The sequence below is a fragment of the Larimichthys crocea genome, chromosome VIII, assembly GCF_000972845.2.
Source record: "Larimichthys crocea isolate SSNF chromosome VIII, L_crocea_2.0, whole genome shotgun sequence".
Taxonomy (NCBI): Eukaryota; Metazoa; Chordata; class Actinopteri; family Sciaenidae; genus Larimichthys; species Larimichthys crocea.
In genome coordinates, this window is record NC_040018.1 from 22,316,858 (window position 1) to 22,388,946 (window position 72,089).

Here is a 72,089-nt window from a genome sequence, read left to right on the forward strand (position 1 = left end):
CACCAAAAACAAGGTACGTTACACCGTTGCATAACTGCCGCTGTCATGGAAACAACAGAGTGGTTGGACCTCAAAGCCAGCTTTTACAAATTTGTGACTCATGTTAACAAGCCAAAGGTTAGGTTGATTATCAACTAAATGAGGAAGTGTGCGTTTGTATTGTATGGAGCTCAATGTTCAAATCAAAACAGAACATGTTGGCTGGTTACTTCACTGTTCTGTAATAAGTCTGTTAAAAGATAAGAACAATGAACCTTAACAAGTGTTTTTTGAAGCAATCTACACCATACAACAACCTCTGCACAAGCTTAACGTCCAGCACATTGCTATTCGCAGAGGAAATACTCAAGCAATGCCAATCAACAGCAACTCTGATGCATGTTAGAAAAGATTACAGAAGTCAAATGGCCTTTTCTCCCATTGTGAGTGTTAAACTGATCTTGACAGCCAGTCATAGATGTTGAATTCGCACTGCCTTCACCGCCCACAAATCTATAAACTAAAGCAGGGAAATCTTTGAGGTGTTCGTCTCAGAGTAGGGGCCCTGAATTCCCCCCTAATCCCATACCCCCTCCTATTCATAAGAATCATAAAAGCCATGCCTCAGTACTGCACTGCATTATCCCCTTCTTTTTTTTAGCTGTGGTGGTCATTTGTCGTGTGATTAGCGATGAAAAAACGAGCCGAACGTGAATTAAAGAGAAATAACAGCATGGTGAATGACCTGGATGTCGGTCAGAGGGAGGAAGAGGGGGCCGGGGAACCATGCTTACCAGGACCCAAACAATGGACCCCATCAGCCCTGATGCGGCTTGACAAGTGAATGACATGCTGAATGGTTGCCATGGGAACAAATGTGTTGAATTTTATGCATGCATATTCTGTTTTGATCCCCCCCCCCCCCCCCCTGTTTTTTTTTTTTTTTTTTTATGGCTGAGGAGATTTGACTAATGGTGTCCTGACTCTAAACAGTGAGCTGGATGGGGCTGCACAGGGAGCCCCTTTTTCCACAGCTTCACCGGACATTGTAGCCCAGCTTAATGTTAACGCCTCAAAGAGTATTAGCTTAGCGCAGCTAGAGCTTGGGAGGAGATGAGTGTGAACAGACAGCAGTGCATTAACTCCTAGAGGAAGGAGGTTTCCAGTGCTAATGACCTAATGACAAATTCTCCAGCCCACTTTGTTGAACCTCATACCCTGTGGACTACTGTGGATTTTTGCCACAGACAGCTGGGATACTGCACGCACCATAAACAGCACTGTTGGGACGTTGGTTACATTCCATCTATATGTAGTAATTTACTGTTCAACTCATCTGACAGTGCAGGTGTTAACTTTTCAGCCAACACTTATATGTTTGTGATAAAGTGGTATTGTGCAGGATCATCAGTACTGTATATAAAACAAATCAGGCACTGTTGTGGTGTTTTTGCACTGCATTTCCCAGAACTCAACTGCGAGTGAAACAGCCTATTGAACGCTGTAGATTTTTACTGTATGGTTTCATTTTGATGGCATTTCTGTAGGTGGTGCGCATTTATTTTACTGTTCTGCAATGATAAATATTACAACTCATGATAACCACCCTGTTCTTCTTCTTCTGCTGTGTTTGCACAAAACATAAAACACATTACTTCTAGTGCACCTTTCCCCCATAAAAGGCCACATCAAACACTGTCTGTGAATAAAAAAAAAGTAAATGCAAAAACTTCAAGATAAGGCTAATGTTATATACTTTTGTTATACCCTGTCTGCATTAGCCCATTGGTTTCTACCGATGATGTAAACCTTTAAAACTGGGTTATATACATATATTTTTAAAACAGGCAAAAATAACCTAAAACACCTGGGCACAAGCAGTCGTTCCTCAAACAGCAGGAGATATAGATTTAGAGTGTATTTATTGGGGACTATATTCGGTGACACAGGCTCATTGATGTGTTTTGATAGAACAAGATATGCATTGGTTATACGCACAAACACACCATGTCATAGAATCAATGCTAATCCTTTAATTAACTGCAAATAGGTTGAATTACTAATGATTTAGCAATGCTGCATGACAGCACACATCTGACCTCCTCATACTGAATGTTAAAGATTATTACCACTAAAGTAAACTGGTTCTACTGATTGCCATCAATAACTCCTAATGTATTTTGTATAACATAAAAATTAAGACAAATATGTATTTTCTGAAACCGTGTCCACTTTTGTGTTGAGAATCTTAGCCCCTCTATAATCTTGTGCTGCACACAAGTGTTGAAACCCCAGAGTGTGAATGCTGGTTAATATGTAATGCATTGTGCAGCCTGTTATCAGGAGCCAGATAACCTATCTTAATGCTGTGATATTTTTAGCCTCTGAGTTTGGTTTGTTTCCAGTTTGCATTTCAGCGCAAGGACAGCAGTGAAGTTTTGTGAATAAGAAGGTGAATAGTGTTCACAGAAAACACAGATCCCCTGTCTGTTGCTGACTGCAGGTTAACTCATCCAGAGAACAGATTATATGCTATGTCGGGCCTCACAAAACCCCATTGATGAGAGGGGAGAATCATCACAATCTTCAACAATACTTCGATCAGACAGCTAACACAATGAAACTGAGCATGTGAGGAAAATAGTCCCCGTGATGAAACGGACATCTGAAACATTTTTCCCCCCGTGCACCAATTTATCATTTTCTCTCCTGGATAATAGAAAGCAATCTTCCAACCCATGATTACACTTTCCAAGAAACCATATTCCATGTAAGGTAAGACATGCTCTGTGGACAGGATGAATATCTAAAGTGCCAATCATGGAGTGTATACACTCAAAAGCCAATAATGCAAAAAGATACATGACAGCGCATCCTCTATCTTCACTGAGAAGGGAATAAATATTGTCTATTAGTAGCAACAGTACACATATCACAACATAGCAGTGACCTGTGGAAAATATATTTCTGTTGTTGCAGCGTGCACACACACCTCACCACATTATGTTCAACCCATTTCACAGATAGAGCTACAACATGATCATTTCAGCATGCTTCTGGAGCTGAAACTACATCTATTTACATTTTCATAATGTATGTGAGTTTCAATCCAGGCCATTTGAAAAATATGACTTTAGCTCCAAGCTGAAGCTATTAAATGTTTTTTTTTTTACTGACAATATTGTCACATTAAGACCCGTGAACATTAAAAAGATTGCAATTCATCACAAGATGCAATTTAAATAACTTAACACTGTTTTTACAGTGTACAAAGCTGTTAGCAGTATCATTAGAGGTTACCATTCAGATACTGCCAGACATTATATACCTGCAGTTAAATGTGTTACCAATAATTTTAATGTCATAAATATTATTTGAATAACAATAATAAACGGCATGTGAAGAATTGTGTGAAGTCATGTTAATAAGCTAAATGAGAGAGATGTTTTTCAAATATGAAAATAATAAGATTCACCTGGAAGTTGAATTTTGCTTTACAGAAAAACTCTATTCTGTATATATAAAAAAACAAAAAACAGATAAGTTTATGATTTGTATGATCATATCTTGCATATGACTTAAATTATCTATCAAAAATGTATATTTATTTAGCATTCAAAACCTTCAGACACAAATAGTCTGTGCAACCTTGTTGTACATAATAATTTGCTTTCAAGCCATTTTGTCTTTCAAACAATAAGTCAGTTGTATTCTGCTTCAATCAAGCCCTTAAGACTTGTTGTTCACATTTATCTGCTGCATGTTTAGGAACATTTTTAGCAAATTATGCACTATTTATAACCTTATTCATTGCAGATGTAATGTTGTGTTTATACAGACAGAGAGGAAAGGAGAGATAGAGAGAAATATGGGGGGAGGGCGAGGAGGAGGAGAGAACACGCCACTGAATGTCCCAAGCCATTAGAACAAGGGATATTTCTGGTTGACTGAGCAATTCATTCTCGACATGTCACATTGAATTTCTTCCATTATAAAACACTGCTGCCTTCTCCACTCCAAAGGCAGATTGCCTGCACCTATTTCACCCAGTGAAATATTGCTTCTCCCCTCAAACAATCTTTTTCATCCCAAAGTTGTGGAAAAAATGTTGAAACAGTGATTAGTCTACATTCACAGTGCACAGGATATTCTTTGGGGTTTTCATACTTTTTGCAGACTGCACAAGCTCGTACTTTATGATTCAACACGTTGTTTTCAAATCTGAGTCAATGTGTGTACATCATCATCAATTCTGATGTGCCCCCATATTCACTGTTGCATGGTCCCTGCTTTTGCCATTTCATTTTAGGTGTTATTGATGTGATATTAGACATCGCAGAGACAACAAGAATCAATTTGTTACTGTCAGCCTATATGGGGCTTTGGTGCTGAAGTCAGAGTTTTACACTAAATCTATCTGGTGACACACGATGTAAAGAGGAGGACAGAGTCTTTTGGCTGAGCCAGTTGTATGATCTCTCATCCTCAGCTGCATCTTGTGCTTAGCTCCAGCACTTCACAAAACCCTGATACGGGAAGCCTGACTTTGCTCTGTGCCTCCGACAGTTCTGACAGACCAGCAACAGAGATTGATGTTACCCAGATAGAAAATAGAGGAAGAATGGCAATTATGTCAGGCTAGGAGAAACATGTGTCTGTGCGCTGCAATACAAAAGGCTCTTGCTGCATTGTTATCATTCTCAATAACCCAAGGTGTGTTTGGGAGTAAATGGATTGTCTGTAGAGAGCATTTCATCCTTTATATCCCTACCCGCTCTTCTCTTCTTTCATTCTTCAGTTTTCCTCTGTTTTTCTTTCTCTTCTCTCCCTTTTTTTCTGCAAGAAAATACCACTTTTTCTATTGTTTTTAAATGCCTTTGTTTCACATGTAGAGAATTACATTCTCTGATTCAGTCCTACTGTATGCATAAAAAATATTTCTATACGTCCTATATTTATTATCTTTAATCCAGCTCATGTCAAAATACATACTCTTAGGTGACTATGAGGAATCGTCATAACTCATGACCAAGCTTGAGTCCTGGCAGTACATTCAAGCTAACTGCTCTTTCGTAATCAGTCACCGACAACATATGTGGCCCTTGTGGTCCACATGCTCCATATAGAAATGATCTTAAAGCTATCATTATTGCAAATCTAAATTCCACCACTCAAGAAACCACTGGATGAGCTCCAAGTTGTAGCCCATAACCACCCTCTTTAAGTCCTATTTCACATTCCAATGAAAGGTGCAGCATTATAAAATAAAAAAATAAAAAAACAACTTCTCCACTATATACTGTATACTGATTTCATTTACCAGCACTCTGCAGCTATTCATGGTTCAGAAAACACAACCATTTATGAAGAATTTAACGACACAGTCCAGTGCTTGTCCAATCGAATAGAGTTGGAAAGGATGAGAGAGTTTGTCAGGGCCCTGGTGAGTCTACACTAATGGAAATGACAGTTTTGGAGAGAGACAGTAGAAGGGTCATGGCTCGAATCCAGCCACCCCTCTGTTTCTCTCCTGTCCAAACTGGCTGCCCTCCTGAGCCTCGTCTCGCACAACTTAATGTGCCGCTCTACTGAAAACACTGCATTTGTCCTGACATAATTACACTGTGGAAATCAATTACACTGGAAAAACATCAGTGGTGGAAATCATTAAATTGGTTGTCAGCAGGCACCATCAGCAATTAGTTTTGACTAGTTAACTGACTGACTGCTTACTTTTATTGAAATGAAGGTCTGAAGTATGGTGTATGCTTTAGTTTACATTAGCAAATGACTTACTTTGAAAGGTTGCATGACATGTCATTTATTTGATGGCAGTATATCCCCTCTGCATGGCAGTTTAGGAACCAAGACGCTGTGAGAATTGAGCATGGAGGATTTGGATTGAAATTAACTGCTTGCTACAAATCAAAGATGTGTCACTCAACCACGGACAGCGCCTAGTTAATTTATGAGCACAGAGATGAGCCTCTTTCTCTTCCAGACTCATCTATATCAGCAAATGGCACATTTATATTCAGCAGAATATGAGGTTACATTTTGTTTTACACCTGTGTTGACATTTAATTCAAAAGACAACGGCCAAGAGGGCAAGGCTATTCTAAGACCCATTTTAATGTATTTCAACATTCAGCCATCATAAAAATGAGCCCCGATTTTATTGTGATAATGGAAAAGTAGACTGGAAAAGTGGATTTGGAATTGGTTTGCACATAATATCTTGTGCTATAAAAATGAGATTTGCAGCCATAGGGGAAAACAAATCAAGATCCTTTCTTCAGTTATTGAACCATGGAAGAGAAAATGCAGTTATTTTAATGTAGCTGGAAAATGATCCTGTGTTCATAGTACCCATGCACTGTGTCCGTCTTGGTGCTCAGAGCATGAGGTGACTGTCAGGCAACAAACATGTGTCTTTAAAAAGACGTTCTGGGAGGAATTGAGAAAATAATATGTGTACACTTCTTACCAATACGGTCAAATCTCACTCAGCCTGTAAACCAAACACTAAATTGTAAAATAAAACACCAAAAGTGTTTCTTAAGTTTTCCCGACAGTGAAACTAGTGCTGATATTTTCAAACCTGAACAGACTAGTAGCTTGACATAGCCTGCAGGTTCAAGCCTGTACTTCTATTTGTATTCAATGGGAAATATGTAGATTTAGATTTGTGTCTTAAGGCAAACAACCCTCAAGCAGCACAGTATTTCATTTCATGCTGAGCATTCAGTTGCAGTGCGGCATAAATATTCATGAGGATTTCTCCGAACCCATGATATAAACATAAGAATATAGACAATGACAGGCATTGGAGAATGGTCACATTGGATCAAATAGAATTACCTGCCTTTGATGCTGCAGAAGTATCAGTATTATTACTGTGATTAGAGGACATATGCAAGACAGAATAGGACTTGTTAAAATACTTCTCCATTCTCCCTCTGTGTGAGTTTTGCCACAAGCAAAGCAAAGTTCAAATGGGCTGGGATGATTAGAGCTTTCTGTGGTAACCCAGCGAAACCAATAATGATCTGAGGTCAATATCAATTGTTGAACTTTTGTAAAAGACAAGTTCATGCATTTTACATTTCTGAAAATGAAGGCCACAATTCCCACAAAACCCTTTGTTTTATTCAAGTGTCCACAGTCATTGCCAAACTGAAGCTAACAGGAATGTGCCTTAGATACAGTAACTACCAGTGACAAGACTGCACTAGTGGCTCTGTGAGGCTGCACTTAGGTTGAGTGGTGCTTTGAGCTAAATGCTAATGCTAACATGCTCACAGTCACACTGCTAACATGTTGATGCTAATCGGCTATACTGTTACCATGTTTAGTTTAACATTTGCTATTAAGCAGGGAACACAAAGCACAACAATGGGAATGTTATTAGTTTTGCAAATATTCATCAAATAATCATAAACCAAAGTACCGGATAAATTAAAATTATGACCTGATGATGGCGCTAGATGGAAATCAAGGGATCACCAAAGTCATTACAATTCATCCCAAGGGAGGCATAAATGTGTGTACCGAAATTCATGCCAGCCAATAGATGTTGAGACAATTTAGTTAAAGCCCCAAATGTGAACTTCATGGTGGCCCTAGGAAAACTGTCAGGGGATCACCAAAGTTATTACAATTCATTGTCTGGGAGCCATAAACCATGCCTTTCCCAAAATTGGTGCCAATCTATCTTATTAACTGATATTTTACTGGATAATTGAAAACCTTGACCTATTAGAGCTGTTAGGGGGAAAGCCACGGAATCCCCAAATGCTTCATTTATCAGATGCATCCTCTGAGCACCATGAATATACAGTATGTGCCAATTTTAATGGCAATCTATGTTGTATGTTAAACATTTCACTAAAAGCCCAAAATGTCAAACTCCTGGTGGATCTGGGGGATCACCAAAGTCAGTAGGATTCATCCTCTGTGGATCATGAATGTATGCACAACACTGCATTCCACTACAGTACAAGTGGTTGAGATATTTCAGTCAGGACTAAAGTTGAGGATGGAGATACTGATCAGGAGTCATTTATGAGTCATCATGTATACAGCCAGTGCCAATGCTCATTGCCACTATAGAGTGTAGCAGTAGTGTGGCATGTATGTAGCATGGTAGAAAGTATTGGTATGGATCAGTGTGTAGCACATCTGACTTTCATGCAGTAAATCCTGCAAAGAACTGAAGTTTGTGTAATGTAATGTGCAATGTAAACACAATTGTAAACTGGAATTAGTCTGTAAAATATATGTTGACACTGAATATATTCACAGTTATTCATAGATTGTGAAAAGTCATCCAATGTGGACATTATGGAAACAGGGTTTGTCTGTGTACGTGTGTCCACAATATAGCAGACTGGAACGAGACCTCAGAATGTAATCACCTTTATGTTGTCATATCTCCTCTCTCTCCTCACTTCCTTCCTTTCACCTTTCTACTGTCAGCTGTCAAAGCCAAAAATGCCAATGCCAAAATATTGATTCACTCTGCAAAAATAACTTACTGCAATGGAGGAAGTCTGTCTAACATTACAAAACATTTTGCCCCAGCACAGTATAAAAATACCTTTGATGTTTTTGTTTCCAGTCACAGTGCAGTTCAGTACAGTACGGTAGTATGTCCAGCTCAAGTAGAGAAGTGTAAAGGAAACATTTATATTGTGCACTCTAAGATATATAAGAGAATATTTATATACTGTATGTTTGAATTATACTTTACTGTATTGAATTATTGAGTATTGAATTATACTTATACTTTAATCAAACAAATGAAAGAAGAAACAACAACAAACAAACAAACAAACAAACAAAAAATCAAGTCAATAGGAAGAATTTACATTGGAACCAGAATTGATTGAGTATGAAGAGACACAAACCGACAACAATGTGCCTTAATTGAAAAAAATGCTGAAAAAAAGAAAGAAAAAAAAGGTGAAAAAATGCTCCAACCCGCTATATGATTCAGTGTAAGAATCCCATTTGCCATTTCATATTATGTAGACTACGTATTGAATCACACTGCATACATCAACATACCTGTTTTTTAATCACTTCCTACCTTCATGATCTACCTACTAGACACTACACTACTGTGCAGAGAACAGGTTATATTCTATGTAAATGTGTTTTCTTTGTATGATAAGATGACAATTACTCTGTGAACACTGTAATTTACATGTGAAGCAAAACAAAGACTTGTTGTTTTTTTCTCTGTTCAGACTATGAGACAAACAAAAAAGACATTTGTCCTGACATGTTATGGAATAACTGATTGCATTCTACGGGAGCCCAGAACTATTAATCATCATGCACTGGACGTTCATTACAAAAAACTCATTATGCTGGACTATTCAGAGTATGCGCAGCTCTATGTGGCACATTTATAATATTTTTCATGAGCAAACCTTTCTGGAATAACAGATGTTCTGTCAAAACACAAAGTAATTAATATTTTTGTGGTTTACTTTTAAATCACAAAAAAAACCACTATATAAACACTTTCCCTCTTACTTCAGTTTATGTACAAGAATCTTGAAATCTCTGCTTTTTAAAGTCACTCCTAAAATGAACTACCAGCCTCGTACTATAGACTATGAGGCTTACAGCATTTGGTCAGTAACACATCTTCCCTATCGTCTACATTCAGTAGAAAATAGTACCTAATGAAATCTGCTGACAGTGAGCAAGATGCAAATTCAAGAAGCTCATCTATGTGCTGTAGCTGCTCAGCATGAAGAGCCATTTAGGCTTTTATGCAGCATTAAATCAGCAAGTCAGTAAATTGAATGAAGCACAGACTTTATCCTGTGCAAATGTGCCACCAAAATATAGACAAAGTTCAAGTCACCATAGTCCACTGCGAGTAGTAGCTGGTTTATTTTATTTAGACTATAATAAAGTGAATAATTTTACCAGATTTTGGTTGTCCATGCAAATGTTTGTAGTTTTGATGGTTTGTTTTCTCATTAAGTTATATTTTGTAAGTCATGTAGTGTAATGAATGAGTACACGATTTGTTTATGTTTACAAGTATTTGCTTTCTCATTAATTAAACCAGAAAGGGTTCTTGTTTTGATTAGGCTCTTTTTTCAGTCCTATACAGTGTTGATGTGAATACATATAAATATATTTAACAGAAAACTTAAAAAAAAAAACTCAGGAAATCTGAAATTATTAAAAGAAAACTGAGGCATATAATGTAATTACTTCCCGGATTTAAGAGGATGTCAATCAAGGGCGTATCTTGGAATCGCTTAATGGGATATTGAAATATCCTCTTCCAGCATGTGGCATGGAAAGCAAGCACTAATTAGTATGAATGACGAGTGCTAAGATGACTAATGCCGCTGAGGACAGGTTTTAATTGAGAATAATATAATGAAGTGTCCTGCATGTTTGTCAGTATGCAGTCCTTGTTTCTTGCAATAAAAATAACCAGCGGTACGTCAAGCAACAAAAAGGTTTTTTTTTTCTTAGTGCACAGGTGTCATTGGTTCATTTGGGAAATAAGCAAATCATTTAATTTTGTGTGGAACTCTTGAGGAGGGGAACCAAATTTACTAACTAAATTGTCTTTGCTTATTGTTATGTTTCAATTCAACACACAATATGAATAATAAGTAGGAAGGGAGAAATTACAATTCAGAGCACCATGCTCTACCTCTAATGTTTTGCAGATAACATTTTGGTACAGTTTACCTATCAGCAGTCTTTGAATACAACAATATGTCCATGAATTCAAAACAAACAGTTGCTTGGGGCCTTCATTGCATTAAACATGCTGCAAATCCAGTATAAATAAAATGAAGCTTGTTTACTTTTAATGTCTAATCTCCCTCATTATTACTGAGAAGTGTAATATAGGCAATGGGCCCCAAGGGCGTGACATAAAATGCAAACAAAAGAGGTTGGGAGTGAAGGAATAAGAGTGCGGATGGAGGCTAAAACAACTGCAAGATAAGATATTAGAAGATGCTAGCTAGCTGTAGCAGCAGTTTCAATCAATAGTGAAGCCAAAAAGGTATCCAATGCCGCTTCGGATATGCGACCGGGCAACAATTTTTTTGGCAACATGGTGTATTAGACTGAGACTTTATCTTAGAGCAAATCTTTCCATATAAATAAATAGCAGAGCTCTTCCTCATGATAGTGTTGTAGCTATTGTCATTACTTAAGGTATCTATCCAACAGAAGTATAAAGATGATGTGTAATGACTTAAGGCCTAAAACAAATTCTCTACAGAGAGACATGTTCTCTGAGCTACTAAACAGATTATCACAGCTGAAACACCATGGATTAGGTTTTATTGCTTTTCTCCCCTTTCAGCCTCACAGCCTTTTTAAGATTTTTAATAAAATGTAGATAATAACTGTAGAGCATAATTATTACCATATTTTATATGGGACACAGTATTGTATTCAGAACTGTGATGGAAGTTGTAAGCGACTTGTGTAACGGCTTGCTGTGAGGTTTGGAGTGTGTTATCCCCTCATGTTTTCAGTGTCTAGCTGCAGGCCACTGTCTATCTTTGAGAAGGTGTCAGACTTAAATTTGTCAGTGATGAGTGTATGTGTGTGTGTTCGCTCATGTGAGTGTGTTTTAAGTCTCAGTGGAGTGGCTGTTCACTAACACTCGACAGAAACGGCCACCAGTCTTGCAACTATGCCAATTTTTACTCTTCTAATAGCATGTATGATGTTTGTCTGAGAAGAGAACACTCCATACTCTGAATTTAGTAACATTTTCTCTCCACCTCGGGTGTGTCATACTTCCTCAAAGAAAAAACAGTCTATTCCTCGCTTAATAAATAACAACTATAAATAGATAGGAGCAATGTTTTTGTATGGAACAAAATGTTGTAGAGGTAATTAATTAACCCTTTTGAACGGCTGACTGCGTAACATTAATAAGCAAATTTGCAAGGCCACTTCAAGTCAAGGTAAAGTTGGGACTCCTAATGTTGTCTGTTTTCTGATGTACAGTGGTCCCTTGTTTATCGCGGGGGATATGTTCTAAAAATAACCCGCAATAGACGAAATCCGCGAAGTAATCAGCTTTATTTTTTACAATTATTATACATGTTTTAAGGCCGTAAAACCCCTAACCACACACTTTTATACACTTTTCTCAGACAGGCCTTAACATTTTCTCACATTTCTCTCTTATTTAAACACTTCTCCCTTAGCAAATCAGGACGCCGAACACAATGCGCGTTCATACTGTACAGTACGCTGTAAAAAAAAAAGCATGCAAAATTACACAAAAAAACCCCACAAAACAGCGAGGCCGCGAAAGGTGAACCGCATTATAGTGAGGGACAACTGTACAAACCAAAAGTAAAGTGACAGAATCAGATGTGTGCAGTGTCACTGATGGTTTTGTCAACACTATTAATTATATCATTGTTAAAATGCATTACTACTTTCAAATAAGGGGTACATGTTCCAAAATTAAATAAGATTATCATCATTATGTCACTGACAGTTCAACTGCTGTCATTGCTTACACACCCAACTGTAACCTTTGCTGCTTACAAGTCAAACATTTCTACTATCTCTAACTAAGTGTTGTTAACTGCTTTTATTGCATTTTAACTGAAAAAGAAACAGCTTCCTCCTTTAGCCTCAATTAACAAACTCATTTTTATTCTTCAACTTAAACGGTTCAACTACTTTTTGCTACTACCATTTTAACTGATGTCACCACTCGCGAACCACCTGACACTTCGACTTGTTACAGTGATATTCAGCTGACGCTTCAACTGTTTTAATCTCTCTTCAACTCACAGTACTGCTACTTTCAGTGGTTACACATCTGCTGCTTTGATCTCTAATTGTTTAACTGAGAGTTCATGTGCTATTCGTGATTACGCTCTGGCTTTTGCAGTTACATTTATCACACTTTCACGATTTCAGCTCCTTTCAGGCTTGAACTTCAACTGACTTCACTCTGCATGTATACTTAAATTAATACTATAACAGCTTCTTAGGCACTTCCATTTTCACCACAATTTCAACTGCCAGTTCGGAGAACAAAATACGCTTCCTTCTTGTATCTCACTACATACTGATGAGTAAATTCTGTTGGCTGTAGCATGCAAATTTCCTCAAGGGTGATTGTGATAGTCATCATAATACCTCTGAGTATGACAAGTACCTGAGCGTCGAATCAAACGTGATTTAAGACGACAAAAGTGAGATGCCAAATTGGTGTAACACTTCTGTTAAATTGTCTTCAGTGGAACTTCAGTGACAAAACATCAGCCTGCAGTCATTTGTGAAGGTGTGGCACATTGACAGCATCACACACTTAACATGAAGGGGATCGTACAGTAAATAAAGATTATTAGGTTAATTAATTATTTTGCATTTATTGCTCTTTTGTACCTCCATATAATTACTCTGCACCACTTTTATTGAATCTGAGCAGGAGCCAGCAAAAGATAATTTGTTTTCACGTTACCAAATGGTTCCAGTGTTGCCAGGCTGAGAGGAAATGACATATGGTAGAAAAGCATAATTCATCTGGCTGAGACACTGATACCCAACCATCAGAAAATAAATTAATTCTGCTCCCCGGCTGCACAGCCAAACAACATTAAAAACAGGAATAAATAACAACACAACTGGCACACACACACACATACACACACACACAAAGACACACCACACTTGTGTCCTATTGAAAACCAAACATCCAATAACCAGGTTCAATTGGGAATGTAGAGGAGCTTGCTTATCTGATATGTGGTGTGTGGGAGACTGAGTGGGGTTTTTTTATGTGTCTGTATGTGCAAGAGTGAATGAGATTTGATTTGGTGGGCGTATCAGTGTGTGTAGTATGTGAAGGCATTGCTTCGTTATGCATGCAAGAGCCACTATCAAACGGGAACATGACGAAAAATGGTTTGCATATGCATCAATGTGTCCATAATTGCAAAGTAGATTTCTTGGCAACTATCATGGATTGTTGACCATCTCTAAGCAAGTACTGGAGAGTGTTCAAATGAGGATTATCTCCTCCAGCACAGCACAGCAGAGTTTAGCGCTGTATGTCATTGATTATGCTTGCGTATATTACATGCCAACACACATCCCACTTGCATAGCGTTTCCTTCTGTCTCATAGCAAGTGCCTAAATGCACCCTCATGTAGGAAAAACAAACATGTATACTATCTGAAAAAGTGAAGAGATATAGTATGTCCTTTATTACTGCTATTGATGTTAATTAATGCGTTAAGTATAAATATAATTCAGAATTGTCTGTTATTGCAAGATTCAGAGCATTAGAAACAACAGTAGAACACATTTGACCTATATCCTATTTTATATCCTCTATGTATAATAATAGTTAATGGGCGGGAGTAATATGACCTTAAAGGCAGATTGAAAAAGGACAAAACAAGCTGTCTGGGAACCCTTTGTATTTACTGGAAGGAAATGGCACTCCCAATCAGCTACAGGTATTGTATCTTAACGGAATATAATTCATCTTTTGATAACTGGTTAATACCAACTGGTAACCTCCAGTGCTGGGAACAGCAGAAATAACATGTTTACAGCCTGGTTCAGAGCACGGTTTTGGTCTCTATAGCTCATTTCCCTGTCCATGACAGCTGTGAGGAGAGTGAATTCTTTTTTAGCTCATCCGTTCAACTGATATTAAGACTCGAAGCTGTGTATAATTAACAGTGTGATTGCTTGATTGACAGGTAGTTGACTTTACAGATGGCTCATTTGAGCACCCGGGCGTCATTCAGCCCCCCCGCTTTGGACACCTACGGATGACGTCACTCAGGCTCTGTCCATTCTTTATACTGTTGTTGGTTAATACACCTAAAATGACAAGTCCTAGATAATTGTGTTACAATGTTGTAGTAGCACAGCAGACATTTGACAACAAAAAAACTCACGTGCGTATTAATGATAGCTGTATTCCACTTGGGGGAGTCCTGCTATTGTGCTTGCTGGATCGCTGTCACAGAACTGGGCTGTTATTAAGTCCTCTTGTATTTTTTCCTGTTGTGACAGGTCAAAATGTTTAATGTGTAACCAGTCCATTGGGTAGGTAACATAAACTCTTGATGTAAATGCGCCTGTGATGCACTGACAATTCTGTTCATGTAAACCCTCTCTCATGGTGTTCAGAAATGCATTTGGCTACGGTAACTTCATATATAATTCACATTATGCAATAAGTCCAAGAAATTTATGAGCAATTCACAAACGTAACTTTATTTTACATTTTTGCGAAAACACTAAGTGGGTATGAACATGTTTATCAAGGTTTAATAACATTGACCGTAATATTTTTTATGATGTTCTATTCATGCACAGTTGAACTTTTAACAACACAGTGTGAGTGTATTATTTAAGTAATATCAAAAGCAGTGTGATTACCTCCAACTGTATCCAATTAAAATAACTTATTTTTTCCTATAGATCCAGGTACTTCCAACTGACAATGAATCAGCAGAAACAGTAACATCACATTATTGAGTGAGAAAAGGGTTAATATTATAATGACGCACAGAACAAAAAACACATTTTGACATATTTCTAAGCAGAGGTTTAATGGTTTTAAAGAAAATCTGACATTTGCAGACAAATATGACATAACGGCAAAGCTTTGCTTATGTATTCTCACGGCCGATAGCATTGATTTTCATGTTTATTCTGACCTGTTCTTTCCACTCTGGAGAGCTGAATGTGACAGGTGAATGAAAAGACTCTTTCTGTGTGCTCACTGCACAGCCAGGAGTTCAGAGAACATTATTTATTCATCTCTCTATTTGTGAAATTATGGTCTCTGACCGTTTTACATTGATATGACAGTTTGTGTTAGAAATTCAAAGTGTATATGGTAATAATAATAATAGGCCTTTTTCATTACAGACATTTTGACATGTAGCAAGAAAAGCACATGTGTAATTAATAGCATTAATTATGGCTGTATTCCATTCAGGTGTGCACATTCTGAGATATTGCTGCTGCATGCTGTCTTACTGACATGGCTTACTGGGACACTTCATCATTAATGTTATTAATTACACCTCTGCTTTTCCCACTATGCCAAGTCAAACTGTCTACAGTGAAAGGGGCTATTCCATATATAGATTTTGGGTGGGGGTATCACTTCATTGTTCCACTAATGAACTATTCATCTAGTCTGATATTCACACAATATTGCAAATATCATGATCACATTACACATTAACAGGTGTACTATTTAAGTTTTAGTACAATTCCCAATAAAAAGACAAGGTTGTGTCTTTATGTAACACCATGGCAATATTTTTTTTACTGCAATAAGTTTTTGCTTTCTATTTCTTTGTGACTTTATTTCTGGCCGTTCAACTGTTTCAGCTATTTTTTACTTTTCCACCCCACACACATACAGTACAGCTACCTAAACCTGATCAGACAGTCTTACAGTATGTGGATCCCTGGTGTACACCTACTCTCCCCAAGTGCTGTCAAGTACTTCTACTCAAAGAGAATATATCTGATCTGGTTTTCTGGAAATAATAGTTTCTAGCAGCACCTAAAAGTAACACTTGCAAACAATCGTTTCTGTTTTTGATTTAGAAACTGAGAAGAGTATTGTACACAGACAGCGACCACAAGTGCTATTTGGTATTCCCATAGACAAGCATGTAGTTGGATACTCAAGAATATGAAATGTATATGAAATAATAACTAAAGTTTCATTTCACCGATAATGAGTCATGGTGCAGGTCTGTATACAGCTAAATTCAGGAGGGTAAAAAGTTTTTTCCCGATAATCTAACCTCCTGTGATCAATGATCAGATTTTTGCTCCTGTCAGAAGATTGCATTGGAAACATGGATATTCCAAATTTAATCTCTTTGGAATTTGGCTGTGTAAATTCAGATGGCAGTCGGGTTAAATTATGTGTTTTTAAGCAAGGCTCCAGCCCAAGCCAGCACCAACACAATACATCATGCCTCTCATGTTTCCCATATGACTGTGTACTTTTGTTTACCTAAATGTAATAATACATTCGGTCTATCAGATCATACACATTCACATGCATCCATTTTAGAAATGTAATATGCTGCTAAACTGACATTTTTGTAGGACTTATGATACAATAGGGTGTATTGTTTTTTCCATCGGCCACCACCTCCACCCTTGCCATTAGCTGCGGTATTTTCTCATATTTTTCTTTTTCTTTCTCATTTTTTCATAATTACTAAATAGACTATGGCTATTATTATTACGTCTGACCGTTATTTTTATATGGGATTTAAAACAGGGGTGTAGCCAGGGCAGATTTTTAACTGTTTGCAATCAGTCAGTACAAACTGGCCACAACTTCAAATTGTGAGCAACTGACATTTCAAATGGAGAGATAAATAAAATGCATCTAAATGATTAAATTGTTATACTTTAAATAGAAGTGCAGCCTGACTTATAAGACTTAAAGATGTCTTAACTTTAAGAACCTCATCTATGCTGGGGTCTGAAACTATAGGAGTGTTCTTGTAATGAATTATAGAGGTAATGCAAAAGTCAAGACAAAAATGTGAGTAGATGCAAACAGTCTGGAGTTTGCCTTGAGGTGAAAACGTGCCTGCATGATTTCAAAATGATAGAGCAACTTGTGGGGGAAAAAATGCCCTTATTCTGGAGCTTAATGACTCCACTTCATGAATATACGGAAACAAGAGGAAAGCAGAGAAAGAGACCGGTGGAAAACAATAAGAGCTGCAATTTGTGGAAAATTTGGGGTCAGGATTTAGTGGCACCTAGCGGTGTAGTTGCCAACTGCAACAATCTCCTCTTGCCCTCCCATTCCAAGCATGAGGGATAAAGTAAACGTGGGAAAACTGCAAAACATCATGTTTAGCGCCAGTATGCACTGGGCTACAAAAACATAACGATTCTTATTTTCAGGTAATTATATACTAACAAAAACATAATTATGCACATTATTTTCCATTTCTGACATATTCTGTAAAGCAACATTGCCTAGCAGTTGGTATTTTTTGCGATTTAGCATTTCTAGTTTGAGAGTGCAAAACTACTAAATATGGACAGTTACAAAGTTGTATTTGTTATGATTATATTACTTAGGATAAAAAAAACAGCAAGTGAACAACTTTGCTAACACAATCAAACATTAGTAAAGTGAAACAACGCATAATATTATATAATATCTTACTAGTCCAACAGCAAGTCTGTCTTTCAGTCTTTTAGCTGAGGTGCAGCAACTGGAAGGCATCAGAAGGAAAGCAAGAAACATTTTCTCCATAAAATATGATGAAGTGTAATAGTTTGTGGTTCATGTACTTGAAACGGCAAATGTACAGAGCGCAGTGTGAAGACAGAGACATCATTTATTTAAAATGTGTTATTTTACGGTACAAAAGTTACACAATGTCGCTTTAAACGCAAACCACCGGTCTGTACATTGCTAGCTAGTTACAACTCATATCTGTCTGATACATTAACCGTGTGAGGTGAATAAACACATGCGGAAATGTTTCACTATGAAATGTGAATAAAGCCAGATGAAAATTCACAGTAGAAAATCAAACACTAATGAAATGAACAACTGGCAGGTGAAAGCTATTCACAGGAGAGGGGGAAAAAAACACAGGCTCCCTGTTAGTATTAGCACTTAACCCCAGTGTGTATATGTGACATAATGCAGAAGACATAACTGCATGAGCTTATGACATAGGCTGGCATCACTTTAAACTTGATGCTCAGATAAACTGATAGTGTACATACATTAAAAAATAAATAAAAGGCACATAATAGACATGTAAGGATAAAAAAAAAAAGACTCCTGTAATTGTAATTAATAATCATATGCCAACATGTCACATGGACTTAAATGCAGTGTTTTCATGGGAGTGGCTTAGTGTGTATGGGGAGTGGCTGGCTTGTTCACACATTTTGCCTTGTTCATCACTACGACAGGCAGAGCCGAAGGCTGGACTCGGTATACCCAGTGTACTACATCACGTTCACTAATTGCACCATCTGTGGAGTGTGTTGTTTTGCTTGTTTTTACAAAGAAACCAAATCGCTGTATTTAGCAGATGGGAGCGTGCGGCCAGCTATAACTCAAAGTGCTTCAACAACTACTTTTCTAAGTTGGACAAATAAAAACTTCTGAGAGACACGGCGGAGGACACACGGACACATTTATTTATCTGTTTATTTATTTCTTTTTTCCTGAGTGCGCGTACTGTTCTGACGCGCGGACTTACTTCACGGTTATCATTACCACTTTATCACAGTTTTTTTTTCCTGCATCAGACGGAAAGGAGGAGGAGGAGGAGGAGGAGGAACAGGAGGTGGACCCACGCTCAAGTCGCCGGTCTCGTGGCTTCTTTGTATACAGCAGCGGCAGCAGCAGCAGCAGCAGCTGTGTGTAAATGCATGGGCGCACAGCGTCTAACACTGCTCCTTGAGGGACAGCTTATTCGGCACAGTCCAACCTTCACGTGGACTTCCTCAGAAATGAAGCGACTGAACCAGGTGTAGAAGAGGAATATCCAAACTTTACCCGAACCTCTTTTTTTTTTTCCTTTCCCTCCCCTTTACCTCCTCTCCTCCCTTCCTCTCGCAGTGTTTCATTTAGCCCAACAAAGCTTGGGTCAGTTTCACCGTCTCTCTTTTTCTCCGTTTCTCTCTCTCTCTCTCTCTCTCTCCTGTGCGCTTGGATTGTAAACGGCAGAAACAAACTGATCTCCGTGCAGAGTACAGCCACTGCTGTACACACATACACACATACACACACACACACACACACACACAAACACACCATGGATGTAAGGTTTTATCCGTCTGCTGGTGGGAATTCTATTCCAGGAGATCCACCAAACCTGGATTTTGCCCACTGTTTGGGCTACTACAACTTCAATAAGGTAAACCCCAGTCTTGTTTTCTGCTAGTTTGTGTGTTGGTGCAGAAACCACCAGTGACTCTTAACTCCAGGTTGATCCAGCTTTTAATGTGGAGTAAAAAAATAATAATAATCTGTCCTCATGTTCATTTTCTTACTTGCCACTCTCCCTGACACAAACCAACACTCATTGCTGACTGTCTTTCTGGAGTTGCTTAATTAATACTTCCCTCTCCTGCCACAAACTTTGTTGTCGTGTTTTAGTAATGGAAATTAGAGCACAAGACAGGTGTAGTGGCACAGTGTTACTTTTGTTCAGCTCAAAGCAGCTAAGCTGCACTGCTAAACTCTCACCAGAGTGATGTGATCCACAGTCATGGGCGCTGTTGGCTATACAGTTACATGTCCCTAAACATCAGTGATGGATCATTGCATCAACACCCTACATTACAGTGTATGCATTACTACGTGATGATGGCGTATCCGTGGTCAAATAAACTGCATCTGCTGGACTGTGACACATGATGCAGTGAAGTAGCATGCTGTAGGAGCACTTTGGCATGTACATTTGTTTGTGTGTTACTCTTTATTTTTAATAATGCATAACAGCCTCTAAACCACTCCAGTGACACAACTTTATGTAGAGTATTTAACTAGCTTCAGCACTCCGGGGGTTGCCGTTAATGGCTTTTGCAGATAGTGCTGCTGAATATGAACTCTCTGATGATCAATTCTCAACTTCGGAGCTAGTAACACACAAACACAGAAAGATAAACAGACGGCACACTTCTTATATAATTGATTCATTGTCAGCATTGCGCTGTGTGTTGTGCATTTATCTCAAACATGGCATCAGACTGTCACACTAATACATGCAGCTACATAACATACAGCAGTTTTATCTAGGCTCCCCCAGGTTAGATAGCCTATTTTCTGCATTGTTTACAAGTTGTTTTATTCACTGCCCTACATAAGTATATACAAGCAGCCCTGTTTTTTTGAGTTGTGTATGAGAACATTTCTGAGGTATGACAAGTTTATTAGCTCTCAAGCGAGAGGCAGAGGTTATGTAAAACACAGACGATAGTTTGTGATATTTTGCCAGTGATGTAACACTTGAACTATTCAGCCCATTATCCATCAGGAGCTTGACTCCCTTGCACCCCAGGAAGAGGGAACATCACTATGACAGACTAATGACACAACTGCAGCGTGCTGTTTTTATAAAGTTTAAACAATGGTGCCCCCTACATCCTCCACCCCTCCTCACACACACACACACACACACACACACACACACACAAACTCACACACACACCCCTACCCAAATCCTCCAACCCCATAGTGCAGCTCTGTTTGCCCTTGCAATCTGATGCTGCTCAAAACAGTTACCAGGTTTGTCTCACTGTTTCATCAGCTCTTTGTCATGTGGCCAAATTGTCATATGTGCCCAATTTCATCATGTCTTCATCAGCCTTGAGAAATTTTAACTACATTGCTTTGAATTGGTGTAAGAGTTTGAGTGCGATTTTATTCGTGCTCATAAATTCCCCAGGTCAAGTGAAATTTTCCATCTGTAACAGTAATTGGCCACAATGCAAAAGGAGGCAGAGAGTGAGAGGGAGTGAGGGAGGGTGGTGAGAAGGTGCTTATCCAGTATCTCCACCAGTTATGTTGGTGAGAGAGAGAGGGAGAGTACAAAGCATGCATTTCATGCTAATTACAATGCCTTTCCATGGTGAACAAATAGGCTCTTTTGCATGCATCTTTCAAATAATCCTCTCAATTTATTTGAATCAGCTCGCTAAAAGGTAAGACAATCCGAAGCGGCTTGTCATCCAAAAGATGTGTCACACAGAACTGAAGCATTACTTATTTAATCTATTTATAAGCTGTCACAGCATCTTTTGCAAACAGCAAAAACTTCCACTAGATTCACAGTTTTGATTAGAAAAACAGGCAATACCCTCTGAAAACGCTGGCACAGGAAATGTTCAATTTTAATGACAACAGAGACAGAATGGCCCAGAGGCACTTTGACACATCAGAGATTCTTTTAAATTTACAGGAAAATCCAAACGAGTGGCACAAACTTAATTACTTGCTGCAGTCATGACTAATGAAGCTGCCTGTTTTTTGGCACTGAGATGAAGGAGAAACAGCAGTGAGAAAACATGCCACAACTTGAATAACTGAATAATGCTCATAAAATAAGCTTAGCAAGAATAAACACTTGCTGTAATGTTATAGAATTAAGCACAAAACCTTAATCAAAACGTCTTCTTGAAGCAGATCTAAAAGTGTGAAGGTTTATTTTTCCGAGTTTTAAACATTAAATGCAGAGTGTTCAGGTGGGTGACAGGGCTGTCACAGCAGGGTCCGTTTCTCTTAAACTACCCCGACTTAAGGTTGAACACGGATCAGCTATGCTCAAGGGCATACCCGCCAAGGCCCCTACTTTTACTGATTGGTTGTTACTTCAAGTTGCGTTGTTTTCAATTTATCTCTGATAATGACTCAGTTTTACTGGCTCTGGTGTTAAAAACACCTGGTTGCGGTCAATAAAATGTATAAGAGCTGCCTTTTTGAAAACTTGAAAATGAATGCGTGTGCTTGTATAGCTTTATGAATTGAGTTTTCATTGGTCCAATTTCTTATTTTTGTGATGTCAGTGATACAAGACAGTTAAAGTTTTGTGTTTCTTCTGGGCAAGCTGTTCAGTCATGCACAACATCGAACAAAGACAAGAAGCAGTTTGGATTCGACTGGTTTAGTATTTGTAAAAGTCAAATGTGATTGACTTTAATGGTTTCATGAAAGGGACCCTGTGTTATTCCCATATTTATGGCCATCTGGTCTATTTTTTCTTAAGGTTTAATAATGTTTTAGATACAGTATCCAGTTAGTGTGGGCTTTCATTACCTCCAGGCACAGAGAGACTGAAATTACCAACAGATGTTAATACAAACTCTTCACCTGCACTGGTGCTAACACTTGAGGTTTATTTGCAAAACTAATACCAGCACCGCTGAGACATCATAATTCTTTGGGAATTGACCATACATCACAGTATTTTAATGACTCTATTGCTGAAACATGTGGACAAACATATGGACAAATAGCACATTGTAAATGGAAAGGCCTAAACTAAAATCATCCTGTGTGACCTACTGTATTACTGTTGGTGTTGAGTGCTGCAAAGGGACATAGAACATAGCTTAGTAGCCTGAAGCACTTCAACAGGAATTAGGAAAAAGAATGAATATTAATTCAAGTTCTAATTAGTGACAGCTCTTTTTGTCTTGAAGTTGTAATCCAACTGATTTTCAAGAAATAAAATGCTGTTTTTGTGAGTATTGAATTTTACGTACAGTTGCCATTCAGTATATTTAAATTCACCAATTACCGCTCTATATATTAGTTTTTATTGGTTGTGGCAAAGTCCGCTATCCCCAAACTGGATTCCCAATTTTCTTTCTTTCCTAAAAAAACAACTTTTGGCATTTTTTTGTTAGCCAGCTGCAAACGACAGGTGCACCATCAACATGTTACAAAAATTGTTATAATTATTATTGACTGACTTTTTTTTATATATTATAATTGCATTTAATAGTTTGATTAGTTACTAGTTACTGGTTACACAAGTTATTCGTCTGTTGTATTTCTGACAAAGTAGCTGCAAATTGTGTTTGTATTAAACTGTACCTGCTGTTACCATGATAGTCATGGTTGATACCCAGATCTAAATTTTAAGGAATTACAAGTTTATATACTTCATAATAAGACACATCCTCTAATGCTCTATTTTACTTTTAAATCTGAACACATTAGATAAAGCACTCCTGAGGATTTATTTACCGTTTGCTTTGTATTTTTCTCATCTACTCACCTGTGATAAGGACTAACTGTGCTGTAAATCAAATTATTAGGAAGTTGGTCAGATTGTAAGACTTGACATGATGATGTAGGGCCGCAGCTGCAATTATCAGAGGATTTTATTGAGCCTGTAAAATGTAGTGTAGGTGAAACAGAAGCCTGCTCATGGTTCATTTGGGCCCCACTGACCCATGCATAAGGAAACTAAAAACAACAAAGATTTAAGGAACCCGGGGGAAGGACCTTAGTGAATTTCTGTATTTCTACAGCAACAAAGCCGTGGGCAATAACCTCTTGTTGTGTCCAAACCATAGTAGGCCAAGCCTCTTTTGTCTTTGCTGCCCTTTCTACTTCATCAGAAGGGAAAGGGTTAACACTCTGCTCAACCAGGGGGCCTTGTGCATCTCTCCAGTGTACACAGCTGGTGCCATTTCATCACACACATTCTAAACATATCCAAACACAGCTTTAAATGTGTCTGTGTGTGTTGGGGGGGGGTTGGGGTGTCTGCTTTGTGAAACTTAGCAGTTGATGGATATGACTTCAAGGTGCATGTTAAATGTTTAAATGTCCAAGATGCAGATAGCTGATGTGTTTTGCTGAGTCTTTTAATTGTAGCTTGTCAGGAGATGTAGTTCAACAGATTTATTAAACACCTAATTTTCCCACTGAGATTAGAGAGCGTTATTTTTAGACCGCCTGCTCGAAGACACACTGTACTTCGGAGTTCCTGCCTTCAAGAATGACTGCTCTGTCTGACAGACTGCACTACACTTATGTCTACAGAGGGCAGATGTTAACATTTTGTTAATGCACAGCTCTCTACTTCCTGCATGATGTCTGTTTCTACTGAACAACGCTGACGATAATTGCGATGATCCTACAACAACATATCAGTGGAAACTAAAAATGCTTATGAAAACAGACTTTTAAGGGTTTCAGTCTTTTACAGTCCTGAAAGTTTTGGATTCCATGTAGCACCACAGTTTCACAGCTATCGCTCTCTTTAGTTTGTTGATCATGTTAAGATGTTGACATAGCCGTATGCACACACCAAATAAGTCCCTTTTGAATTGGTTTTGTCTTCAATCTCAACTTGTAGTATAATCTCATGATCTGGACCAACAGTCTAAACCTGTGGGAAACATAGGACTAGGTTGTGTGCTTTGTTTATGAGGTGGATATGACAAAGGCTCTGAAATCTCAGACAGATGTAGACCATTCCCCAGATCAGCACTCGTAAAGACCTTCTGTAATGCTGCCATCACTGCTCATAAATCCACTTCATTACATCTCGACGTACATTACTCACCGTGGTTCACTTAAGCAGACCTTACACTGTAAAGTTGTTTCTCAGCTGGTGGATTGTGGACACACAGGTCCCTCTGACATGGCTGTAGACAAAGAACATCTTGCTGTACTGAGTTGGCCTCAGGTCGTGATCTCATGACCCGGGACAGATTGGAGCTCCAATCTAAAATCAGCCAAGAAGCCATGCTTACATGTCGAAAGCCTTTACACAGTAGGTCTACAGTGTGTCTGTCATTTAATGTTCCTCCTTGAGGATTAACCCTGGCAACCCACAGAACAAAAACAACCTTCCCTTTCTGGACTATTTGTAGCTACATGGCTGTTTTGAAAAACATCTCTTTCAGCGATACAAAGAAGATGAATCCACAAGAGAGTCACGTTTGTTATAGGATTCTGATCATGTACACAACATCACTACGCCATCCATCAAACCATAGAAACGCCTGAGGAAAAAATGTTTATTTTGACATTTTGAAAGAGGAGGTGGTTTGTCAGTTGTACTGCTTCCAGCATTGTCTGGTTATTTAAATGTCCTCTAAGTGAACAATAGTGCTCTCGCTGATCTTTTATAACTAATTTATGATCATCAGATACACAGTTAAGACGCAGTACAGTACAATCTGTTACTCCAATGAAAAAAAAAATGCTTTGCCACGTTATTACTTTTCTCCAAAATCTGTAATTATTTGATGCATCATTACAGTGCAAATGAAACATGACACAGTAATAATTAAAACGTTTCATTTATTTTGATGATGATTGAACCAGCTATAGCATAAAAGAGAAATCCACACTCACCCAAATTGACACAGTTGTGTGACGGTGCAAAGCTATTTAAACTGAAGTGTGTTTTGTAAGGAGATACGCAAATCCAGAGAAGAGAAGCCCACTCAAAAAAACATCCATAAGTCAAAGTTCAACACAGAGACTGAAGCCATCTGTGAGAAAGTTGTTAACCTTATCTGCAGCTGAGAGTAGATGACACTGTCAAGGTCAGTGAGGGAGGTGGAGTTTTAGTTTTAGGATTTGATGATCTTACGATAAGACTGAGGCTTGTATATCACTGATTCTGTAGTAGTGAATGGGTTATTTTATCTTGTAAGGTCAAAAATAAAATGAACCTCCTAGGTGTTGAAAGGAGTCTTCTCATAATTTTGTGAATACTTTGAATCAAAGCAGAGAGATATTTTCCCACCATTATAAACTGTTTTAATCTGGTCTGGGTTTACTATCTTTGACAGCCTCAACCTTGCTGACTTATTAACAGGAGTGGGGAAAAACTCCCCATGCCTCCAAAAAACTTCTGGTTTGCTGATTCAATAAGTGTTGTGTCCCTTTAGTGGTTAGCCTTGCTGTTACGACACATTCATTCTTAAAGCTTTCCAGAGAGGCAGCCATTCCATGTTTCATTGATCTAATGTGCAGTTCTCTTAATGGGCTCACAGGCTGTATCAAAACATTCAGTTGTTTTCCTTTTAACTTCACTTGACTTGCTTGACTCAAACCCTTCTCCTAAGCCAGGCATGTCCAAAGTCCGGCCCCGGGGCCAATCACGGTCCGCTGTCAGATTTCATGTTGCCCGCAGCTTTGTTTTCATAATATGTTATTTATGGCCTGCTAGGATAGGACAGATTTGGCTTTTTTGGTTGACATAATGAAGCATTTGAACCTTTAAGGACATAACTGCTCATGTACCTGTATGTATCTGTAGATGTGACACAAAATATTATTTTCTGAATGATCTTGTGAAACACAAGAGCTAGAGTAATACGTTTTAAACTTATATGTTAACAGACTTTGCATTACGTCATGTTTAAAATGAACATCAGGTTAAGATTTGTATCAACTTCATCCAAGTTTAACATATTCCATACAATTTATTCTGTTATCTGACTCCAGATGTGAAAGAAAGGCAGAACTGGTTTTTAGATTTGTTCACGCCTGATTGGCTTAGATTTAGTTACATTGCCATTAAAAAAAAAGATAATTGTGACAATGCAAATATTTTGAGGAGTGTATGCAACTGACTAATGTCCTCCATGTTGCACAGTTATGGCTAATATTTTCTAGACTGAACTATGTTATACTTCTTAACTCCAGCTGTTCATAGTATTTACTTTTATGTCAGCTTCCGATCACAGAATATTACATTTTCAAAATGATTCTAAATTAGTCCTGTCAGCCAAACAAGATTTATTGTCTGCTCATAAGATTTCTTTTTATGCTCCAATTTAGCTGTGACTGTTCGAGCCAAACCAGCCCACTCATAGAAATATTAGTCACTGTTCCAACATTTGTTCATGTGTCAGGTTGAATGTGAATTTCTTTCTCATTACAGCTGCATGCGCTGCAGGTGTGTGTAGTATTACATGTTAGTCAGAGTGATCAATTCACCATTTTCCACCCACCCCCACCTACATAACACATTCCCATAATGCAGCGTGTTACCAGGTTGCACTAAATGACCTGACAAAAGTAGCAGGTGTGCAAATATCCCTCATACCCGTTGGGCAAAGAGCTTAAACAGTGTGGGTAAATAAAAGTTTTATTTGAATGGTCAAATAGATGGCATGTTGGAGCAAACTGACGCAGAGTTCAAGAAAGACTTGTTTTAGACTTTTGGCTATCTTCTGGATAGTTGTCAAACAACTCTGTAAGACATAAAGTCTGTTTGTGGCAGTTGGATAATATTAATGTCTATCTGAGCAGTTACTGCTATAGCAATAATACAGCAGCCTGTAAACCCACTTCACCCTTTAAATGAGCTTTAATAGTCATAGAATTGGAAAACTGCCATTTCACCCTGCCACGGTTTGATTGGATCTTTTATGTACATGCATTCGACTGACAAGAACATTCTTTGGCATGAATACTTTTGTTGTTGTTGTTTTTTTTTTTGCCGTAATTCATATTCAGTTTGAATAGCGATCTCAATACAGTGCACTCTACACTTGGTTGTCAGAAATGTCTTTGTATTCATCTTAAAGAATAAGTGACTGTAAAAATGCCCTTCTGCACAGCAATCTAAGAACAATAACTCATTTTTTTAAATGTATGTCTTTGCATTACTCATAGATCGCTAATATCACTTTTTTTTTTTACATACAATTAAAAAATGTTTTACATTTAATGCTCTAGCTGCCAGGATTGTAGGGATAACAGATTAAACATGAGAATTAGATTTTTAGAAAACACTGTTGACTCGTTACATCACTCTTACATCATTCTTTTGGCCATAACTACCCAACAGTGTCTTCAAGCTCTTAACATGTTACTGAAATATCACTGCGTTGAGGATTCTTTATGTCAGAGTTCCACTTAGATGAAAATCATGCAGTATTCATGAATCTGTGTAGTTTTTATTCATGATCAAAAGGAACAATGGACATGGTCTCAGTAAAAGCTGCAGCCACATAATAGAGGTCCAATCCCTGAGACCTCGACTGGGATCATGAATGGGGTCCATGAAATTCTTGAGCCGACTTCTGATATTTTCAGAAGTTGAAGTCGAGGCTCATTCACAGCATGTCCTTGTTTATTGTGATGTGTGTTTCTGCTGGCTTGCGGGCTCTCACATGCGGTCATAGTGTGGTATGGCAGAAGTAGAAAAAAGATCAAGGTCTGTGAGGCCTGAGCATTGGCAATGTTTCCTTCCCTGGACTGCCACTGACAATTCTTTCAAATGACATTCCTTCCAAGGAAACTGATCTAGTTCCTCATCTTTGGAGGTTCTGACTCATGGTGTAACTTTTCAAATACCTGCACGGCCTTGGGAATGGGATCTCTCTTTTTTTAAAATAGGCTCCACCACATTTGTGTCTCTCCCGCTGATCAACAAGAAATGATGCTGAATGATTACACTGTTTCAAAGGCATTACAGGCAGCTGATTAAAGTGTTAGGTCGGAGTTAGCCAAGGTTAACCGTCCATAATGAAACACTTTGAAAATAATGATACGCTGCATGGTTTTATGAGGGCTTGTGGCTGCTCAGCTCAGCAGTGGTGACCTTCACCAGTTCCACGAGCTAACCGTAGCGATCCCGCAGCACCCCTGTGGTTTCGAGACTCCATTAGTTTCTGATATGCATCTAGGAGAGCAGACCTCGTACAATGTCTGTCTCCGCAACCATTCTTGTGTCAGAGAGGTGGCTGAGCATCTTCACTTTCAACTCTCATCATGAGATATGTCTCCAGCTACAGCTTTGATTTGTCAGTGTGGATATGTGGCACAGCAGGCCAAGATGAAGAGCGATTTTATGTTTTATCCAGAGACGCTGACGCTCATCCAGAGAAACTAAATAAATAAAAAGTGAATGAAACTTTAGTTCTGACAACACAATCAACACCTATAGTGCTTTGAAACTAGACTGTATGAAAAATGATTGAACAATATTACATCACTTGTGAGTATTTGTCATCTGTTATTGCAGGGCATGTGGCCTGTTATTACAGACAGCTGCATATTGTACACCAGAATAGTCTGGATTATACTCTTGCCAATACTTTTAAGTTTCATATTATAAACTGGCTGCTGTCCATACTATACAGTTACTGAATAAGTAATACCTGTCTAGAAAGAGTAGCAACGATATTAGCTTTGGCTGACATGTATATCATACTTTTTGGATGTTATAGTTCATGTGAACATTGCGTGGAACATGCAGGGGCATATTGATTCACAAATGTGTGCACTTCTCATTTAGGAACTGTGTTAAACTGGCAGAATGTTTGCTGATTAACATTTAACAGTAAATTGTCTTTGAATACAATTAAGTTGGATTCCATAGTGTTCTGCAAATTAGTATTGTATTTTACGTAATTTGCTGCAGTATGGGGGAAGCATGTAAATGCATAAATAGATGTGTTATCCTGTTGGCTTGCTGAACACACACAGGCCACTTACAATCAGCTTTTGTTGATTTAATATTGAATTGTCACCATATTTACCTGACAATGTATCAACGTGTACCCAGCTTCCAGTAAGATTACTCAGTCATAATATCATCACTGGTTTATGTATTATTTTTGTGAGGTAGGGAGAGAAAGAGATAGTCATGTTAAGAGACAGCTCATGTTCAGCTTCAGTATTGGTGGGTATTGATATTTTCAGAAGAATACATTCCTAACAGGAGCTAATTAACAAATAAGAATAATTGCCTAGTTCTTTCATTCATCACCACAGTCTCTCATAACAGGCAAGCTTCAAGCAGAAACAACAAAGTAGTACATAAATCAAAGTAGTTTCCTTTGCCAAGCCAGAACCCCCTGGGAGGTACCTTGGTGCTTAATTAAAATCCAGAAGGATCATGTTTTAAGTGTAGGTGAACGAGCACTGAATAACAATGACAAATCATGCCCTAGAGCATTAGTGGTGTGTTTTGGAAAAGAATAACAGTGTCTATCTTTTTTTTCTGTACACTATAAACGAGATTTAATGTGAAAGAAAGCTGTTTTCAGTGCATTGTGGCAGAGGGACTGTGGTAAATACAGCCCTTCCTGGCTGCAGAACTTGCCAAAACCAGCATTGACATATTAATCTCTTAATTACCCATACAGGATTATAATGAAACAGCTCATTATTTGACATTATTTTATGGCTTACTCTTTTGAGTGCACTGTTTGTCATCCGTTTTAAGACTTGCAATCCCTCACATGTATGTGCCAGCTCGGAATATAGCCATATTTCTGTCAAAATGTCACAGGTCTGTAATTATTATAATATAGTGGAGATTTTCATTGAAATGTCACGTCAGCTATTTGAAGTGATCCCATGTAACTTTTGTTAAACAGTGGCAATGAGGGCAACTAGTGAAAATTACAAACTAATTTGGTATATAGTTGGCAGAAGGGGAAATACTTTTTCTTATCTAAACCTTGCTAGCATAAGCCACCAGTCATTAGTCAAAGCAGACAGAGTGTATCAAATTGCGCAATGATTGTGTTTAACTTTGATTTGTAAGAGTGAGAATGTGTTATTTCTTCGTATTTCCCTTATAACATAGTCTCACTGATCTTTGAATTTCTAGATCTGGCAGTTCAGCGTTGACCAGGCCAACTAACACTGACAGGTCTCTGGGCTACAGCCAGAGATACTTTGGTAACTCTTCAGACGAAACACGGTGTGGAATCACATTTTCTAGGGACAGAAATCGGAATATAAACTGTCCTACATTTTGCTGTTTCTGCAAGCGCCATAATTTTGATGTGCACTGGCTCTTAGGACAGGCTAAAAAAAGAAAAGAACATTAAAAAAGGGGAATGTGTGTAGTTATCAGCAGAAAAAAAAAAAAAACTCCCAAGTCAAATCTGCTCAATTACAGAGCTCTGGAGAGCTATCCCCAAGCAACCCTTCCACTGGCTAATCAGTCACAGCAAATTGCAGTGGTGAATATTTCAGACTCGACAGATTTGAATAAAGACATCATGATTATTTCACTGTTGTACAGTACCCTCGAATAATTTTCGAGGCCTTCAGCTGGAGCCAGAATAAACTGCATAACTCTAACTGATTTTAGAAGGGGAAAAAGTCAAGGGAGAAAAAGCAAACACAAGCGCTGTCAGTCAATGTGGCAAGCTAATTGGGTCGATCTCTTTATTGAAGATGAATGAAGAGATTAACTCTCCCTATGTGTCCAGTGAATCTGCCCCTCTGGCTCCAGGTAAATTAGCTGATGACAAGTTGACAGTGGGAATTCTGTCTCACTCCGACTTAAACCTGCAGTCTGTATTTCCAGCACGACGCCCCCTGTTGAAATATCCGATTTAGTCGTTACAGGCTTTGTTTATATATTGATTAACTGGATTAGTGACATTTGTCTTTCCGGGTTTGTTAACTGAATGCGCCTGACTGACACAGGAAACCTTTTTACATGTATCTTAGGCTATATGTGTTAGCTACAAGTTATTTACATTCACTCATTCCTCACGGCTGCATATAAACAACAGGATGCCAGGAGGTTTGGGCTACAGTATCACACGCTCCGATACTCTCTGCAAACTATATATGCTGGCAGAGAATTGGAGAAGCGGGTTAAACATGAGCCTAATGAAGACAAATGAAGAGTGATGGGAGAACATGTGCATGGGAAGGTGTGAGTGCAGAGCAGACTGTGCCCTGCTCTCATTTATTTTCGTGGAGAAACTCACAGCATGGTTCTAAAATAGAGGTCAAGGCTCAAATACAGAAAATGTCAGTGACCTCTTTTTTTTAGCCGTATGTGCTGGAGAAATGGGATAAAAGTGCTCGGAGGGAGCTGTGGTTAAAGGAAATCAATACAACTGTAAAGGGGGATTGTACAAATACAATACAATACAACGTATACAGTTATTTTCAGTTGTATACAAGCTCCAGGTTATTTACAAATTCATGTGGATTAATGTTGGAGGAAACATGTCAGAACAACATCTACAGGATAAGACAAATCTGTGTGTAATATATATTATGCACATACAAGTATAATATTTGTGTGACAACTGAATGTTCGCTGATTTGCTTAATGGAATGAGTAGGGAAAAATGGTTGCATTTGATTGGCCACACACTGACAAATGTCATCAAGAGAAAAGATTTTTGCATAAAGCTTTTCCCCTTTTTTCCATGTGTAAACACTTTGCTAACTTACCTTGTTCTCTTTAAAAAAAGCACTGCTTCAATAGAGCGCAGACCTCCAGGTTTCCATGCGCCTTTGATCTCCGAACCTGTCATTTTACACAGAGGAAAGGAATCATTTTTTCATTATGACTAAAAGATGTCTAGCGTGTCTTTGTTCCAAATCTCTTGAAATGTCAGTGCAATGATATGGAATCAAAGTCAAAGCTTAGTGTTTGTAATTATTCAAAGCTGGTATCTTAATCTCGCAAATGCTTTTGAGGTAGGAAATGTTAAAGTGACATTTTGAGCTTAAATACTGTTAACAACATTAGTGAAGCACTTAGCCTGATGGTTGCTGTCACAAGAAAAACAATGTCTGCGACTCAACAGCCATCAGGTTTGCTAATGATGTCCTGGTGTGCTGTCAATCTACAAGATGAATGGACAATAGTGTGCCAAGGAGAAAATGCTTGAAATAGCTAATTGCTTCTAAGAGCTCGCTCAACCATTCTTTAACTACTATGTGTTCACAGATGTCTTTTCCAGCTGCTGTTTCATTATGGAGCTCAAAGACATTACAGACACATTGCACTGGCTTTCTTTATGAACCTTTTGTTGTTGCACATCAAGTAATAATGATTATAGATACATTATTGCAACCACAGAAGGAGGGGGGAACAATGGCACGTGCAGGAAAGTAACAAAGCACAATTTCTATGCGGGTGCATTTTCATTATTTCACCTAATATGCCCCAGTCATTCCGTTAATCTCTGCCAACTTGTTGATTGTCAGTTTGGAGACACATTTCTGGAGAGGAGCCCGAGAGTATTTGCAGCCGGACCTCTGTCAGTAGCGCCAAGCAACACAGCCACAAATTGGAATGTGGTACAGCTCTGGGAAAGCAGCCAAGATTTAAATTAGACAATAACCTCTGCTCTCTCTATATTGCCTCTCTTTTCCAGCTGCAGGCCTAGCCATTTGTTTAATACAGTCAGCCCTGTAGTATATAATAGACTGATATATGAGTCACCGCTCAGCAGTTTGTGTTTTTCAGATTTATAGAGATTGAACAACTGGTCAGTTTGTGCTTACTGTGGGCTTATGGTAAGAATAACAGAAAAGACACAGGTCACAGTACACACAGGAAGGTGCTTAAAATCTATAACTGAACCCAAGAATTTTGATCAGCAAGTAACTTGAGGACAAAACAACAAAATTGTTTTTTTCTTTTCTTTCAAGCATTTCTTGAGGAGTTTCATGTTTTTTCAATCATGTTATGTTATTGCATTAGTGATCTTCACTGATTTAAATATCTTGACACTGTTGCTTTTAATACTTTGATTTAAACGCCTGTTATATTTCCCATTTAAGTCCCGATACAAAACCAGAATATTCCACTTTTCTGCCATTACTAGATAAGGAATAGAGAGTTGTGTTGAGTCCATCACTAAAAGCTCTTGACTGTGCACATTCCCAAAGCCGGTTATAATGAGTGTATTAGCCAGTAACGGCACAGAGGGAATAGAAAAATGCATTTGTGCTCTTAGAGCAATAAGAGAGGACTCAACTCCCAGAAGCTTTCAATGGAGCTTTATGTGAAGCCAAGTACCAGAGCTCATAGCCATCTGACAAGTAGCACAAGCATCACCATTAGCACCACCAAAAACAAACCCATTTCCAGTGGCAGAAAGCTATTATTCTCCTGTATGACATTTAACCATGTCATTTTTAGTTGTTAGCTTCTTGAACCTCAATGAAACCTCTTGCTCTGTAGTAGAAGAACAGCAGAGCAGAGTAAGCTTGGTTAAAATCCACACCTCTGATACCATCTTGAGTTGGAGTTGCTTCAAAGCTGCTGAGAGTAAACAGCCTTGAGACATGGCTTAGCAGTAAAAGCAAGACAACACCACCAAGCCAAGCCTTTCTCATGTTGCTTCCTCAAGAGCTGCGTGTCCATGCAACAGCAGCCATTGTGAGAAAGCTACACCATGTTTCTGAGGCCCTCTCCATCGCATAAGCTCCTTTGTGGCTGTGGGCCAATGGCTTTGCACCCCGCCAGATCAAAGATGGAACCCCATTTAGCTTGTGCTTTCTTTTAGGATTTGCTCTTGAGAGTACAGAGCAGACTCAAAGGCTAAGAAAAAATGGGATGTTGGATGTTGACCTGCATAGTATTGAGACTCCAGGGCTCAGGCTATGGGTCCATTATGACAAATTCTGAGACCATCTTTGTTTTGGCAGCATTTGCAAGTCTTAGGCCTTAGAGAAAACCTAGCTATGGTGAACCTCAGTGTATTTTAGTTTCTTTGTGTAACATGGTGTTGTGGCCATGCTACAAAGTTATACTGTTAATGTGTTACTGTATTGTTACAATGTTTACTGTTAAACTCAACATATGCGCATGAAACTTGATGACAGAGAAGCCTGAGGATGTTAGCAAATTAAAGATGGTGTGGCTCTAAAGGATGATTGCGTCGGTCTGTCAGTCAACGGGTCCACCACTTTGGTATAGACTGAAATAGATCTAGTTTCAATAACTATTGGAATCCTATTGATGTTGGTGATTCCTTTTGATTTAGTTCAAGGTTGACATGTTTTTTTATGTATTTTATTTCATGTTTCCCTTAGGTTGTAATGATTTTGGTTATCCTAATCTACCAGTGTGGTCAAGTTTTTGATTTTTCCAATACTTACTACTAAATACTGAAAACCCCAACTATCCCATCAGCCTCAGCTGTAATTGTTGTTGGTGCTAATCACTAGCAAATGTTAGCATGATAACACTCTGGTCTAAAATTGTTAACATGTTACAGCATTATTTGCTGAACATCAATGGGTATTTCTATAGTGAGAGAGTTAGCATGCTGATAGCATTTAGCTCAAAGTTATTAACATGGCTGTAATTGTTCTTTTAAATCAGGAGGCCCATTGTGAAATCACAATATCTAGCTGAAAATCACAAAATCCCTTTGGTATTGTTTTCTTAATCATTCCATGGATTAGCTAAAGTTGCATAATTCTGCTGTGGTGAGATATTACTGACAGAATGCTTTAAAATGTATAGCATGTGTTTTAACTTGTAAAAGATTAGTGGATTTTTGACAATGCATCGCCTGCCAAGTTTACTTTTCTGTGATTGAAAGCTTTTCGGATTGATGCAGTAAACTTAACTTATCTCATTCTCAAATACTTTAAAGGAAATACTCAGATATTACAAATGCTGTTTCACCCTGGTCTGTTTGTGTCTCCATGTTATCACTCTTGTACATGGTGTCTGTGTTGAAGATAAACGTAGCCCCAAGGAATATGCTGAACGCACCGACTATAGCTCTCCTTTTACTGTCTTTCACCACTACCATAATGACTGGGAAGCTTAAAAAAATAATACACATTTGCTGAGCTGTGAAATCGCTTGAAGTTTTTCCTTTATTTTGATAGTTAAGCTTGTCATTTTGGTTGGTTATGCAAACTTTGTTTCATGCCCCGTGACAGAATTTGAATTTGGACTTGATTTCGGGTTTGCTTATTACAATCTCCTTTTATAATGCCTCATGCCCACATATTTTAGAGACCTGAAAAGATGACGTCTTCCAACCTGACTCTCATACAAACAACATGTTTAACATTTTCTGACCAAACACTACAGAGATGAGCTGATTTTCCATAATTTTTGTAACCGCTACAAGGGAACACAGTTGTTTTGGACAGGATTGATACCTCCACAAGATTTTAAACCGCTCCTCCAGGTCTTTGTTTACTAAAGCAAGCTGAGATGACACTAGTCCAGGCCACAGTGGTCTGTGTGGCGTGAGAGAGGAGATAATCAGAACACAGCCTGAACAAAACTGTCATCAGCTTGATTCAGAGCCCAGATAAGACCAAGACTTTTTCTCACACCGGATCCTCTGCACTACTGTGGCGGTCCTCACACTGAGCAGCAGAGGAAGAATGAGATGCTTACAATGAACTTCCCCTCAATTCTACCTGATGCATTTGAGGACTAGCAATTCTAATGGTGGAAGACAGTGTTGGGCTGGGGGAGTAATGATTTTAGCTTTAAACTGAATTACCAATCGATTCGGCCTGCAGATCAGAAAACAGGTTGCGAGCCGACTGTGCGGACATGCTGTGTTGTGGAGTAGCTTTACAAATTGACTGCTGCACACATAGGAGGAAATATATCTATATGTCGGCTTGGCGCTGCTAGGACGGCGGCCTGCTGGGCGTGAATAGGGCTTGTGATAACCAGAGAGGCAGCTGCAGAGTGTTTATGCTGAATTGGGTTGTAAATGAGCATGTATTTGGTGAGGAGGACCTCGGCAGTCAGAAGATAACTTTTTCCAGAGGTTACAACAGGACCTGACCAGGATTGCAGGAAAGGAAACTGTGCTGCTCTCTTGAGTCTCCAGTCCCCTTTCACTGAATGAGAGGCTTAAACCTGGTGGTAGGCTTGAAAGGAAATTGCATAAAATAATACATAGCAAATTACCATGGGTTTGGGATTGGAGGTTGAGCTTTAACTGTGGTGTTTTTGCAGTTTTTTATGGAGACCACTGGAGAACATATTAGCACAAGTGTCATGTTCCAGAGAACACATGCTAGGCTGTGATTACTGAGCTCAAGCTGAACTGTAAAATCGCTTGTCAGCAGTTGATATGTTTCTGGAAAAGCCTGGGCTCTTGATTGAATTAGTTTGGTGGTTTTCAGTGGGGAGAAAGAATGTGCCCAATTTGGTTACCTGCTGACAGACAGCACTGATGTTGTGACGTTTTGATTGTGCTGTAAAACCAAAGAACAGTCTGCTGAAGGTGATTTGATCTCATTTTATTATTTTTCTTATGCTAAAACGCAACGTCATCCTGCATTTTTCCATGTCATTCTTTAATCGTTTAATCACCATTGACAAAGCAGTATTCAATGCTCAGATGAGAAGGTATAGGCTAGTGCATGTTTATTTTGCATTTGTACGCATACAGAGATGGCAGCTGTGCTATCAGAGGCTCTTCAGGCGTCTATTCTGTGAATCCTGGTTGTCCAGTTCATGTTTACTGATAGGATCTGTGTGGTTACTCCATCATATGGGGGGTGAGATGGGGTCATGTTGGTGCAATATTGTGTTCGCCCTGAGGTTGAAATAATTTTGTTTGCTATAATAGCTGTAAAACACCTTATTTCCCCCTGGACATTCTTTCATACAAATATTCCTGCACTGGGATTTAAAAGGATGGGGAGGAGGAGGAATCAAGCATCAAAATTATGCTGGCTTCAGTCAGAAAAATAAAATAAGTATGCATGCTGATGGGTGTTGTTTAGATTGTACCTGTTTTGTCTAACGATGAATAACCGAAGCTTTCACAACGACTCAAAGAATATCCTTGAAATATTATTTTGACTTGGAATAAAAGAGAAAGGCAGCACTGTGCATTTACAGAAAAACCTAAAATTTCATATTCATCCCATTCACTGCGAGGTTGCTTGGTTTTCTGTCTGCCTGCGATCATGCAGACAGTGGAGTCTTTTCACATTAGGATCAGGGTCCATGTAAGCTCTTAATTCTCTCCTGTTAAACAGTTATTGAAGAAATGTGCTGGTGGTGCAGAAGGAGAAATAAAAACACTGAGTACCCAGTGTTTGCTCTGCCATGTAGCCATGTCTGGCTCTTAGAGCGACTCATATTACAGAGCACCTTTAACCGTGAATCCACTCTGTTAATAAAAGCCTCCTACCCACAGCTATTTTAAATCACTCTTTTCTATGGCTTCCCTTTGGCTCCCTGCTCGAAGTGCGTGGCTGCTTTTTAGAAATGTGAATAAGTGAGATGCTGGTTTCTTGAATGCATGTAACTTTAATGCCGCTACAGTGCTGTACTAGACATTTAAGACCACTTTGTTGTGTTTCATGAGCATTGATTTGCGAAAAGTAAGTTATTCCATTTGTCAGATTTCCCCAACGTTTCATTTGTGTTACATCTCTGATTCCAAAATGCTTTTCTGTGCATACACCCGGTTGTTTGGCCCCTTTCATGGCCCGCCCCAGCTCTCGTCTAGCTCGTCACATCATTTTAATTACAGAGCCTTCATTGTCTGTGCTGACCCATTTTAGTGCGATCCCTTACCGTCAGCTGCGTGGTCTCTCCAATCACACTTAATTTCATCTGGCATTTGACTCAATCGGCACTGCCGCGGACATGAGCACTGAACGCCCCCCCGTCACACACACACGCACAAAAAAAAAAAAAAAAAAAATGAATTGGGAATAACAATAATAATCTCCACTGCCTGCTCTGGTTGTCCACTGAGGCCTGTGGCCTGGGCTGCGGCGCAACGTGGTACAGCTTTTAATGGTGAAGATTGATATCAGTGGCTGGGGACATTTCTTGGGATGTTAGTCACAGTTCTCGAAGGAGATGTGGAGCTGCTCTGAAAGGACCATAGAACAATAAAACATGACTCGCAGAGGGACAGAGCCCTGGGAGTTTCACACCACTAATTAGCACTTAGACTTAACTTGACTGTGTTTTCACTAATGAAGCTAATATCCGTGCTTACAGTATGTAATTCAGCCATACCTATCAGTGTGGTGTTTGTGTTAATGACACGTTCTCTTTCTGGTTTATAAGCACTTACATGCTCATGGAGTTGTCACCCACATTAAACAGGGATGTATAACATGACAAGTAATTAAGTTGAAAATTTGTGACTATTAATGCCACCACGAAGTTCGCACAGAGACACAGCTACTCCGCTTACAGGAACATGTCTCCTCTTTTTTTGCACACAACAGGCAGGACATTATACAAGCATCTATATTAGAAGTATCATACAGATCTCCGATCTGTCTATATTCTTCTGGGAGTCTCAGTGAACTATTTACAACTAAGAGCAATTGTCTGCTCACGCTTTAAAACCTTATTCACATCCAGAGAGACACAGGGATAGTAGAAACAGAGACAGCACTGCACGAAGCCCTATCTCCACTTACAATCAGAACAATGTTCCTAGCGCCTGAATAGAGAAGGATATCTTTGAGACTTCAATTTGTTATCTAAAAGAAGAAGGGGGACGGAGTAACACTTCTAAGATAAGCCAAGGAAAAGGTTAATTACCAGCCGAGTGGCTGACGTAACCCAACCATGTCATGTCTCAAAGTTACACACAGCTGGGAAATAAAGAGGTGCTGGCTATTGACAGATGCTCCTCACTTAAATGTGTGTTCTAATACATTTGTGTGTGCATTTGTGCGAACATGTAAACCCCCAGCGCTCGAGTCAGATATAGTTTAGTGGGGCAGCTCCAGGTAAGACGGCACTGGAGGCCTAGACAGAACAAACCACCTGCTTCAGCGACTGCTAGCAGAGCTTGTGGCTCCTTTTCTCATTGGTGCGTAACACTGTTAACATTGCTGCTGATTCCCCACTCTCTCTCCAGGGCATAGACTAATTAATGGATACCATTCGCAGTTGATTAGCAGCAGTTCTTTCGGTAATTACATTCGCATACTAACCACTCAGAAGAAAAGGAGTAGGGGAAAAAACACAAAGGGCTAGAAAATATATTAATGCACTTCTCAGTTCGCTCTGATCTTAATTTGTTTCCACTATTGTTTGGCTTCTGCTTAGATAAGAAGCCATTTCTCTCTCTCTCTCTCTCTCTCTCTCTCTCTCTCTCTCTCTCCCTCTCCGTCTATTGGAGTTCTTCATCTCTCATAATGTTTTAAGAGTGACTTTGTAATAAACACACAAAAGAGATTACTGTGGAGCTTTGTTGGAAATGTGTTCTCAGTGGAACCTCATGAAGACGCAAACGCACTGTGATTCTTTCTCCTCCGTGCCGTGTCGGCTGGGTTTTGCACTCCTCACTCACAGAGAGGTGCATTGTGCTCCTGGGCCCAGCTGCTAGGCCATAATTCTTCATTCTATGTCCCATTGTTCCTACCTGTCAGCATGGTTGTGTCTCCAAAGAAAGGAAGTGGCTGCCATTTTGCCAGCAGGCTATGTGTGGGTTGGGATGGGGGGTGGGGTATGTTGTGAAAACATGTTATTTCTTACCAAAGTAGAGGGTTTTAATAGCTTAATAATATGTCTTTGTGTGGCACTCACAGTTGTATCACCACGGGTTACTCTATTACCACAGAAATCAACTTTGGTATTAAAAGGTGAATGTCTGTGTAGAATACACTTTATTTGTAAAATAGGATAGAGCCAAAATACTTTTAATGTTGAAATTTTTCTGAGAATTGATGAAGATCAAAATCCCGCTGTTTAAAATAAATTGTAAAAACCATCTCCCATTAACCAAAAATGTACTCCACCCATATTAAAAACACTCTCCACCTCCTTATTTCCCCTCTGTATCACTCTTCTCCCTTAGATTATTTGAAGTTAATAACCTGCCACAGCATCTTGATACTTGGCTTTGTGATGCAAACATATCCTTAATTGCCATCCCATAAGAGCTGAATAGCCAGACCAGATTCTCATTACCCTGGTTTGAATTGGCCTGGGCCTCTCACATGCCTCTCGTCATGTCACAATAATGGCAGAGTGGCAGAATGCACTCGTGCACGTAGAGAAAGGGGTTAACTCAGTGTGTAAACATTCAGAGCCAAGTGTGACAATCTGTTTGAGTGACAGGTGTCCATTATGAAAAGGGAGAGAGCTTGAGTTGATATTATCTGGACACTAGTAGGCTTATTGTGCTTTTTGTCTTCAATTGCAGTTCCAGAATAACAACAACTACATGAACATGGCTGAGGCGAACGGTGCCCTGCTCGCTGCTGGTGATGTGAGTATATTTGACTTTTTTTCCATATAATTAAAATTCCTTTTTGGACATGGGATATTCAAGTAATACAAACACACTCTCTAATACAAATTGCTTTATTATTTTCTTAGTTGATAATACCATGTTTTTAATTTAGTTAATGCTTTGCATTTATGTAAATGATACTGCTCTTTATTAATATTTCTTTGTCATGCCTATTTGTTTAAGAAAATGTAGTATGGCAAGGTTGGCAGTATCATAAAGGATAAGCCCTATATTTCACACAGTAAATCCCTCTAAAACATCCATGATGATTAATTTATGTTTGGATTTCTCCATCTTTGTCACAGGCAACATTATTATTGCCTGAAAAGCTGCCTATTCTGAGACCCACTGAGACAATAAGCTTACCAAAAATGAGCTAGGCTCACATTATATTGCCTTATAGTAACTTCTGAGCGCTGATGCTGATGTGATCTGACTGTCTTGACTGCACTCTATCAGATAAAGTGATATCCCAGAAAGCGTAGGATATTAACACCTGTTTTCTTCCTCTTTTCAAAGATATAATGAAGGAGCCCAAATAGATTCTATAGCTCTGTCACTCTCTGAGCTGCTCTATCCGCTGGCACTTACAAAAAGTGAACTGTCACCAGCAAAGTGAGTCCGTGGAGCTGCAAAAATAACTGTGTACTGTACTGCTGCATTAAAAGAAAGAAGAGAATAGTTGTTCCTCTGGAGGTATATAACCACCACTCTGAGCCATAGTAGTCCTAACAGTGTGCTAAATTTACCCGTTCTATTCCCCCTCCACCCACTCGGCTGCCCTGTCATTAGAGACAAGTGCACCAAAAATACCCATCATCCTCTGTGGTTCAAACGGGCCAATCTCATTCAGTTTAGCAGGGGTGATTGATCTGACTTCAAAACCCACAGCAAAGCAACATTACAAGGCTCTAAAATGCTGAGTTAGATGTCATCGTTAACCTCATTGTTTTCATTCGCGTCACTTGGCCAGTTGGGATGCAACTGTGATATTCAAGCTGCGGCAGCTACACAGAAGTGTTTTGAGTGTGTGACCTCATGTTCACAGAGTGTTATGGAAGAAGTTTCATTTACGCTGAGTGGGCGCATCCTCTGTATCCACTGGCTGCTGAGGCCCACTACAGTGGGGACCACGCCGACACAAGCTGCTTGGAGAGCGTTCAGCCCCCAGCTGTGAGGGCCCACTGTGGCAGTCAGGGAAAAGGGGGGATGGGCTGGTGGGGGGGGGTTGCTCCTTAAAAAAAAAAAAAAAAAAAAAAAAATACAACCCAGCTCATTTACATTTTATCAAAAGGAACAACTGTTTCCAGTGTTAGGGCGCAGATGGTATTGTGCTTGAGAAAGAGAGAAGAAGTCTTAGGCATAGAATTTTATCTTCAAGCAATGAAGTGTCCAAAGTATTGTTTGTTGCAACCTGAGCTAAAGTGAGATTAATGTGACTTCCACTTTGAGTTTTGAGGTTTCACACTATCTTCTCTGTAATGCTATATTCATCTACTTAATGTGTCTGGCTTGGGCTGAGGATACAGTGGGAAAGGGAGTCTCCATTATGAGGGCTCTAAGATGAACAGTTGACTTTGACAGCAAGTCTAAAATTATGCCCCCACAGTTGGTATTGTTTTCAAATCATGCCAGACAGTTAGCTACTGCATAAAAATATACACGCTTTTATGTATTTGTAGATTCACGCCTACTATCTGTACTGTACTGCCTTTAGCTACGCCTCTTTCTCAAAATAGGTCTGGAAACATTATTGGTATTTTGAGTTATCAATTGGACTCATAAAGACATCTCCAAATGTTTTCTATTTTAATAAAAACAAAAAATGTTTTCATTTATTGTAACACATTTTTTGTTTGTTTTTTTGCAATAGTATACCTACCATGTTCCTGAGACAATATATAACTTAGTTAGTCCATGTTTAGTTACAGTCTAGTGAAATTTGACTCCTTGAACAACCACAATCATGGACAGTTTTCAACCACCTGTTGTTTTTTCTACATGAAGATATTGTAATGATTTAAAGTAAGACTATGTACTTTGTGCTAATAGCTTTCACTGTGCCTATGAATGGCAATAATGGTAACTGCTAAAACATAGCATAACACAGGTAGATTTTTTTATTTACTTCTTGGGATCCAAGTAGATAGTTGTTTACAATATTTTCTGCTATATTGCATTACCGTGAAATGCCTTAAAGCTAAATATAAGTTTATATTCAGCTACTATTTTTCTATACAACATATCATGTCTATTTAAAATTGGATACAGTATTTGTTGTGAACAAGGCAGATTGCTTCTACATTAGGACACAGCAGACCTGTGTTTGCTGTTTAGATGGCCAATGTATCATTTACCTTATGCACTTAGGGGATGAGATAAGATGACCTTGGTGTGCCTGGTAAAGCATAGATCTTAGCATAGAAAGCTTGACTGCTTCCCTTAGGGAAAAGGATACTGTACACTGAGATTGTGTTCCACTCAGATGTATCATTTTACTTTCCCAATCAAATTAGAGACATGTAATGAACTATAAATATGTAGAAATGGACTACAAATGATCCAAATTTGAAATAATGTTGATTAGGGGTGCCATGGTTGATGTTGTCATTTGAGTAGCTGCACTCTGCCTGTCTAGATATTTGAAACTGGATCCTCAATCCTGCCTCTATTGATTCTGAGGCCTATTATATGCAGTAATTGCATGCTGCTGCCTTTAACAAGTCTGGGTTATTGCATCTGTGAATTGCATTACTACGTTTATTGAAGGACTGGGAATATTGCCTGAAAAGCTTTTTCTTGCTCTTTGTCCTGATATTGAAAGAACACCATGGCAGCATGGGGATAAAACATAGGAAAGAGAAATACACTGATACATGTCTCCTAGTCCGCTCTCTGTATGTTTCTATTGTTGTAAGCATTGTGCCATTTGTTATAGGTTAAAACAATGTGCAGACTTCATATAAAGCAACATATACTGTTCACCACAATATGTTGTCATTTTTAGCCATGCTAGTGGCGTGGCTCTTGGGATGGCAATATTGGTTGTTCCATCGGTCTGCCACTTTTTTTGAGACTGATAACAACTATCATATGAACATTTTGTGCAAACCGTCATGTTCCTCAGGGGATGAAATCCATTGACTTTGGTGATCCCTTGTTTTTTCCTCTAGCAACACAATGAGGTTGAGTTTTTTTTGGGTTCTCACTGTCAGTGTCTTGACAATTTAAAATTTCCCATGAAATTTGGTAGATATTGAATCCTAGATGATCAATACTCATGACTTTGGTGACACCTTTACTTTTTATCTAGTGCCTCTGGGATTTTTCAGAGAAGTTTTCACTCATCCCTTGGAATATCTCAACATCTCTCCATTGAACTATTGGATGGCTTGTACAGAAATTCACAACCCCATCAGGACAAATTAATAAGTAATAATACCATCCACTGACATATACCCCCACCTTCAAGTAAACAGTTTAATATCGTCAATACTTTGGAATACAGTTGACGCTCGCTATAACACGATTCACTTTTTCGCGGACTCGCTGTTTCGCTGATTTTTTTAGTGTAATTTTGCATGCTTTTTTTTTTTTTACAGCGTACTGTACAGTATGAACGCGCATTGTGTTCTGCGTCCTAAATTGGCTAAGGGAGTACTGTACAAAATGCGTGTAAAAAGGTGTATAAAAGTGTGTGGTTAGGGGTTTTACGGCCTTAAAACATGTATAATAATTGTAAAACTTACTTCGCGGATTTCGTTTATTGCGGGTTATTTTCAGAACATATCCCCCACGATAAACGAGGGACCACTGTACCTGAAAAAACTAATGGCAATTCCATAAACATTAGCTGTATCATGTGATCCATGCTATATTATGCAGCATTAACGTGCTAATATGCTAACTAAGCTTTTACCTGCTAAACATTAGCATGTTAGCGGCACTGCTGTCTCACAGAGCAGCTATTATTGCTGTTATATTGTATGTTGTTGTGTTGTGTTTTATATAATTCTGTCTCTGCACCAATAAGAATACAAACTTTCACTGCACACTATACTTTATTCATTGCTGTGCATAATTAAATTTTAATTCTGAATATTATAAATGATTAAGTGTTGCTCGATAGCCCTCCACTCTTTGATTTTCTCAGGCAGAATTTAATATCTGTTGAGAATAATTTGCAGTACAGTGTAGTTTATTCTAGGTTTACCACCTGCAATAGGCACTGAGGACTGAAGATGTCCCACACACCTGCTCAGGATGCCCATGCTGAGTATATCAGGCCTCTCTGTTACAAGCTCTGCTTTGCCCTCATACCACTGGACCCTGTGGCTGCCAATAGAAAGACACATACACACACACACTTCTCTCTGTCTTTCTGTTGTGCTCTCCCTTGCCCGCCCTTTAACATGTACATGCCTGCACATCCCAAGCCAGCATCTGGCTTGGCACTTGGCTCTGCTGAGTCTTTCAGAACAATTTAAATGGATAATCAGGCTGGTGATGCAAAGAAAGTGGATTGTGCATCTCTTAATCTCCAATCAGAGCCCCCTAAGCTGCTCCTGGTGCAGAATTAGACTGGCTTTATGTGAAATGACACTAGACAGTGTGCAAAACTGTAACACTCTGCGGGTTCCAGTAAAATCTGGCACCTCTTCCCCCGGGGAGAGCCTTTTCTTCGCAGACAGCTGACATCTTCCATGCCCCCCCCCGCCCCCCAAATGAGACACAAACGCCATGTCTCCATTATCAGTGCCCCTGGTGCAGATGTTAATTTGTATCATCATTAACAAAGAGACACGATGCACACAAGTGCAGTCTTTGATACTGATCTGTCCCTTCCCCACAGTCATTTTTTTTCTTTTTCTATCCTCTACTTACACTCTGTTTAGCAGACACTAAACACTAGCATTCCTCTCTTCCAAGTACATGTCTGTGTTTTGCTTAAAGGTCACAGTCATGCTTGTGCCGCTCTCCTACAAAAGTGGAGCTCACCTCAGCCACCCTTCTTCTTTGACGTCTCATATCTCTAGCTTGGCTCTATAATTCAGGCCACAATGCACCGGCCTATAGGATCCAGTGGCCTATATAGTTCTGCCCTGATTTACCTTCTACAGAAAACCTACTTACATCAGCAAATAGTACCCATAGTAGAGCAAAAGCAAAAAGAAAATGGTAAGTGATATGTTTCCTTCCTCAAAAGCATTCCTGCAAGGGATTATGTGGATAAATGTGGCCCAAGTGTCACAGTCTGTTCAGTGTATCCGACTGTACTGGACAAGGCAAGACCATGACAGCGCTGATACTTCTTTGTCAGAGAGATTATAATAGTGTGCCAGTGCTTTCAGATTGCTACATGATGTGATACAGATGAGACTGGGACTGCAGATCTCAAGGCTTGCATGGAGGTTGACCCTGCTCCACCAGAGACATTGAAAAAGATGAATGAAGACTGTGATGATGAACAATCTCCGATCCTCTCCATGTGCAACTAGAACTTTTTGTCCGTGACTCAGGATGGTTTAGTTTTATGTCTCTTATAAACACTCACTTCACATGCTGCTGAACAGGCGTTATTGTGAACTGAGTTCCAGAGATTTCTGAGTGGACTGAAGCATAATATGACAGCAGAGGACTCAGAGTAAATGGTTCCTACTGAAGGTGCTTGTGATTTATTCTGCACTCTGCAAGCCAGAGGCCAGGGCTGTGATGAATATGACCTTAGCTCCCTCTGAAAGGAGAACTGATTCTCTAGCTGTGAAACAAGCACTGAAAAGTGAAACAGTGGTAGGGAGCAGGAAGAGGAAAAGAAAAGGGGGGAATGAAAACTCTATTAGCTGCCTCTGCCACTGGAATTCATCAGTGCTTGTCAAGACAGCTGCCCTGAGTAGGCAATGAATTAGTTTCAAGTGTCTGTGTGCTAAAGCAAGCAAGGGGAACATTAATACTCCCTAATCAAGGGCTGTGTTGGCATATTCCCTCCGTTGTCTCCCTTCTGTTATTCTATCCCCTACCAGAGACAAAAAGACAGAGCTGTGGACGACAGGGAAGACATGCCTGGTTAGCTTTGTTGTTGAAACCAAGTTAGCTTTGCTGGCAGGTCGTGCAACTCTTAATATCAGGTTTATAGGTTTGAGGTTAGGAGAACGTCACCTCTATTGGTAGGAGTTTGATTCCTATAGGACAAGCCATGCACTCATTCTTTATATGAGACTAAGTGCTGTAATGTTGTCACATTTTGTTAAGAGTGAGGCCAGGGAGACTGTGAGAAAAACCAGCTCCCCTTTCAAAGAGACAGGTTTATCTCAAGAAGTGAGGCATGATCATCTCCAGCACTCACAATCCCGTTGAAAATTAAATGCAGGTGTGTAAAAAGGTGAAATCGGCCTACAGGAGACTCATCGGAGCCTGTTTGAATTGATATAAATGTCTGTTTACTCCTGTTTTTTGGCCTCCAAGCCAATCATTTTCATGCTGCTACCACTGTCCAAAATTTCAAATAGTTGATGGGGTCACAAGAGGCAGGTTTCAAACTGTGCTTTCAGTGTTTGAGAGCAACCTGAAGCACTTAATTTCTGTGTTTTCCAGACTCTTAATGCAGAGCTGGCTACTTTTTTGTTTAATTTCACATGCTGGTCAACACACCCAATAAAACCTGGACCTTTACCAGATTTTAGCATCATGTTGCTATGCTTTCAAGCATTATGCAGAGGGCTAGCAGTTAAAATCATGTCACTTTTAGTAGGAAACCCATTCTTTGAAGAGGTTTTCTGTAACTTAGCAGGAGCAGCCAAGCCCAGCGCCTCAGATAGCATGCTGTTTGGTGTTCAGCCGCATGTATGTAGACCCACAGTGTGGTCATTGTGAGGATATGAATATATTGGCTTTCCATAGAGTAGCTTAATGCAATGTGCAGATGAAAACAAGACCAAAGTAGGTGAACAGTCCCATCTCCAAGAAGGCGAATAAGCAAATTAAGTGTGACCAAAAGCTTTAATTCGAAAGGCAGAAGGATTAGGCTGTTTGATGAGCAGATTTAAGGGTGCAGGCAAGGGGAACAAAAAGAAACACTTCTGGCCAAGCGTAATAATCTTTGAAAATGTTCTTTAAACCCATCTCCCTGTGACGTGTATTTTCACTGCACTTCAACCCAACATCTTCCATCCTCAAGATTAAGGGCTTTTATCATGTATCCTCTCTCTCCCATGATTGCTGCTTGATATTTTTGCTTTTGACGTCTTCTTTCACACTTGCCTTTTTTAGTTCTTTTTACTCAAAGTGGACTTTAATAGGTTTAAGAAATGTTACATCTTAGTGCACTTACAGACAAGTGTATTACCACTCTACTAAAACACTCCCTCTCTTAAACAAAGTTGTCTGATTTAATCCCTGAAGGTTTCCTTCCGGCGTGTTAGATAAGGCCCACCTCAGCAAATGCTTGCTGACTGTTTTCTGTTGCTGGATTTCATGACTTTCCTCTTCCTTCCTCCTCCTTTGCAGACTTTTCATACACCCAGCTTGGGAGACGAGGAGTTTGAGATTCCTCCCATTACACCTCCACCTGAGACGGAGTCTGGTCTGGGTCTATCCGAAGTGGACTCACCTTTCCCTGCAATGCCAGAGCCCCCGGTTCCACACAGGGGTCCTTTAATTCCTCAGTTCCCCCCTCAGAGCCTGGATCTGCCCTCTATTACCATCTCACGCAACATGATGGATCAGGAAGGGATGTCTGTCAACAACGGCCAACCAGTGGTGAGCACTTCTATGCATATACACCACTAGTAAATCAACAAGTCTATTTATTTTCTGCAACCAGACAAATCTTTTCCTCATTTCTCAACAAAGAGAAATCCTGCACTAGTGTTGCTCCAGATGTGGCTTTTGGTGGTGTATCCAAACTAAAAGACATGATTTATGAATATATACTACTAGAGACCCCTAATATCTGAAGCATCCTTAAATGAGCCCTTTTACTGAACCGTAATGTCACCTTCACAGTTTTTGTACGCCTCCTGTTGTCAGTGCATCTGGCACAGCATCTGGTCTTGTTTACAACACAGGAGGTATATGATCACATTGAGTAAATGTCATGATATTATGTTACTTACTGTGAGGATTTCTTTTTAAAAGCACTGAGTGTGGATGATCCCCCTCTGTAAGGTGAGCAGATGTGAATAGATCACAGGTGTAGAGTACAAAGCGTATTCAGCCCCAGAAGGACAGTGAAAATGGGACCCAAAAGTGCCACAGTTTCACATGCTCATATTTAATTCATGTCGCCTCCAGAAGCCTTTTTTGTGCTGTAAATGCTGAGGCATGCTTCTGTCCAATGTCACATGAGGTCTTCCAAAAAGACACATATTTTGTTTGGAGTTTAGGATCAGCTTTGTCTTTGTGTTGTAAAGAATTTGCTCTGAAAGGACTGGACTGGATCAATATATTTTAAGCTTAATAGTCCTTTCCTCTTATACGAATGATCAAATATAAAACAGCGGACATAGTAATCACTCTCTTTATGTTGATACTGTTATGTGCTAGAGATTGTAAGATTGCTATCTTAGGGTGGAAAGGCATTTTCAAATGCCACAATCATGGAAGCATTGAGGAGGAAAAATGGAAATGTCACTGGCTGACTAGTTGTCTTACAGACCCATTACAAAAATGGAAGATTCATTTAGGAGAAAAGAAACGAAAGGACAAAGGCATGAGCAGAGAGATGATGATGTTGATGCTGAATTTTTTTCTTTGTGATCCACAAAGTACATTGCATTGGGAAGATGTGCCATGATCATTAAAATGTGTGAATTAATGCTCCTTCCCTCCAACACAATTGTTGAATCACACTGATATTATATTTATTTACATTCCATATGAGAAGGGAGCTATAAAAATTTACAGCTCTTTTTCCTGCTTCCATGCTTCTGGCATGTAAAATAATTGCAGCTTTTAAAATATCTCCGCTGCATACAGTAAGTGAGCCCCGGAAGGCTTTTGCCTAAAGAATTTTCATTTCATGGTCAGTTAAGCTTTCTACATCTGGAAGAAACGGAACCTTGACACAATTACATTCCTGACTGTTCTCACGACTTGCTGGAGGATTAGATTTGATTCTCAAACATTATTCCTCTTTAACACCATTTGCATGGCTCATGTCTCTGATTGTGCAGAGACTCTATTAAAAACTGAGGGGAGAATGTGGGTTTCTGCTCCTTGCCTCGTGGCATTGTCGGCGGCACACTACTCACTCGTTATCAGTCATCACACATTGTACTGCAGGAAGGCTTGTGGTGGCCCTTCATTTTTTCTGTAAATGGGATTGATCCCCAAAAGTCTTGTGCTTATAGAAATTCTATTCATCTAGAGTTTTAGATTAACACAACTTTTAAATGAGATAAGTAGCGTTGTTCTCAGTGCTTTCTATATACAGAGACAATGATTTACGAAGGCCCTAAGAGAGGTGTTTTGTCATTTTGTCAGCACACTGATAAAGGAATGACAACCTTATATACATGATTACATTCTGTGTTATTTGTTATGGCTGCAGGGGCAAACAAATAAACCGTGCACTATTGCAATTACATTTTTCATCAAGCCACCATGCTCATATTTCCCAAACACTCGTCTTGGTTTTCTTTTCTGTATACAAGCTTACTGGTGGAGAATATTTAGTGCACGTGAAAGCCTGTCTCTTATCAGAACTTAATGAGAAACCCAACCAGTGAATATACCTGGGCTATTTTCAAAAGCTTCTTCCATGTCATTGCATTGCCAAGTGTTCTGCTAATTCCTCTCCCCATAATGTTCAGCGTATGTCTTGCAAATTGGCCACAGATGCCGGGCTTCTACAAAGAGAAATACATTTTCTCAGCTGCAATGTGCCTGGCAAGCCCTGAATCTGAAGTCATTATTTATTTAATCTGATCTCCTAACAAGCTTCTGACTCTCATTTTTGTCTCCCAGCATGTGTCCTCCTGATTTGTGATTGAATCTCAATAGTGCCAAATAGTACTGGAGTTAGAGCTGCCAGTATTGCTTTATTCACAATTTCTTCTCGATTTTCTCCCTGCTGCACAGCAAGGGTCTCTCGGTTCTATTTCAAAAAACACCTGGTGCCTTCACCACATTTTAGGTTTTTCTTGACACATGTAAGCATGTACTGAAATGTCCTCCGTGATTGGATTTGAAACGTACAGGAGTCAACTAGTTGTATTAGATGTTAAAATCAATATTTAGGAGATATGAGCCCTGCTGTTCTGTTAGATTTACCATTATGTGGTGATGCATTATATATTTTTCATTACCAACTAACTCTTTAACATGCCATTGCGTTTTCAGAGCCAAAGAAGACATACTAATATTAAATACAAAATAGTGTGTTTGGAGAACATGCATCATGCAAGATGAAAGTGAAGCTGAAAAAGCCATTTGTAGTTTGCTGTTCACATGATTTGATACGCCTTGATATTGTGTAGATTGCCAGTGAGTATAATACCCTGAGTTTTGACTGGTCAAAAACCACTATATCCTGAATTAAATGGAAAATGTGAGCACTGTTGCAGAAAGCATGTTTTTCTACACTTCCCTCTTATCTCCCTTCCAAGCCAAGAAGCACTGACATGAGTTGTACATCAATTTAAGAGAGTGGATTTTTTTTTCGCTCCGTTTCTTTTTTCTTTTCTCCCTCGACAGACAGCTATTGTGACATATTGGGTCAGTCAGAAATGAAAGATATTCATGCAGGCATGCAATACTTGTAATGAAGTCTCAGCTTGACCTTCTGCATGATTGATTCTGTAATTTACTTTTCTCAGGCTGCTCTCAAAATGAAATGATGTCATGTTGGACAAGTTTTAAATACCCATAATGCATCAGGAGAAATGGTGGAAAGGGGTATGGGTCAGTGGCTGTACCGGACCAAGGGGAGGGAACCTACTGGCCTCACTGTCTTGAGTGGGTGGAGGGAAAAAAGGGAGAGAGATTTGTTTTTAAGTGGGGGTTAGAGGTTGGGGAGATAGATAGACTGAGTTTGCACACCATAGACAGAGAGAGAAAGACAGAGAAGTGTTTTTGACTGAGACAGGGCAAGGGAAAGAAAAACAATTTATCTTCATGCTATTATAGCCTTTACCAGCATTCAAAATTCCATTTTTCTCATTTGGCTTAAGCACAGACTTCAGCAGGTTGCTGAAAATGGAGGAAAAAAAATAAAATGATGTACCCGTTTAGAAGCCGAGTAAAGAAATATGTGCAGAGCACTGATAAACTATCTTTAATAGGACTGACCTTTCATGCTGGCGAAAGTTACTGGGGGATTCATCCTTATAATTACCATATAGATGATTTTACCCCTCTCCTGCCATGGAACATTTCCAAGAGCTCTGGCATTGATTGAATGGAAATTGAACTTGTTAACATTCTTTTCAGCCTGTTACAGCTCAGTACATGGTGCCACTGTTCATACATTCTCCCTAAATTCTGATTTCCAATATCTTTAAGAACAGACTGGAGCCTGCTTTCATTGACATCAGCGTTGAGATTTTTATCACTTGGTGAATGCATAATGTTGCAGTTTGAGTCCAGCTGCTGTGTTTATTGGCCCGCGTTTATTGTGGAAAGGGTTTCACACACTGTCAGTAGTGTTTTTTTTCTCATCTGCTGGTTTTCAGAATGTGTTACGTGGCTTTGTGTGGAGTGTTTGCTGTGTTAAGTGTGGATGAGGCCAACAGTAATGTACAAAACAAGCTATTTTTTTTTTCTTTTCACAGCATATTGTTGATGGCATTATGTTGACGACATTATGTTGCCAGCTTTTTCAGCTTTCACATTAAAAGCAACACAATGGGGAATATTACAAAATATTTGATTTGGGAGTAGATTACAGCTCGCAAGTGTTTGACGTACAAACACAAAGACAGACAACACACCTAGACACACATAGACCAAACTAAGGAGGACACATCTGGCAACTGTGTACTCAAGATAAGGACTTATTTGCAGATTTACGATGACTATCAAAATATCTAGTTAGATGTCTGCTGTGACTGCTGACAATAGTGTAATCAAAATGCAAATGCGAAGGCAGAGGGACATAAATAAACATCCTAGTGCCAGATTCATATTCACAATCAAGGCAACTGTTACTTAAGATGATTTCTTTGACTACTGTGTTATTAGCTGTTATCTTGTCATTCAAATCAGACATGTGTTAATGCTGGCGTTTCACTCATGTGACTGTCAGTGCTCTTTTGTTACATCAAGTGAAAAGCAAAATTGCTGCCACACCAGTTATTGCTATAATATGTAATAAAATAAGACATTTAGCAGACTGTTCAATGTGATATGATCAAGTGTTTAACTGTGGTCATCAGTGCATATTAAAAAAAAAAATGCACAACACACACAAGGCCATTTAGAAGAAATTGCCATATTCCAAACAAATGGCAAAATGGGCCATTGCTCTAAGTCAAAACTGCGTCACTGGGATTGGGAAAAAGTGTTATTATACAGATGGCCACGACTAATGAGCTCAGTGTGTGCATCTTTGATGTTCGCAGTGAGCAGAGAGCAAACTGCGAGCCATCGTGTTCTCAGTAATGAAGATGACAATAGCACTCAGAACATGGCGGGTTGTAGATATGTAAATCACAGTCATTTGGTCACTGGCTTGTTTATTGCAGCTTTTATTTGCAAGAAAAGTAAAAGCTCCCATATTTGAAGAATCACAACAATATGTCTCCAATTTCTTCCTCACCTTTACAAAATCTTCCTAGCACATGTAAATATAAATCCGTTCACACTTCATAGATTGTATTTATGATAAGCAGAAGACATGGCGTATGAGAAAGAAATGGATTGTAGATCCAATATGTTTCAGTCTGAAATGGTGTTATGATATTGTTTTGGAAGACAGGCATTCATAAGGTTCTTTCAATAAAGCCAGGTGTGTGGGTTTATGATGTGTTGATGTTGGGAGAGATTGGGTTTTGCTGCTGAATACCAGATGGATGTACCCAGGGAGAACAAATCACCTTTTCTGTTGTGTTCACGTCCCCCTCCTCTGTTCCATGTCAGCTCTGCTAGCTCTCTGATCAGTCTTCCCTCTAGGGAGCTGGCAGTTCTTGTAATTTCATCCTCACCACAATCAATGCAAACATGTTGCCTGCACCTTTTCTGAGACTCTTTCAAGAACCAAATGTTTTACCAGGAAAAAAGTGAAAGAGATTTTGAAAATGTTATTACATTATGGATGCTAGAAGGGAGGGTACCTGTCCAAAGCTCTTAAGGTTCATACCTTCAGCCAGTTGATTTATGGAGTTGATTATAAAGAAGTTTTTTCCCCACTATTTGGCAGTCAAACATGATCTATGAAAGGTGCCTCTTTCACAGAGTTATAACCATAAAGTAACATTACACCAAAGCATATAGGCTTGTGGCCGCCTGAAACTGAACTGACATGTTGCTGCATGCATACAAACTGTGACTCAAACAATCTTTTTATTGTGGCATTTGAAGTTATGTACCACAGCACAGGGAACTGACTCCACTGTTCCCCTCCAGGGACTGGGCAGTCAAAGGCAGTGTCACAGATTTCCATACAATAGAGTTTTGAAATGAATCAACTAAGCTGTGTAGCCATCTATTACTGGCTTATAAAGTTGGCTCCTCGGGTGTCAAGATAATTTATCATGGCCTGTAATAGAGACATTTAAGACCTAGGACATTGTGACATGCGATCTGCCAAATAACAATCCACAGAATCCAATGACCCGATTTCCTCTCCAGTAAAGAGATACAGCTTCTTGAGCTTCGTACACTAGGCAGTAGGGTGTCATAGTGAGTACAGAGATATCAAGCCTATGCGGACAGAACCTCAAGGGAAGCGTGAAAGCAGAGGGAAAGGGATCAATGAAATATTCCATTTGATTCTTATTTTCTTAACAAGCCCCCTTTTGCCTTTATATCAATTCCTTTGCAGAATGTTGGACCAGGCCATCTTCGTCAGTACCCACCGAACCCAGCCATGGTGATGAAGTCCATCATTAGCATGAACAGCCCCAATGGAATGATATCACGGAATCAGCTGACTACCATCAACCAATCCCAACTCAACGCGCAGCTGAGCCTAAACATGGCAGGACCAAACATCACCCATACTTCCCCATCACCACCTGCCAGCAAGTCTGCCACACCGTCTCCCTCCAGCTCCATTAACGAAGATGACCAGGATGAAGGCAACAGGGTGAGCAAAGTTAGAAATCATTCAGAAGACTGTGTTAAATAGAATTGTATTGTATAGAAGGCATTTATAATGTAATGTCTAATGTATCTTAATCATTGTGATCATTGCAGGTCATTGGGGAGAAGCGACCAGCCCCCATAGATCCCACAAAGAAACCCAAGACTCCAAAGAAGAAGAAGAAGAAGGACCCCAATGAGCCTCAGAAGCCAGTGTCAGCCTATGCCCTGTTCTTCAGAGACACCCAGGCCGCTATTAAGGGTCAGAATCCCAATGCTACCTTTGGAGAGGTATCCAAGATTGTGGCCTCCATGTGGGATGGTCTGGGAGAGGAGCAGAAACAGGTACATTGTACAACAGGTACAAGGTGGCATTTTGTCAAAAATGCCACCTTGGGTGGTTAACATGAGTTACAGAAAGTTAGATCACTGAAGATCCAGACAGAAAACAAATGTATATACAGCATGTGATTTGTGTGATGCACTCTATATTGCCTTAGGTGATAGGAATTATCTCTAATGGAAATGAAGCTTTATTTATCCATTCACACATACCTTTGTGTCATCACAGGTTTACAAAAGCAAAACAGAAGCTGCCAAGAAAGAATATTTAAAAGCCCTTGCTGCATACCGTGCTAGCTTGGTTTCTAAGGTGAGAAACTGTTTTTTCTTTTCACCTGATAAATGTGTGAACTTGACTGAAAAGTGAATTAAATTTCTCAGATTCCCTTGTATTGTTTTGTGCACTGTGAAGCTGTTGAAGGCTCTGTCGTAATGACAGACACAAATGAAGTAATTTGATGTCTAGAAACTATACAGTATATGCATCGATAGACAAAGTCAGATTCTTAGAGGTGAAAACTGTGGCATTGTAAATACGTTTTGATTTTTCATCCAGGCTGCAGCAGAATCAGCTGAAGCCCAGACTATCCGGTCAGTACAGCAGACCCTGGCCTCCACCAGTCTGTCCCCAGGGCTGGTGCTCCCTTCACCTCTCAACCAGCACCCCTCTATGTCATCGGCTTCCCAGGCTCTCCAACAAGCCCTACCCAGGGCTATTGCCCCCAAACCTCTGCAGATGAGACTAGGGGGCAGTCAGATTGTGACCTCGGTTACAGTCTCCCACCAGAACATGTCCTCTGGGATGCCACCGCAGATGCTCGGTCAGATGGGTGCTGGAGGGGCCATGGTGGCAGGTGCCCAATCCACAGCGGTGTCTCAGATGAGCCCACCCATGCAACCTGTGCAGCAGCATGCAATGCAGCAGCTCCAGCAACAGCAGCAGATGCAGCAGCACCTCCAGCACCATCAGATGCAGCAGCAGCAGATGCATCACCAGCAGATCCAGCAGCAGATGCAGCATCAGCATTTTCAACACCACCTCCAGCAACAGCTGCAGCAGCACCACATGCAACAGCAGCAGCAGCAGCAGCAGCAGCAGCAGCAACAACATCAACATCAGCATCAACATCAACATCAACATCATCAACATCAACATCAACATCCACATCAACAGCAGCAGCAGCAGCAGCAGCAGCAGATGCAGCTGCAGCACATGCAGCTGCAGCATCAACTGCATCAGCAGCAGATTCATCTCCAGCAGCAACAACAGCAGCAGCAGCAGCAGCAGCAGCACCAGTCCCAGTGTTCCCCACCCCAGCACTCTCCTGGTACACCCCATTCAGTGGGAGGCTCTGCATCACTTGGCAGCCCCCAGCCGGCACCACAGCAACAACCACACCCATCTCAAATCCAGGCCCACGCCCAGGTCCTGTCGCAGGTCAGCATTTACTGAGCCAAATGGAAATCCTATCTCAAAGAACAGGAATAGAATAAAAGCATCATTCCACGTTGCTTTTCTAAGTTGCACTTAAGAAGTGTGTAAGATTTAGAATGTTATACAAAGAACTTGTCCATTGTTATAGACGGATATGCACACGCGTGTACAGGGGGTAAACATGTTAACTGGGATATTTCTGTCATAGGCTTAGCTATGACAGAAGCCTGTTAGGGCAAGCGCCCAGTGATTGTTTGTTTGTATGTTTGTTTGTTTGTGAGGTCTTTCAGTTGTCAATTTAAACTGACTGGGCACACAATATGTTGAAAGACACGTCTTTCACTGTTTTATTTAACAATAAAGCTTTATTTATGAGACCTGAGTTGTCAGTGCACCACAGAAAAAGACTTTTTGAATGCATTTCAACAAAAGGATTTCTATCAGCTCTTGCCTGGACTGAATGACTCACAGGATCCTTGCTGGAAACCAGTAACCCACACATCAGTCTTTGTTCCCACACTGGCCAGTATATAGCGAGACTTTCTTTACTCCAACCTTTCTCTTTCACACATCATTCTCGCAGATGTAACTGTTCAACAATGGCTCGGAGGAAACAGTTGATCAAATCATCAGACGTTGGAGGCCCAGTGATATTTGAACACATAAAAAACCATGTCACAAATGCAGACAATGTCTTGAAGAATAAGGGGAAGTGAAAATAAAAGGTCTTGGAACACAGATCTCTGGATGAACAACTGAAGAGACTGAGACAGAAACTGTCATAAATCATTTATGTCATCACATCATCAAACTGTAGCTGTAATCTGCTGTACATGTTTTGTAGAGTGAGGAGAGACGAGACCTCCTTTATCCAGTAAACGACCCTCCAGATGATTTGCCCAAAAGCTTGTAACTGGCACCCCCAAAAATTTCTTCTTTAATCTTATTTGTTCTTACTTCAGATGTTTAACAATTAAATTATGTTTTTATTTTGTGTAACAAAGGGGATATTTTATGGTAAACACAAATTTCTGGATCAAGGCAGATGGTTTGGGGATTGATGTATTTTTACTCTGCTCCTTGATACCGTCATTGTTTTAAAAAAGGAAAAAAAAGAAAACTAGCAGAGCCAGTTTGTTGCACTGCCAAAGCCAACTGACAAGGCATCGGAGGTATTTTTGCCAGCTGTACAGAAGTCCCTGAAAAAAAAGAAAACGTTGTACATTTTTCATATCACCTGTTGTAAAGTTTTAATATGTGAGGCTTTAATTAAAACATTGTTAAACGACCTGTGGATTGCTATATCACATAGTGCATTTCTGCTCTTTTATACTTTTTTATGAGTTACAATAGCAGCGATTAATTTTGTTTGTATTTTGCTTACAAATCAACTGCTTTTGAAAACTGTCCATAGTATAAATGCATATTGGTATGGAGTTCTTGAAAAGTTGTTTTCAGCTCACAATAGGAAAAGTAATTTAATGTGTGAGTTTTTTCTCAGCCATGAAGACGAATCCAGAGACATTCCATCACTAATATGATAGTAGCCATAATTTTGTATGAAGTATTATATATTTCTTTGTGTCTCTGTTCAAAATTAAACTATCAATCACAAATATTTATTTGGAGGAATTGATTTATTTCAAAACTTATATTAGCCTTAATTTCTATAAGGTATTTCTTCACTTCTCCTTGTTAGCTATTGAATTTAAAACCACTGATAAATATTCATAGCACTTGTTTCTTTATGAGATACTGAAAAAAAATTTGTATATTTTCTATGGAGTAATTCTATAAGAGAAAAATACTTCGCAGGGGGTATATGAGCATTCATGTTGGCATTAATATAGTGTGTGCTGTTTCTCAGTGATTTGAATGGAAGTCCATTGTAACTGTGTGTAAAAACAGTGTTGATACTGGACAAGGTCAGCATGTAACTGGTACTTGTCTCAATAACAGTCCCCTTCTCACACACCAGTGCATTGGATTCTGCCTCTTTCTTACTCCCTTCAAAATCGCTTCATTTCCAAGACATCCCCAGGGGTTTGCTGAGCTCCCTTGAATAATATGGTGAGTGGGGGAGGGAAGGCAGGCAAACAATAATTATCATATCTTCACAATAGCCGGTGAATCCACTGGCCCAGAGAAGGGCCTTTTTTTTCTTTTCTTCTTTTTTTTAATTCAAAAGGCAGTTGAGACATTTTAAACACAAGTTAATGTTTGTTACAAATTAGGTGAGAGAATCTCCTCCTCTGCTTCTGCGATAGCAGCCTGATATAATTTTCAAATTTCTGGTTTGTTTTCAATTAGGTAGTTTTAGAAAAACGTTTGTAATTTTGGCCGAGGCCCTGCCGTCATCTCTGCTGCTGCTGTGATCGGCTCTTCAGCTCGGAATGGAAACGATGCCCATTTCTCTGCCGTGATTAATTGCAGCATCTGTCCTGTCAGAAGCCCGAGTGAAGAGGTCTGCAGCAAAACTGCAAATAAGCACTGGCAACAGTCTTAAAGTGCTTATGATGAAATGAAAATTAAAAACAGCAAGTGCCGTGCATGACCTGAATCTTAACACAGGGGGAGAAGAGGAGAATGCGAGAGCGGGTGTCCATGGATACCAAACACATGCTTTAAAAACACACAGTAATGAGGCTCTGGGAAATCGCCGTTATTATTCTGAACAGATTCACAGCAGAGCCCATTAATAATGCATGGAGCTCCTTGTTATTCCATAACCCCTCAGTACTGCGGTCACTGTGTGTACAAATATCTCACAGCCAGGGTTGGAGTTATGGGACTCTGCAATAAAAAGGTTACAGATATTTTCAAAACACTGCTATACACACACACACACACACACACACACACACACACACACTTGCACATAATTTACAAGGATAATACACTGCTCCTCCTATAATGGGGATCGGTTTAATTTGAATAGGTGAATAAATAATCTTCACCTGCTGTAGACTTTGTTCTATCTGCAAGATAAATATATATTTTTTCTCTGTGTAGTATGATGCAGTCATAGAAGCATGAAGCAATCAATATCACCCATGCTTTCTGTCTTTCTGTCCTCATCATTAACTAACGCTGATGAAATGCGTTATGAAGGGCAGTATGACATTAATATGTCATTTGAGTAATGCAATCATGAGGTGACCTAATTGTCCTCCTCCTCTCCACTGAGGTCAGTTGCTCGGCGCTGTGCCGAGGATGACTAAGGAGTCAGATGTGGAGGCTAAGGGATTCTGTATTTTAATTATTTATTTGGCCCTTTTGTTGTTTTCCCGTTCATCGCACAGATATAATGTGAGCATAACAAAAGCCCTGCTGACACTGACCATCTGACCATCAGACCCACGCTGCAGCCAATCTCACAGTCTGGACTCACTGGTCGCAGATGTAGGACCTGCAACTCAGCTCTGCTCTGCCACTAAACGTTGTCTTCTTAACAAAAGGAAAACAAACAAACAAACAAAAACAAAAGATAGGCCTTTTTTTCGTATAAGACCTGGTCCAGGAAAGTGCAGAGACAGTTGACCCTCCATGTCCAATGCCAAGCCTACAGAGAGGAACGAGGCCTCCAGTCAAATGGCAGACCACATTTAAGAAATTCTTGACCTTGCAATGAGGAGCTACGTGGAGAGAACTATTGACCTCTGAGATGAATAGTGAACTTTGTTTGGGGGGCTGTTGGCTGCTCTGTTGACTGGCTGGACTGTTGACATCCCTGACCAATGGTAACGTTTGTTTAGAGAACTTTTGACCCGCCAGACTAAAGGAGCGCCATAGACGATGCCTCAGAGCAAAGCTAATAGTATATTCAGGGGGGGGGCTAGTATAAATATTATGATACCCTTGCACAACCTTTCTGACATACTTATCTACATCTTTGAACTGAATTGTATTTATCATTGATTTGGTCAGTTGTTTTAGAACTTTCATTTTAATTGAATAAAAAATTGAGACGGTGCTCATTTTTTAATTAACTATCAGGATAAAAAATACCTACAAGAAATCCAAATTTGTTGCAGAAAATATGAGCCTAACCAAATATAAATATATATAATATAATCACCTATTGACTCTCTTGTTCCCTCTCTATCATTTGTTTTTCATAGCCACATGCATGCACATGCAACGTGGAAACTCACACTTACACGCCAATTTCCATTCTTGGATTGTTGAGGAATGATGTTGCCTTGGTGACGCAGTGATTTTAGCCATCAGTCGTATGTTGAATTCTGAATTCTGTCTTTTGACCTCTCACAGCCTCTTACAGAACCACTTACAGAAAACCAACCATACACTGCAAGGTTTGATACTCACAGTTATATGTTTAATATTGCCGGAAGTGGTGCAGCTGTTAATTACTAAAACTAACTTTATTTCCTTTAAGTTGATAAAAATATGCAATCATAATCAGATGACTAACATACATCTGCTGTTAATCAGTGTTAAGAAACCACATCTGAATTTAGCTGATGAGTGATTTTATATTCAAATAATAGGTTTTTCATGCCAACACCTTTTATATATTTTTGAGTGCGTATTATGTAGTTGAGCACAAGCTAGCATGAGGGCAGATAAACTAACCACCATTATTCTGTTGCTTACATCATAAAGGTCATGGAATAAACGTCTAAAGCCCAAAGAAAAACTGTTTATTGGAAGCAGTTGTCACCATAACAATAACGGCAGTGAGCTTTTGAGAAGCTGTTTTGTTTCAGATTATTACGGTTCACTCAGTATGTTATTGTGCATTGTCAGTATTTAGCAGACCAAATTCATCTGGAGCATTTATTCTCTGATGAGTTATACAGTCGTTCTAAAAAATAAAAAAATGCACAGCAAGCTGTCAGTGATTTGGGAAAGCTTTCTTTATTGTGACAGATCATCATGCCCCAGAGGTTGACAGATGTCCCTGCATTGCATGGAAACGCATAGCCGTCTCTTTTTATTTGGATTTCTTTGGTTTAAGAATGTAAAATCCAGCTTGCTGTCCCCCCACTGCCACTTTCCAATTTATTTCATCAGTATTTTATAGGCTTTGTGTTCAGCAGAGGATCCCAACTCTGAAATTGCCTTTTATTGCAACTTACTTAGCCTGTTAATATTGGCTATTACAGAACCAACATGTTTCTATGGCAACAAAACTGATAAAGTGTACCAGGAGACTAGAGTGATAGATTACACATGCACGCTGTGTCACATCCAATTAACTCAAACTGACTGTACACTGCATTATGCCACGACTTGCAAGAAAATCAATAAATATGGACGGTACCCAACAAGGTTCCCCCTCTGTTTCTTTCTTTCATCCCTATACGATGGCAGTGAAGCCAAGACAGATCATGCCACTAGGATGTCCCTGCTGCTACAAGAGGCAGGTGCTGTGTAGACACCATTCAAAACTTGGCCTATTCAGTCCAACTCCTCTAACGCTCCATTCATGCATAGCAAAACACCATCTGCTCCTGTTTTGCCCGGAGCAATCACAGCTGACCAAAAAAAAAAAAAAAAAAAAAAAGAGAGAGAGAGAGAGAGAGAGAGAGAGAAAAAGAAATCCATGATAACAGCTGTTGCCGAACAAAAGCCAAACAAAAGGGGGGTAAGGAAAAGGTTAGAGACAAGTTAGACACCAAAAATTACTCATTGGAGAGGGCTAAGGAAAACATTTACTCATGGTAATAGTCGGGAAAATGGGATGCCATCCAGCAGAGAGCCAGGGAAAGGGTTAAACGTGAGACGTTCAATCTGTGGGCCTGGCACAGTTGAAACAGTACAGGATCAGGTGATAATAGATTCAAGCTGAGGATGATTCTTTTACACAGTCAATTCTCAGGGTGCAGGAGCAGAGGCAAATGAGCCATAGAGGCTCCTCACACTATGAATGCTGTCTGAAGTTCATGCAGATGCAGGTATAGATGCACACTGGTCATAGGAACCTAGTACTTACTGTCCTTTATACTCTACCGCAGTTACCTGTCGGCATTAGAAGGTTACTATAGTATTTTAGAACTGCAACTAACAATTATTTTATTGTGTCAATTATTTCTCAGTTAATAATAATAAAATGCACATCACAGTTATTCAGAGCCTTTAACTTGTAATAATTGTTGTCTGGAAAATATTCAGGTTCTCTTTTTTCAAGTACTATAAGTAATATAGATACATAGATATTTATATATGTAAACTCAGCATTATAATACAGTAAGTCTCTCTGGTTTCAGGTTGTAGGAGACTAAAAAGCAAGAAAATATTTATTTTTGCTTGAGTAGTTAATAATAATTAACAATAAGTTGTTGCCAAACAGTTTTCCATGACAATATTTTCTTTTCATGGATTGAAATAAAGGGTAGAAATACATGTGTCTTTTCTTCAACAAGCCGTTTAGTTTCCTCCCACCATTGCTTTATGCTTCATTGTGGTGTGATTGGCACCGGTTCCTCGACCCTTTGAGGCCTAGCTTGATCTAATGTATGGCCGCTGACCTAGGGGAGGGGCCACAAGTGGAGGTGAAAGACCGAACAGCTTGCATGCCTCCAGACCTCAGCTGCCCATGCAGACGGCGAGCTGTAAAACCACTGTTTGAGCCACATAGAAGTGTCGCAGCAGCCATATAGACAGCTGACAGGAAATATTCAATACAACAATTAAACAGCAGCCTGAGAAGGAACAAAGTTAAGTAGAAGAAGAAGAAGAGGAGGGAAGGATCAGTAAATGATGATGATCTTACCCATTGTCCCCATGGGGATAATTAAGTTTTATCTTATCATACCTTATGCTGACTATGAGCAGACCTGGATCTAATTGCATTTTGGCATAATTCATAACATTAAAATAATTCCATAACCTCATAGTACCAGATGGTGCATTTTGAAGCTATAAAGCAACATCATTTCTACGGAAAGCTTCAGACAATCACAGGAAAACAGTGGAAAATAAATTCTTCATGTTCGTGCAATGTGATTTATAACCTAAGTGACATTAGCTACATTTCCAGATGCTGTGAAACTCCAGGAAGGATTAGTATAATAAAGGCTAGGGATGATTTGCAAATGTATTTTTTAACCAATTTGACTATGAATCATGCAAATCTCTGGGCTGGACCTTGATGCTGTGAGAGATTTCATAGGCAGAGCTTTTATTTATAAACAGAGGCTCCTGTGGCAGTTGATCAGTTAATTTGCCTAACAAATCACACTGACACATTTTCAGTTGGCTGTGAATGATGGCCTCTTTGTTTGTGACACCATTTCAAGTAACCTTGAACTGAAACATAAAATAAAATTAATGTAAAAATGAGGGATTCTTGGAGGACGAGTGGACAGCTGCTCTTTAAGGTCACGTCCTGAGCTATGAACTCTGCAGAGCAGCTCAACATGGCTGTGTGGATGCCTGGACAGTGTACAGTAGACTTGTAATGAAAAGGGGAGAGACAGGACAGAAGACAGGCTCCAGCCTCACGCCATTAGAGGTGATTTGTCTGCCAAACTGATTCCAGTCCCAGTAGTTTTATCAGTTTAATGCCTAGGCAGCGTTCATTATTTCTTTGCCGGGAGGGTCAGCCTCTCTTCAGCAGAACAAGTGTGGGTTGTGTTTCTGTCAAAGAGGGAGGGGGGTTAGTGCTTGACCCGCAAAGCCATTCAGCTCTCAGAGTGATCCATTGTTTGGGTCCTCTCTTTGTTCAGTGCCTGCAGAGAGAGGGAAGGGGCCAGCTAAAGGGGAGGGACGGAGCAGAGCTGGGGTCTCTTTGGGTGCCAGGGGTCTGCACTTACCCTCAACACATTCTCACCTACAGTGGTTTTAGTCCTAAAGGGCCATGCAACCTAAAGTTTATTATGTGTACCAGTGTTTTGGCACACATACACACACTGAAGATGCTGCACTTCAGACTAACACTACAGGTCAGAATTCTCTATATGCAGCTGAAATATTTAAAATATTGACATGTTGTGAGCATCCAGGCAGGCAAGCTAGAAAAGCAGAGCAGGTCAGCTATGAGTTGTTTTTCTTGTTGCAAGGCTACTTAAAGAGTGTAGAAGTGTTAGACAAGTGGTATGGTATCACTGATATGAACGCTTCACATAAAAAGCCTTAAAGTAACACATACTATAATAAACAATATTAGTATCTGCTTGCAAACAAACAGTAAATGCATTAATATAGAAGAGGAGTAGAAGGTAGAGGGAGGGTGGTGAACAGACAGACACAAACCTACTGCAGTCAGGTTTCAGAGTGAACATGATCCAAATAATTTGATTCAATATTTTACTGTCATGTTTGCAATTATGCATTTCATTATAATTAGTCCGCTTGCGGCTTTTCACAGAGATAGCTTCTCAGCTAGCAATGTGATCCTCTTTTTCCAGATCAAAAGAGAGAATGTTTTCAAGCTTTTGGGAGTTTACAACTCATCATGTATTGGCTGTTCAGTCCGTATACAATTTTCTGTGAAGCATTGAGGCTCAGTGGAGAAACGTTTTTCAAAGACTCCCACGTGTCTGAGTGGAGATGGCATGTTCTCCTGGTGTTTATGTAGGTCTAGTCATACATAAATAACGACCATCTCTCGCTTATCCTTGCAGTATCTACACGGTAGAGTCCAGCTTCTCTGTGAATCTGAAAGTATGTGCATTGCATCCGCCTGAGTGGAAACACAGGAAATTCTCTTCTTCTGCAGTGGATTAATGGACCCCAGTTGGGTAATTAATTAACACCATCAACTGTTTATCTCAATGTGTAAAAGTTCTAATATTTGCCTAACGGCAGATTGAATTTTGTAAAAAAAAAAAAAAAAAAAAAAAAAGGTTGTTAAAATTTGTGCTGAATTTGGAAGGAAATTTTTACTATTGAAAGCAAAGTACTGTGCTGTTCAGTTTAATGCTCCTTTGTTTCACTTCAGCGCACAATTTAATTTTCTGTGAGAAAGAGTCAAATTAATAGAAAGGGGCAAATGGCAAATAAATTGTAATTAAAAGCAGTCAATGGCTTAGTATTGTATGATAGCACTGAACATCCGGCCACTTGAAGCCACCTTTTGAAGACTGTGCTCTGCAGGGAGAGAATTTAAGTGGTTACAGGTGGTCAATTTTGCAGCTTATTCAGTGTCCTTAACCGTTTTCAAACTGTTCCAACGTAGACAAAAAACACTTTGTCTTTATTGTCATAGTATACACTAGTGAGACTCAGCTTCATATGTGAGGTGCTACCTATTACATTTAAATGTTCTATTTATTTATTATAAAAGACATTTTAAAAATTATTTTATTTTTTTAATCACATGATCATAGAATACTCACAATGATCATCCCACTACATGCAAATGTACCACACCATCATTAGATTTATTCCAACTATATATTTGGAAAAAAATATTGTTATTATTGATACTAGTAATAGTAAGACTTCTGAATCTCAGAATCAATTCACAGCTACAGTTTAACACTGTTTAAATAAGGATACAAATGGCTCATCGTCCATCAGCATTTGAAAACGTTTCCTATTTCCAGTTGTTCTCAGACACTGTCAGTGCCAGATGTGGGTGTGCAGCCAATTATCTTCATTTTGCACATTGAAGTAGTACTATCTCTTCTCATAAAACATTTTGAGTCTTAAGGCTCTGTGTGTCTTGGACAGCATTATTGATAACAACAGACCAGACTGACTCCCGAGGTTCATCTTCTCATGTCAGGCAAACTTCAGTTGTTGTGACTCATTAACTGAAGGAAGTGAACATTAGCTACAACTACAAAAAGTGACAGTGTAGTTCTGGAACAAAAAAAATGTTAATTCAGAGATGTTTGGAAAAGACACCCGCAGGTCCCACTTTATCTGACTTTATCTTCAACAGATATTGTTATATACTTAAAAGTTACTCTGTTTTCAATTATTCTGGTTGACTGGAAGTCTGTTCAGGTTGAAGTTGTTTGGAGCAATGCTGAGAATTACCTGAGGTCGCCCTACTCCATGTAGAAGTGGATTCACAGAGAATGCGAACATTTTTTGCAATGCAATTAGATTATATACAAAGTCAATGCAAAGACGCAAATGCAAATTCATGTCCAACTAACGCAAGGTGGCCAGTCACATAATGACCTGGACACATCACTGCTTAATTCCATTGGGCACGACTGCAAACATGGCAACCAGAGCTGATTGTGGTTGTTTTCATGGTTTTAGGTTAATGGTTTAGCATTTCCTGTTTTATTTTGTAATTTCCCCTCTCCTTGTGCATTATTTTACTTTACTTCCTGCCTTTCTGTTTCCCATCTATTTTGATTACCCTGAATGTCCCTCATCAGTTTCACGTGTCTTTTCATCATGGCTGGTCTTGTGTATAGTATTATAGTATAGTATAGTATAGTATAGTATAGTATAGTATAGTGTTAGTCGCTGTGTTCCTTGGATTCCTTTGTGGAGTCGTACCGTCCTGGGTCAGTTACTGAGTTCTGTGTTTGTCCCTCGATTCTGTATTCTGTCCAAGCTGTTCGTCCTGTTCCTGCTCCCTCATTTTCTCTGTTCTGGATTCTGTTTTATTAGACTTCTGTTAGACTTTTGGTTTGTCTTGGATTTTTTGAATGGATTTTTTTTTGCCTGGACTTATCAGCCACTATTTGTTCAGTAAGCTATTGAAGTTAGTTTTGTTTACAATACCTTTGTGTCTGCATTTCAGTCCACTTACTTGAACAAACCGTGACAGTTCTAGACTGTGCTTGTGATTCCACCAGAAGCACTGCAGTCCGTTTGAGAAGCATCCATGCTCTGCTCTGTGAAGAATACGCAACTGGTTTTGACAGTGTAAAGCAGCACAGAGAAAATTGAATTGGCCAGAATTCAGATGCATAAATTACAGAGAATCAGACTTGCAATTGTAAAAACAAACAACAACAACAACAACAGGGAAACAATGTAATTATGTAGCCTATTTACTCATGGTAGACACACATAAACCAAGGAAAAATTATGAAATCTAACCATGTTAACAAGTCTGGTTGGCGAAATGCTCAGTTTCTGAAATGCTTCTGTTGGGGTTTGAAGCCACCTGGAGAACAGATTAAAACAGCATTGCGGTGTCAACGTCACAGAGATGTGTCTGGTGGAATCAAGGTGTTACTGTAGCTAGTGAGATGACAGCTAACATGCTTGCCATCTGGGAAATGATAGCCCTACCAAGTTACATTGTATTTCTGTTTTCTCTGTACAGGGCTGAATACTGCTTTCATGCCATTTTTCTTTCATATTTATGTCAGTTCTGACCTTTAGGCGCCAGTGTTGCCCAACTTGACACTGTGGACAGTTGGGTAACCCTGAAGAGCTGAACTAGACGTTCTAGGCATACACAGCTGAAATCAGCTGAAACTCCGGGTCCAGTCAAATTGCACAATTGCTGCTCTTTGAGGTGATTTGGGGACTGGCTGGTGGTTGGTCTATTTATCATACAAATCCTAATGTGCTAATTCTGTGTTCATAATCTGAGGCAGCATCATCGATCAACATAGCTTTGACAGGCCCCACCCCCCCGCCTCCTCTCTCAGAGGCTGTTCTCATGCATAAAGGGGTCATTTCTTCACAATGTCCTAAATTCAGAATTTCACTCCATAACAATACAAATGAGCTTGCTCTGCCATTGTTGATTAATGGAAAATCACATCCCCTCATTCTTTTTTTTGGTTATTATAGGAACGTCTGTGTTCTGGATAAATGGAGTTTGTAGAAGAGATGTACCTCTCTGCAGTTCTTTTATATTGATTTTGCCCACTGAAAGAAGTGGACATTTTGTGTCTATTCATTTCAAGGACATGATTGTCTTAATATGTATTAGCTTTTATCACATCCCAGCTAAAACTGTGAGGCCCTCTGTTACTCTTAAGATATTTTAGTTTATTATTGTCATTGTAGTTTAATATTCATATATACAACACAATCATTATGCTTAATACAGCATGAATACTGAACACACACTACAATCAAATGAGACCTGGCAGTGCGGTGAGGTCTGATTCTAGAGAAATTAAAGGTGACACAGCTAATTCAGCAGGCAGGCATCCAACGTGAGTGCTTGCTTTGACCTTTTCTATGACTATGAGAACAGAGTAACTCACAAGGGGAACTGTATTAGAAAATAAATGAAAGGTCTTGGTGGAAAGGTCAGGACACATGTTTCTGTGATGTGGAATAAAGTCTGTTTATAGCAAAGGTTTGGCTGACTGCACCTCAATACAAAGAATCCTCAACAAATCAAGTCAAACAGTCTCAGTGAAATATTTTCTGCATATACTGTCATCATTTCTTAGGAATTTGTAAAACATCTTGTGGCTGACAAGTTAAGGCAGAAAATATTGACGTACATAGCTGAAATATTTAAGCATTTACTCTGGACTCTTTTATATCATGAGACATGATTGGATTTATAATAATCAAAGTTGGTAGAAATGCTGTGAACTTACACTTGTTTATACCTGTACAGCTTACATTTCACTTACCACTTGTTTGCTTGATGGGATGCTCTGAAGTATCCACATTGACAATGATTAGAGCAGACCAGCTAGACCATATGTTTGCCTAATGTGAGTACAACTTGTTCTTTTCAGTAAGGCTATAACACTGCATAGAGAAAACATGAAGCAATAGGCAATGCAGATGAGCAGTAAATCTTTGCAGAGGTGCCTAAAAAAACACATTCCTAGTTACTGTGCAGTGACATGAGCAGAACAGATTAAACAAAGACTCTGGGCAGCTATGCAGCACAGTAGTAAGTGTATATATGTAAGTGTAGCAATTTATAGGAAAGGGTATATTTTACTACTGTGTCACCTAAAGCACTTCAAATTACAGCAGAAATGATTTGCTGAAAATTGGCATGAGGTGCAATAATTATAGAGGCATTGTAATAGTGCAACAGTGTGTGTCTCTTCTGAATGAGTTTGCATAAGGAAACTCAACCATCAGTAATATAATATATAATACTATGCATCAGCCCACAGTATATTCAGGGGAGAACAGTGCAGACACTCATTGGAGACAACCTTGATTCTTTTAACCACTGTTACTCAAACAGAACTAAATTGATTCAGTACTGGTTCATTTGATTCATCTTTGTATAAATATCAATTTTGCAGCTCACAGCTGAGAAAATGTCAACACAATAAGATGAACAACAGCATAGTTCAAATCTTTATCTTAACACAGTAAAACCGTATTAGTGACATCAATTTCAGCTTTTCCCAAATTATGTAGCCTGATTTATTTTATTGACAGGTACACATGTGCAGTCTATATGCTTTTAAGGTCAGATAAACCTCATCAAAAGATAAATAATGTGTATAATCATCCCCTCATGAGAGAGACACATGGTCTGATCTTTTTCTAATCATATCAAATTATATGGGAGGCTTTAGGTGCATGTAGTCAAACCTTACAGTTATCAACATTAAGTGTGTCCAAATTATCCCCAATAATAGACACAATATGCCTGTTGAATGTGGATCTATGTTGTAAATGTAACAGTAGTTCACACTAATATGACACACTGTTTAGCACAAATGGAAACTGGAGATCCAAATGGAGATCCAAAGGGAGGGTATAAAAATATCAGTCAAATTTAATTGCTGCCTTTGGTAAATCTATGAAGAATACAGATCTAAAATGATAAATATATATCATTTTTAAAAAGGTGACTCCTAATTTTACACACTAAAACATTTAGCCTTTCTGAACTGTAAGTTGTAAACACAACAATAATATAGCCTATAGCCAATATTCACTTTGTTTTTAGCTCAGTTTTGTCCACCAAGTCCTGTTGAAATCATAGGGCATTTTTACGGCTAAATGCTCCAGTATGTTCTACTAATGTTGTCCATGTGCAGTGGGTTTATCAGAAAACAGCTGCTAGAGTCGCTGATGAGTAGTGAGAGTGAATCAGTAAAGTTGCTGGCTGTAAAACCAAAACATAAAGAGGCTAAACCGCTCCATAGAGCTGAGGGGAAATGAAGGGTTGTGTGATAATTTTCTGCAGGTTTGTCACTATGAGAGACCCTTACACATAATAGTATTTGATCTGATGGTAAAGTAAAAATATTGATGAGAACATCTTTAAGTATGTCTCTAATAACAAGCAAAACAAATAATCACTGAGTACACCAAGATTATATATTGTGCTGAAATTTGGTCTTGGATTTATAAACTAATGTTTTTCTGCAATGTAACTACTCCCCTGACAATTTGTTACAGTTATACAGAGGTGGTTTGGTTGTGTTTAAAATGGCTGATGCTAAACTATATGTTATAATGAGTTATGAGGATGTACAAACACATTCAACTACATTTAAGAGTCTTTAAGAACACAAATGTAAATATTTGAACTGGGCATAAAGGTGGTCATACTCTGTTATCAATTAATCATTAGAAGTCATTGATTAACATGCCAGAATATGACTACCTTAATGGAAACTATTCACTAACCTACTGTACCTTATGCCAAATTAGAAACATGATGGACGACTGCATAGCAACAAATCTCCGGAGAAGGAAAGGTCATGTGGGCAATAAATCCACTGCCTCAGTGAAATGAGATGGGTTCCTTCAATTGTT

General features: G+C 39.3%; 1 protein-coding gene across 1 annotated transcript; it reads left to right on the forward strand.

Moving 5' to 3' along the window:
• Nucleotides 1–18,949: 18,949 nt before the first annotated feature.
• Nucleotides 18,950–58,704, forward strand: tox3 (TOX high mobility group box family member 3). Its single transcript, XM_027280978.1, has 8 exons — nt 18,950–19,917; nt 41,390–41,455; nt 48,983–49,234; nt 55,458–55,721; nt 55,832–56,062; nt 56,289–56,369; nt 56,616–57,188; nt 57,306–58,704. Exons 1-8 carry the CDS (start codon nt 19,816–19,818, stop codon nt 57,510–57,512), a joined length of 1,776 nt encoding a protein of 591 aa, XP_027136779.1. The 5' UTR covers nt 18,950–19,815; the 3' UTR covers nt 57,513–58,704.
• Nucleotides 58,705–72,089: the final 13,385 nt, after the last annotated feature.

Excerpts from the sequence above, each read along its gene's own strand:
- tox3 (XM_027280978.1), top strand. The coding sequence starts at position 19,816 with ATGGATGTAAGGTTTTATCCGTCTGCTGGTGGGAATTCTATTCCAGGA. Across the intron at positions 41,456-48,982 it reads CCCTGCTCGCTGCTGGTGAT|ACTTTTCATACACCCAGCTT; the intron begins GTGAGTATATTT and ends CCTCCTTTGCAG. Across the intron at positions 57,189-57,305 it reads ATCAACATCAGCATCAACAT|ATTCATCTCCAGCAGCAACA; the intron begins CAACATCAACAT and ends CATCAGCAGCAG.